Source organism: Oryctolagus cuniculus, chromosome 7 (assembly GCF_964237555.1).
Source record: "Oryctolagus cuniculus chromosome 7, mOryCun1.1, whole genome shotgun sequence".
In the NCBI taxonomy this organism is placed as follows: domain Eukaryota; kingdom Metazoa; phylum Chordata; class Mammalia; order Lagomorpha; family Leporidae; genus Oryctolagus; species Oryctolagus cuniculus.
The window spans coordinates 27076638-27148726 of record NC_091438.1 but is presented as its reverse complement, the minus strand read 5'-3'; the positions used below and the strand labels follow the sequence as shown (position 1 = coordinate 27148726).

General features: G+C 42.0%; 2 protein-coding genes across 3 annotated transcripts; both read left to right on the top strand.

The window, feature by feature from the left end:
* Positions 1–32922: 32922 nt before the first annotated feature.
* On the top strand, positions 32923–45400 carry LOC103350231 (glycine cleavage system H protein, mitochondrial-like). Its single transcript, XM_008265533.2, has 2 exons — positions 32923–33001; positions 45006–45400. Exons 1-2 carry the CDS (start codon positions 32923–32925, stop codon positions 45398–45400), a joined length of 474 nt encoding a protein of 157 aa, XP_008263755.2.
* Positions 45401–47711: 2311 nt separating this feature from the next.
* LOC100344740 (putative neuroblastoma breakpoint family member 5) lies at positions 47712–69363 on the top strand. 2 transcript variants are annotated; one of them, XM_008264073.3, is made up of 7 exons: positions 47712–47871; positions 47973–48179; positions 49506–49605; positions 55308–55522; positions 57069–57117; positions 65342–65390; positions 69209–69363. In XM_008264073.3, the coding sequence occupies exons 2-6, from the start codon at positions 48008–48010 to the stop codon at positions 65352–65354; spliced, it is 549 nt and encodes a 182-aa protein (XP_008262295.2). In that variant the 5' UTR covers positions 47712–47871; positions 47973–48007; the 3' UTR covers positions 65355–65390; positions 69209–69363. The 2 variants fall into 2 exon arrangements, with proteins under 2 accessions (XP_008262295.2, XP_069932955.1); XM_070076854.1 differs by having other exon boundaries at positions 47713–47846.
* The last annotated feature ends 2726 nt before the right edge of the window (positions 69364–72089 follow it).

Genomic DNA, 72089 nt, shown 5'->3' with positions numbered 1-72089 from the left:
ATCTTGCAGAAAAGAGACTGGAACTGGACTTCTGACTTCTGTTAGTGGATCTGGGTCTCACAGGTCAGGGTCATGGGACCCCCCTCTTTAGGCTGGAAGGAGGTGGCTATCAGCACAGGCTATGGAAACAGCTCTAGAGATAACAAACACCATCCCCAGGGTAGCGTCGTGAAAGCTAATGCAAGATGCATCTGTGCTCTTAGCACCAGTAATCATATCTCATAGAACCAAATCAATGGAATTACCACCCATCATTCTGGCACAACTGAATTGTCAGTTTCTATGAATGGATTCCATAGACACATAAATGAGTACACTTTCTATCTTCCAACCCCTCAACAAGCCTTCACTGTATCCAACCCTATTACATGCGGAGTACAGCCATTACACTGAATTTTGATCCTTGCAAGATTTGAAGTTCTTTTCCAGTCATAACTTTCTCATATAATCCATTGCTGATGAAGACTGATTTTGGTATAACAAAGCCCAAGTTTCTAGTAAAAACATCATCCTTGTGGTAAATCACATCATTCAATTTCTCTTCCTCCCTTCCTTGGTATGTCAGACTCCTTCAAAAAGAGTATGGGATCTGGAGAATCAGCCAGTATATAGGATCCTGAGGATATTCGATTCACTACTTGATTGTCCATCCATATGCCTTGAAATCCTGCATGGTATCATGCTGTGATATCATCTCCCCAGTGCATGATGTTTTGCAGCTACAAAACCCATCTGCCCATGGCTTCCCCAGTGACAACTATACTTTTTCCTCCCTGTGTCTGTTCGCCACTCAGCAGTAAGTGGCTTCTGAAGCCTGGCCTCCTCTCCCACACCTGGAGAGGTTGAGGATAAGGCCATTTTGCCCATAGCCATAGGAATGGAATGCTGCAATGACAGACTAAACCTCAGTGTATCTAAATTTGGAGTCATACTCCTTCTACAAACCATGCTCTCCACTTGATCAAGGCAGGGATAGAGACCCTGAGGCTGGGCATGTTAACAAAATCCTAAAGCCCTATTTGGGTGCAGTCAAGGAGCCAGGAGTACACAAACTCTGGGTACAATGAAGTTTTATTAAGCTGATTTCCTGTAGGTGTTAGTGACTTGAGATGGGTCAGTGTATCATTTATTTGTCATGGATAAGTGTATCATTTATTCATCATGGATCAAAATAAATATCTGAGGACAGAAAGTCTGCATCCCACATTTAAAACTGCTTCTGAGTCTTGTTCATACTGGGGGCTAGGAATATAAAACAGGGTCAGCATGAAAGGCTGAGTTTGTGGGTAAAAAGGGGAGTTTGTTCTGATTCTGGAATAAAAATCTGGCTGTAAAACAGATTTTCTAAGTATCCTGTTTCCAGAGCTGCTTCCCTTTTCCTGGCATGATTTTCAGCTGAGGAGCTCCCAGGAACCTTAGTGCACCTGGGGTCAGGTGAACAGACAGCCTGTTTTGTCAGGTATTCTCTCCTCCCTTTCCAAATGGAGTCCTCTTGACAAAACAGAGGAAGAAAATGTCAGAACAGAGCAAGACAGACTGGGTTGCTGTGACTGGGTGTACAGTTCCCTGCAGCTGTTGATGACAAGGATTGACCTGGGCTTCCCAGCTTCCTGTGCTGGGACTATTACTTTGAAGCCATGAGGAAGAAACAGAGAAACCTAAAGGAAGCAGCAAGAAATCAAGGTATGAGAAATTAGCACAGCACAGAAATCACACCCTCAGCTACACACTCATACTTTCTTTTTCTTTCTCTGCCTTCTCTATGACACTCTGCTCCAATGCAAACAATTGATGGACATTTTTCCATGCAGAATTTCAAGGGAAGGTGGAAGGGAGAGAGAAGAAAAAGAGAGGTGAAGGGAGAGAGATCTTCTATCTGTTGGCTCATTCACAAGTGCCTTGCAACAGCTGGGATAGGGGCAAGCCAAAGCCAGGAGCCAGGAACCCCATCTAGGTCTACCATATGGGTGACAGTCACATAAGTACTTGGGCCATCCTCCATTACCTTCCCAGGTGCATTAGCAGGAAGTCAGATCAAAAGTGTGGAAGCCAGGACTTGTACTGGCACCCCAACATGAGATGCAGTCATTCTAAACAGCAGCTTACCCCAGTGTGCCATGACAGCAGCCCCTATTTTTTGCATTCTGCAAAAGTCTCTGTTCAGAATATAGATTGACATTTTGTGACTTTGAGCTCTTAACATGCAGGTGCTGCAACCAATAAGGATTGATTCTCCTGCCTGAAATAAGTAAAAAAAAAAACAACCTAAAAAAGGCAAAATACACAAAAAGATCATTTCCAAGATACTAGATGACAGGAAAAAAAAGGACAGTGAAGGGAATCAAGCAGATGAGCCTTATAATTGCTCCAACTCACTGCCGTGAGAGTGTCCAAGAGGAACACAGGGGAAAGTGAAGAGGAACCCAGCGGATACTCAGATGAGAACATTGAGCTGGGAACACTGGGAAACCGAGGTAGCACAGAGTCCACAGGGGGCAGCAGCGAGGGCAGAGCTGCAGAAAGTGAATCAGGGAGAGCCTCAGAAAGGACCCGTCCAGCATGTAAATTCCTACATCCCCACCAGGAAGTCATTTCAAAAGGTGGCCAGGAAGAATGCCTGGCACTCACACAGGGCTAGAATCATGCCTGTTCCCAAAAAGCAAAAACAAAAACAAAGCTAATTCACAATGCAGCAGGGTACTCAGGAAAGCCCTAGACTGAGCACTGTCCTGCACCACATAATGAATGATAAAAAACAACTCTCAAAAGATCAAACTTTAACCCAGTCACTTAACTGCATCCCTGAACAAAACTTGAAATTTATAGCACAGAAACATGCAATAATCAACAAGGTCAAATCCACAGTGGGAGACAATGAGGAGACAAATCAGTCATGAAACTGACTCAGAGCTGACTCAGATGCTAGAATGACCAGAGAAAAATATTAAAATAGTTGTCACAACTGCACTCCATAAGACCCAAAACTTAGGACCGGCACTGTGGCGCAGCAGGTTAATGCCCTGGTCTGAAGCGCTGGCATCCCATATGGGCGCCAGTCCTAGCCCCGGCTGCTCCTCTTCCGATCCAGCTCTCTGCTGTGGCCCAGGAAGGCAGTGGAGGATGGCCCAAGTGCTTGGGCCCCTGCATCCGCATGGGAGATCCAGAGGAAGCACCTGGCTCCTGGCTTTGGATCGGCACAGCTCTGGCCAATTGAGGAGTTAACCAGTGGATGGAAGACCTCTTTCTCTGCCTCTCCTTCTCTCTGTGTAACTCTGACTTTCAAATAAATAAATACATCTTTAAAAAAAAAAGAACCAAAACTTAAGTAGACAATTGGAAGATATAAAAAGACACAATATAACTTTAAGAAATGAAAAATGGGGAAGGCATTGTGGGGTAGGGAGTTAAGCTGTCACCTGTGATGCTGGCATCCCATACGGGTGCTGGTTCCAGTACTGGTTGCTCCATTTCCAATTCAGCTCCCTGCCAATGAGCCTGTGAAAGCAGAGGAAGATGATCCAAGTGGTTGGGCCCCTGCCATCCACATGGGAGACCTGGAAGAAGGTCCTGGCTCCTGACCTCAGCCTGGCCCAGCCCTAATCATTGCAGTCATTTGGGTAATGAATGAGGGGATGAAAGATTCTCTCTCTCTCTCTCTCTCTCTCTCTCTCTCCCCCTCCCTCTCTCCCTCTTCCTCTCTCCCTCTCCCTCTCCCTCTCCCTCTCTCTGTAATAAGTGAGCAGAGCTTCTACCTGAAGATAATGGCAAAGAAGAGCAAATTAGCATCAAATTAGGAAGAGGCCGGCACCATGGCTCACTAGGCTAATCCTCTGCCTGCGGCGCCGGCACACCAGGTTCTAGTCCCGGTTGGGGCACCGGATTCTGTCCCAGTTGCTCCTCTTCCAGTCCAGCGCTCTGCTGTGGCCTGGGAAGGCAGTGGAGGATGGCCCAAGTGCTTGGGCCCTGCACCTGCATGGGAGACCAGGAGGAAGCACCTGGCTCCTGGTTTCAGATCGGCATGGCGAGCCGGCCATAGCAGCCATTTTGGGGGTGAACCAATGGAAGGAAGACCTTTCTCTGTCTCTCTCTCACTTTCTAACTCTGCCTGTCCAAAAAAAAAATCACATTAGGAAGAAAGAAAATAATAAAGATCAAGATGAAATCAACAAAATAGAATGAGGGACTGGGGAATGTGAGTATACTTCAAAAAAGTTCACACAGGGACCAGCATTGTGATGTAGCAGGTTAAGCTGACGCTTGCAATGTCAGCATCCCATATGAGTGCCAGTTTGAGTCCCAGATGCTCCACTTCCAATCCAGCTCCCTGCTAACGCACCTGGGAAAGCAGTGGAAACATGGTCCAAGTGCTTGGGCCCCTGTACCCATACAAGACACCTAGAAGAAGCTCCAGGCTCCTGGCTTCAGCCTGGCACAGCCCCAGCCATTGGGGCCATTTGAGGAGTGAACCAGCAGATAGAAGACCTCTCTCTCTCTCTCTGTGTTTCTCTGCCTCTGCCTCTCCCTCTCTCTTTGTAACTCTGCCTTTCAAATAAATGAAAATAAATCTTCAATTTTTAAAAGTTTACAGAAAATTTGAAACAAAAGATAAGTTTATTCAGGTGCCAAAAATGTTGGATTTCATGCATGGTTTTTGGCAATATGTATTTCTCATGACCTGTAGGAGTACCCAGCAGCAGAAAAATGATAAACTATTGAAGGAACAGAACATCATGAAGATAAGATCATGGACAGGAGGTAAGGCAGGAAAGGGCATCTTGGAAACTTTGGGATGCTACATATATTCTGGATGTTGATCTAAGTGGGGGATATACTAATTTTTGGAAGTTTCCCCAAAGTGGACATTTATGTTTTAAGTGCTTTTCTACATATTGTTTTGCACAACTAAAGAAAAATATTGCTTGTCTCAATACATATTGTACCAGGTACCAAACTGTGCTCAATGTGCAGCTATAGTGCATCTATAGTGCACAGTGAGGTGTGAGGACCAAAATGTCCACTTGACACATGGGGATGATGTAGGTTGGTAGCAAATATAAGAGATGAACCTGATCCCAACCAAGCTAGTGACTGTGCTATGATTGGAGAAGACTTCAGAGACTGTACTGGCAACCACAGACCTGACCTGATGTCCCAACAGAACCCCTGAGGAGTCCAGAACCCATGGCATTCTAGGGCCTTGAATCAAATATAAAGTACTTTCCAAGGCATGAGGAAACTGTCCTCACTCGTGGGGCCCTTCCAAGAAGGAAGTGTGGTAACCACGGTAGAGAAAGCATTTTCCATTACTTCCAGGTCAGAGGCAGTGTTGCTTTAGTGCCCTGGATGCCTCAGGCATTTGAAAATCATTCCCCAAAGCATAGATGAGGGATTGGTTGCCTCCAACAGAGTCCAGCAAACTTGGGGAGAAAGACAGCCAGAGATAGGGCAGAACCTACAGCCTGAGGTCCTCACATCCATTTCAGTTTTTTAGAAGAATTATTTATTTATCTTGAAAGTCAGAGTTACAGAGAGAGAAGGAGAGAGATCTTCCATCAGCTGATTCATTCCCCAGATGACTGAGGTGGCCAGTAACAAGCTGAAGTCAGGAGCCAGGAGCTTTATCTGGATCCCCCACATGGGTGGAGGTGCCCAAACACTTGTGTCATCTTGTGCTGCTCTTCTCAGGAAGCTGGACCAAAAGTGGAACAGCCAAGACACGAACTGGCACCTGTGTGGTATGCTGACATTACAGGCAGGAGCTTTACCCAGTATGCAACAGTGCCAGCCCCCTCGTATCCACTTTCCAATATTTGTTAAAGATTGATTTTACTTATTTGAAAGAGTTAGAGAGAGAGGTAGAGCCAGAAAGAAAGAGAGGTCTTCCACCCTTTGGTTGACTCCCCAAATGAACACAATGGCCAGAGCTAAGCTGATCTGAAGTGCCAGGAGCCAGGAGCTTCTTCCGGGTCTCCCATGTGGGTGCAGGGGCCCAAGGACTTGGGCCATCTTCTACTGCTTTCCCAGGCTGCAGCAGAGAGCTAGATTGGAAGTAGAGCAGCCAGGACTCGAACCAATGCCCATATGGGATGCCGGCACTGTAGGTCAGGGTTTTAACCTGCTGTGCCACAGCACCAGCCCCACAATATGTTTTCAAAATCTTCCCCCAACACACACACACACACACACACAGAGTAATTACAAAGGAAAAACACAGCATCCTACACTAACAGCAACTCAGCAACATGGTGGAGAAGAACAGACATAAAGGACTCTCCAGGTGATCAAGGTTGTTTCTCTAGCAGTCTGCAGCAGGCTCAGGAGCTGAGCCAGAACCTGGAGTAAGTGATAAATGGGGACGGAAGGAAGGATCAGGATAACCAGGAACAAGGAGGGGAAACATGGAAATTCAAGTTTATCATTAAGTCCCAAAGAGAAGGGAAAATCTGGCATGCTACAGCTTAATACAAATGTTACTCTGCCAACTCTTACACAGCAGGGGAAATGGCAGGGTTGAGGAGAGATGCAGGGGCCGGCATTGTGGCCTAGTGGGTTAAGCTGCCACGTGCTACTCCAGTTCCAATCCAGCTCCCTGCTAATGACCTTGGAAAGTAGCTGAAGACAGCCCACGTGCAAGACCAGGATGAAGCTCCCAGCTCCTGACTTTGACCTGGTTCAGCCCCAGCCCCAGCCCCAGCCATTGTACAGGCCATCTGGGAAGTGAGCCAGCAAATACAAGACATTCTCTCTCTCTCTCTCTCTCTCTCTCTCTCTCTCTCTCTCTCTCTCTCTCTCCCTTCTGCCCAGTGTAACTGTGACTTCCAAATAAATACATAAATCTTTAAAAAGAAGAAGACGGAGGAGTTTTACCTTGGAGTAGCCTTCTTCAGTTTTAAGACACTTGTTCCTCTACATGAGAACAGGCATGCCCAGTTCCTAGGCATAGCCTTGCATTCCTTACCTTACACACCCAAGGGCTCTACCAACCCCTCACCCCTGAGTCCTAAGGCCCACTACAAAGAATACACACATGCTCCCTTAGTCAGTAGCCCTGGGTTAGGGCTCCAGAAGTCCTAGAATGCACACAACAGGGGCCTACATGGCAGCCTTCCAACTTCCTTGAATTCACCATGTAGACATAAACCACGCCCCATCACCTCTGCACTTCCACCCCTCAGGATGCCAAGGCAGGAGGCCCACCAAGAGCATCAGTGAAGTCACTCCACCTTGCAGCCCGCAGAGGACGTTGGTGGCCTGGTGCCCTTTGAGGCACCTAGCCCAGGAAAAAGAGCTGTTGAAAATGAAGACCCCTTGGGGCCAGCATGATGGCACAGCAGGTTAACACCCTGGCCTGAATTGCTAGCATCACATATGGGCACCAGTTCAAGACCCAGCTGCTCCACTTCCAATCCAGCTCTCTGCTATGGCCGTTACGGCCAACTGGGGAGTGAACCAGTGGGTGGAAGACCTCGCTCTGTGTGTGTGTGTGTGTGTGTGTGTGTGTAACTCTGACTTTCAAATAAAATAAATAAATCTATCTAAAAAAAAAAAGAAAAGAAAATGAAGACCCCAACAACAGGACCAGAAAAGGGAGAAAGGTTTGCAGGAACACTTGAAAGAGGTATTGTAGACATCAAAACTCACCAGAAAATAAAAGGAGAAGCCCATTTTTAAATAACGGGATTTCTGGAGAAGTCACTGTTCTGACAGCCTCAGAACTGATGCTTATCAGGAAAGAGATGTTGGAGGCAGCTTTGGGCAGTTTTCAGGCAGATATTTCCACACTGTAGGTACTCCCACACGATTCTTGTGTTCTAAACATACCCTGAGGACTGCATCTGAGACCTGACCTTGGTCCCTACTTTGTGAGTCTCCTAGGGGAGTACAAGCTGAATCTAAATCCCGAGAACCCAGAACTTATGGAGCAGTTGGAGGAAAGAATGTCAGCAGGTGTGAAGGATGAAAATAATCTAAAGGACAGCATCATGTTAGAGCAGGTGGAATGCAAAGGGAGTGATATTAAGGAAAAGTTCATTTCAGAAACTTCAGGGGAGACGGATGCATGCCTAACATTCTGCTTCTCAAGGATTATCCAGTACTGAGCAGTGAGGACCGGGAGAGATACTAACTCCATGGTGAATGAGGAGTAAGGACATCTACAGGATGCACTCAGAGTTGGTTTCTACTAAGGGAAAACAGCAACACCCAGGGAGTGAGGATATGACCATGAGGCACTGCCCCAGGTCCCAGAGCCTCAACCTCAGAGCCATTCTCATCATAAGATGTCTACCAGTAAGTATGTATTTACAGGGAATAACTGATTCTTGGAGAAAGGTCAGAGACAACTATTTTTGCTTTAAAATGTTTGGCCCTACATCTGAGAGAGATATGGTAAAGAGATCCTAGGACCTAAGGTAGTGACGTTAACACACCTCATCTGCAATTTTGATTGAGGATGGTCTGTGCAGCCCACAAACTATATGCAAAAGCCAAAGACACTTACGTCCTCATAACCTTGTCAACACTCACATTTTCATCCTAACTCTCACAGAGGATTGTCATAGGGCAGGGTCCTATGTGGGAGGGGGATGTGTTGCATCCTGCCAGGAAGTACAGTATCACTGATAGAGCATTTTAGGCAGAAATGGAGATGAGATTATTGGAAGTTTGAAATGAGTTTTATAATCTTTGAATTTAAGACTGCAGAGATGGCCAGTACCGTGGCTCAATAGGCTAATCCTCCACCTAGTGGCGCCGGCACACCAGGTTCTAGTCCCGGTCGGGGCGCCGGATTCTGTCCTGGTTGCCCCTCTTCCAGGCCAGCTCTCTGCTGTGGCCAGGGAGTGCAGTGGAGGATGGCCCAAGTGCTTGGGCCCTGCACCCCATGGGAGACCAGGAGAAGCACCTGGCTCCTGCCTTCGGATCAGCGTGGTACGCCGGCTGCAGCGTGCCAGCCGTGGCAGCCACTGGAGGGTGAACCAATGGCAAAAGGAAGACCTTTCTCTCTGTCTCTCTCTCTCACTGTCCACTCTGCCTGTCAAAAAAAAAAAAAAAAAAAAAAAGAAAGAAAGAAAAAGAAACGACTGCAGAGAGTGACCAACACCCCAAAACCCCATGCTTGGAACTGAACCAAGAACTATGAAATCAGAGATGATAAAAATAATATTTCAACTGAATTCTTGGAGCTCTCAGTTCAGCAAATCATAAGTCATAAGAAATGTGTGATGGTGGGTTCATTGGCTTAATTGGCAAATGCTACATAGTGATGACCATGAAGACTTCTCAGCCCCACTTCTAGTTGTTTCCAGTAGATGGATGACCTGTGTTGGACAAAAGATTCTTGACCTCTCAGGATGCAGCCAACGTCCGAGCTCTAGGTTGGTTGAAAACAGTCTACACTGGCATCTCTCCTGGGCAACTACTGATATTAGTAGCTGCTGACTACACTGGCCAGCTTGCAAACTTAGAGGCAGGTTTAGTGTGAGTTCTTGATGTTTTCCAAAAGCATTCTAATGTTCTGAGTTCATGCTGAAAGGTAAATGCTTCCTAGACCTTGCTATTTTCTCCTCATAACAAAGTAAATACCAGTTATGTAATTCTGTATCTTTATCTTCAAATTTTAGGTGATATAACTAGTGTACAAAGAATAAAAGCTGCCAGCGCTGCGGCTCACTAGGCTAATCCTCCACCTCCGGCGCAGGCACCCCAGGTTGTAGTTCTGGTCAGGGCACTGGATTCTGTCCCGGTTGCTCTTCTTCCAGTCCAGCTCTCTGCTGTGGCCCGGGAGTGCAGTGGAGGATGGCCCAAGTCCCTGCACCCACATGGGAAACCAGGAGGAAGCACCTGGCTCCTGGCTTTGGATCAGCGCGGTGCGCCGGCCGCAGCGGTTGGGGGGTGAACCAATGGAAAAAAAGGAAGACCTTTCTCTCTGTCTCTCTCACTGTCCACTCTGCCTGTTAAAAAATAAATAAATAAATAAATAAATATAAAAGCAGTTTTGAGGCTGGTGCTGTGATGCAGTGGGTTAACGCCCTGGCCTGAAGCGCCGGCATCCCATGTGGGCACGGTTCAAGACCCAGCTGCTCCACTTCCAATCCAGCTCTCTGCTATGCCCTGGGAAAGCAGTAGAGGATCCCAAGTTCTTGGGCCCCTGCACCCACATGGGAGACCCAGAAAAAGCTCCTGGCTCCTGCTTTCAGATTGGCACATCTCTGGCTGTTGCAGCCAATCGGGGAGTGAACCAGCGGATAGAAGACACCTCTCTCTCTCTCTCTCTCTGCCTCTCCTCTCTCTGTGTAACTCTGACTTTTAAATAAATAAATAAATCTTTTATAAAAAAGAATAAAAGCAGTTTCCATTTTTCCATAAAACTGTAGCAAATAGTAGGACTAAAATTCTAGCTTTATTATATTCAACTGGTTGAAACCTAAAAAGATATTTGTTCTCTTACAGAATAAGTAATATATTTTGTTTTTGCTCTGTTGTTTATTGTATCCAATTCTATAAAATTAACATCTCTACTTATCCAAAGAACACAGATTCTACCTCACTGAATGCGTTTAATGAGTCCTATGGGTAAGGCATTTTGTTCATTTCACTGGAGGATTAACAGAAGGGTATTCATTGAACTTGAATATCCTTAATAAAGCTTAAGGATATGTTTTTCAAATTTACCTGGGGCTGTCTTCAGGTGAGAACATCAATAACCAAGGCCAGGAAGATCAAACTGGTGAAAGGGAAGACAATATGGGAGCAGTAGCACCACTGGTCCTTCTATCTGAAGACTCCACTAAAAACAATCAAGAATTCCCTCCACAGAGTGTCCCAGCTGTCACCTGGGTAGTTGAGTATCACAAATTTTTACATGTGTTGCTTCTGTGTTCTGTTTCACAGATCATATTTGGATAGTAGCAAAACCAAAAGGAAGAGTACAGGATAGACTAGAAAAGCATGAAAATGTTGGGCAATGCGTCTCCATAAAGGTCAAGATCCTGCTTAGAAAGTGAGGTTTTTGGGAAATAAAGTGCATGTGTGGGACTAAAGGTCACTTAGAGGAATTTTACTGCATTTAGTAGTAACTAATGACATCTGGAGAAAACACATATCCCAAGTGACGCAAATGATAACCCTAAATACCAAATAGCAGGAAGAACCACCCACTTCAACTGATATCACAGAATCAGGGTAATGTATATAAGCAACCCAGGAAAATGTCTACCTGTGCAGAAGCTTCTTAGCTACGTACAACCTGATTTCTCTATTTTTGCTTTTATTTCCTATGCATTGGGGTTCATGTTAACTGAAAAATTAATTGTTGCCTATGCAAATGTCTTCCTCTAGTAGTTTTATGATTTGAGGTTTTACATTTAGATTTTTCATCTATTTTTCATAGATTTGTGTGTAAGGCAAAAGGTAGGGGTCACGTTTTAAACTTCTACTTATGAAAATCCAATTCTCCCAGCAACATTTATTGGAGAATTTTTTAGCACCTTTGTCAAAGACAAGCTGGTTGTAGATGTGTGGATTTGTTTCTGGGATTTGTATTCTGTTCCATTGATCTATGCATCTAATTATATGCTAGTATCATGCAGTTTTGATAATGGTAGCCCTGTACTATTTCTTGAAATCTGTTGTTGTGGTGCTTCCAGCTTTATTTTTATTGCGTAAGATGGTTTTAGCTATTTGGAGTCTTTTGTGATTCCATAGGAGTTTTAGGATTTGTTAAATTCATTGCAGAGGTTATCTTTGGTAATATAATGGGGATTTAATGGAATCTGAAAATCATTTTGGGAGTAGGGACATTTGGATATTAATTCTTCCATTCCATGACCATGGAAAGTCTTCCCATTTGTGTGTGTGTGTCTTCTTCAGTGTCTTTCATTATTGTTTCATAATTTACATTGTAGAGGTCTTTCACATACTTGGCTAAACGTATTCCAAGTTCTCTAATGCTTTCTGTATTATTAATGGAAATAGTCTTTTTTAAAAGATTTATTTATTTATTTGAAAGTCAGAGTTACATAGAGAGAGGAGAAGCTGAAAGAGAGAGGTCTTCCATCTGATGGTTCATTCCCCAATTGGCCGCAATGGCCAGAACTATGTTGATCTGAAGCCAAGAGCTTCTTCCGGGTCTCCCACGAGGGTTCAGGGGCCTAAGGACTTGGGCCATCTTCTACAACTTTCCCAGGCCATAGCAGAGTGCTGGATAGGAAGTGGAACAGCCAGGTCTTGAACTGGCACCCATATAGGATGCCGGCCTTTAGGCCAGGGCATTAACCCACAGCGCCGGCCCTGACAATAGTCTTATAAGTTCTTTCTTAGTGAGAATGTTATTGGTGTATAAAAATGTTACAATCTGGGGCCAGGGTTGTGGTACAGCAGGTAAAGCCACTTCTTGCAACATTGGCATACATATAGGCACCAGTTCACGTCCCATCTGCTCCACTTCTGATCCAGCTCCTTGCTAATGGGCCTGGGAAAAGCAGAGGAAGATGGCCCAAGTACTTGGGCAGCTGCCACCCATATGGAAGACCCAAAGAAAGCTCCTGGCTTTGGCCTGGCCCGGCACTGGCCTGGCTCAGATGGCCCATTGTGGCCATCTGAGGAATAAACCAGCAGATGGAAGACCTCTCTCTCTCTCTCTCTCTCTCTCTCTCTCTTCTTCTGTCACTCTACCTTTCAAGTAAATAATAAATAAATAAATATTTTAAAGGTTACAATTTTTGTATGTTGGTTTTGTATCCTGCAACTTTCCTGAATATACTTATTAGTTCCAATTAAAAAATGGACAAAAGATCTGAATAGGTATTTTTTAAAAGAAATACAAATGGCTCACAAACATATGAAAAAGTGCTCAGTATAGCTAGCCATCAAGGAAACGCAAATGAAAACCACAATCAGTATCATCTTACATTAATTGTGGTGGCTAGTACCAAAAAGTCAAAAATAACAAGTGCTGACAAGGTTGTAGAGGAAAGGTTATCCTAACACACTGTTAATGGGAATGCAAATTAATGCAGTCATTAAAGAAAACAGTATGGAGAGTCCTCAAAAACCTAAAAATCGATCTACCATATGACAAAGCTAGTCCAATTCTGGAAATATATTCAAAGAAGGGGAAGTCAGCATATGGAAGAGCTACCTGAACTTCCAGGTATATTGCATCACTATTCACAATAGCAAAGTATGGAAACAATCTAGGTGTCCATCAGTGTATGACTGGAAGAAGAAAACACAGTATATATACACAAATGGAATACTACTCAGTTTTTTAAAAAAGTAAAATCCTGCCAGCACTGCAGCTCACTAGGCTAATCCTCTGCCTGCGGTGCTGGCACCCTAGGTTCTAGCCCCGGTTGGGGTGCCGGATTCTGTTCTGGTTGCTCCTCTTCCAGTCCAGCTCTCTGCTGTGGCCTGGGAGGGCAGTGGAGGATGGCCCAGGTCCTTGGACCCTGCACCCGCATGGGAGACCAGGAGAAGCACCTGGCTCCTGGCTTTGGATCGGCGCAGCACGCTGGCCATAACACACCGGCCATAGCGGCCACTTGGGGGATGCACCAAGGGAAAAAGGAAGACCTTTCTGTCTCTCTCTCTCTCTCTCACTGTCTAACTCTGCCTGTCAAAAAAAAAAAAACAGAGTAAAATCCTGACAAAGGAATCAAAATAAATGCAATTGGAGATCATTATGCTAAGTGAAAAAAGCCAAATGCCGAAAGACCAGTGCCATATTTTTTCGCTTTTATGTGGAAATACATATATACACATATATATATTTTGTGTATACATATATATAATGAATATATGCCATATTATTTCATATTTAACTATTTATCAATATTATCTTCACTGAATTATACACCTTACATAATAATACACCTTTCTTTCCTCACTTTGTGATCTTTATCTTGAATTCTAAGTTATATGATGTTAATAGGTCAACCACTGCTTTCTCTGCATATTTCCCTGGTGTTTATTTAATTACCTGCTTTTCCAAAATTTTTTGTTTGGATGTATCTCTTACTGTATAGTATACAATTAGGTTTTTTGTGTGACCCATTCTGAAAATCATTTTAGCATAATAAAGATTCATTTTCATTTTAAGATATTGTTCTATCTGTAGACCAAAAAATAAAATTATCCCATGGTGGGCAACAATAGGAGGAGGGAGAGTGAACTTCATGAAAATTGCCATAAGATTGTGAATAAAATGGCTTGAGTCTGTTGGAGCTGTAAATGAGCTGTCTCAAGGAAACTTTACCTCTTAGAAAAACATCACCTTTCCAAAAAATATGTTTAACAAAAAACTGGGTGCTGTGCCCACAAAATATTTTCCCTGTACCTTCAATCTTTCTGTACAAAACATATCCTCTACTGGCGTCAGCCAAAAGTAACTTCTCTAATGGGGGTAGGAGTTTCTTGAAACCAGTATCTACACATAGTGTAGTAGGAAGACGATGTAGGGTGAGAGAGGCAAGCTTTCAAAGTGTGACCGTGGCAAGATAGCCCTTGTTAATCTCCAAGGGAGGCATCATCCCTGACTCAGATTCTGTCTACCTGTCTCTACGTTTGTATCTCAGAGAAAGAAATCAAATCCGTTCGGGAATTAAAGACTGGTAAGACCATTTGAGGTCTCTCCCAAACCCACCTGCTCTGTTTCCTACCCTGATGTAAAAGTTTTGCCCCACCCCCAGAAAAGCTTTCATTTCCTTTCTTTTGCAATCACCCTCTTCCCATTGCACAGAGAAAAGCGATGATCTTCGGGACAGGATTTGTGATGTATGGAATTTCTCCTCCTCCTCCTCCCCCTCCTCCTCCTCCCCCTCCTCTCTTTCAACTCCTCCTCCCCCTCCCACCCTCTCTCCCTCTCTTCTTCACCCTCCTCCTACACTTCCTCCTCCTCCCTCTCCCCTCTCCTCTCCTCCTCCTCCCTCACTCTACCTCTCTCCTGTTACCTTCTGTTCTTTTCCAGATACCCTCTGTTTCCTCCTCCCTACCTTCCTGGTCCTCCTCACTCACTTTGCTTGGATCGCTCCAGCTCCCTACACATCCCATCCTCATCCTCCTCCTCTTTCCTTTCTCCTTCAATACAGCTCTTCCCTCTCCTCGATCCTACCCTGCCCACTGCCACCACCACACATGCAGTCCAGACCAACAGAGGAATGGGCTACCACAGTCCCAGTGAAAGAAGAGGATTATGTTCTTCTCAGATCAGGACCCTTGGGATTTTGCTGGCAAGGCTGAGTGAGGTGATGCTTACCCAATGAGTGAGGGTCCATAGCCTGTCCCCCAGGCCTGGGCCTGGGCAACACTGGCTGACCCAAGACAGCTCTGTGCCGGGGATAGCCTAATACAGGTAAGCTCCAATGACTTTTAATTTATTTATATAAAAGAATAGATTTCATGTATTAGGACATAATGATACTTCTCACCCTCCCTCTTCTTTCTTTTCTTATTTTTCTTTTGATTTTTGCAGTGACATACTTTCAATTTACTTTTTAATAACAACCTTAATTCTCAACTAAATAAAGAATTCAGGGATTCTAAGATGGTGGATTAGGGAATGACATACTACACTAGGGTAGGGATAAATAGTAAAAAAAAAATATTTTTTTAAAGTGTAGGTAGTACAGTCTCAGGGGAGAATTGAAAAGAAAACTGCACTGGAAATCCTATAAGAGGAAAAAGAATGACATGGACCTGTGTGGAGGGTGTGGATGTGTAGCAAAACATGGACACAACACACAACTGCAACAGCTGAGAGCCGAAGCAGGTGGCAGCTTGGGAATGGAGGTGAGACTGGACTGCAACAACCCATGGTGATATAGCTGGAGGGAGAGCATGGCATGAGTCTGAACTGGAGCCCTGGGTGCTAGTGGTTGCTAGCAGTTACCCACAGATCCAGTGGAAGCAGAAGGGGCATGTTATCTCACCCCACAACAGTGCCTGGTGCCCAGCTGAGAAAGGGCAGGCATCATTTTGGGTTTCAGTGGAAGATGCAGAAGCCTTTGTGCATGTACACACCAACTGGCTAAGACAGGATACCCTCTTCTCAGCAATACTGGCAGCACTGGCAGGGAGAGAGCAACATTCAGCCAATGGCTCTTATGTACCTGTGTGATCCAGAGATTCTAGCAGAGGGAAAAATCCACTGTACCCATTGACTTTGAGCCTGGCTGGGAGGTGGCTGGACAACCACATATGACTGTAAGGTGCCCCCAGCCTCCCAGGATCAAGATGCCTAAGTGCAGCTGGCTTGGGAAACATCTGTCTCTCTGTTGACCAGACAGGCTGGTAGGACAGAACAAAAACCTGCACCCAATGACTGTGGAACCATGTGTTCTGAGATCATGAGGACTTGGTAGTTACATGAAAAGATACAGGGTGTAGCTTGGTCTCTGCATAATCATTGGGTGCAGCTCCACACACTGGGAGCTCCTTGGTTGCCTGGGGCAGTTCATTACAGCAGGAACCTTGCTCACAGTGAGGACTGCACAGATCATTTGTGCAGTTCATATGGTGGCACAAATGAGTGTTGAATACACTGGGTACTAACACCTGGGTATTGCTCAACTTGGAGGAGAAGAGGTAATGAGGTGATCACACCAACAGAGGTGACCATTCCCCCTCTTTTGTTAATAAGAGGAGATCCACCACACCCAACTTGGGTGTAACCCTGGATACTCACCCAACCCTAGAGCACTGATCAGAGCTCTCTGGCCACACCCACCACAACCTCTTGGTATTCACCGAAAGTGCAGTCATTCCACTAAACCACAAAAGCGTAGCTCACAGATAAAAGCCATCAGAGGAAAAAGAAAAAGCAATTAACTCCACAAATGCCCAAAAATAAATGCAGAAATTCCAGAAACAAGATTATGGCAGACACCCTGACCCCCCAAAGGAATACAATGATATTTCAATATTAGAATGTGAAGATTAAGAGATTGATGAAATGCGAGAAATAGATTTCAAAAAGTAAATCATAGGATTACTCAAAAGCAATCAGAAGCAAATCCAGGAACTAAAGACATACATGACATGAATGAAAATTTTTTCCATGAAATTTATAGTTTTAAAGAGAAATCAAAAAGAAATATTAAAAATGAAGGAGTCAATATATCAAAAAAAAATGTGGTGGAAAGCCTTAAGAGAAGACTTGGTGAGGCGGAAGAAAGAATATCTGAGCTAGAAGACAAATATGTGGAAATGTGTCAGGCCAAAAAAATCAAGAAGAAACTAGAAAACTTAAAAACAGTGTTGGAGATTTTTGGGATATTATCAAACAATACACAACATAAGGGTCTTAGGAGTTCATGAAGGTGTGGAAAAAGAGAATGGACTCAAGGCCAGTTTAGTGAAATAATTACAAAAAAAATTGCCCAATTTGGAGAAAGAAAGGGACATCCAAGTTCGGAAAGCACATAGAACTCCTAACAGACATGATCAGAAAAAATCTTCACCATGACACATTGTAGTCAAACTTTCCAAAGTAAAAACATAAAGAAAAGATTTTAAAATGCACATGAGAGAAATGCCAGACTACTTAAAGAGGATCTCCAATTAGACTCATACCTGACTTCTCATCAGAAACCCTACAGGCTAGGAGAGAATGGCAAGATACATTTCAAGTCTAAAGAGAAAAATAACTGTCAAACCAGAATACTGTACCCTTAAAGCTTTCACTTATGCATGATGATGAATTAAAGACATTCTATAACAAACATAAATTGAAAAAATTTGTCACCATTGTCCAGCCTTACAAAAGATGCCTAAGGATATGCTAAACATAGAAACACAGAAAGATAGCCAACATTATGAAAGAATGTGAAGGCAGAAAATCCTCCAGTAAAAGCACAAAAGAAATCCAATAAAAATAGGAATATTTATGGAAAATGGCAAGGCCAAGTTCTTACCTATTAATAGTCACCTTGAGCATAAATGGCCTCAACTCTCCAGTTAAGATGCAGACTGGCTGAGTGGATTAAAAAACAAGACCCATCTATTTGCTGCCTAAAAGAAACACATCTCACCAACAAAGATATAACAGATTAAAAATGAAAGGATGAAGAAAGATATCCCATGCTAACAGGAAGCAAAAAAGGGCAGATATTGCCATCCTGATATCAGACAAAGCAGACTTTAATATAAAAACTGTTAAAAGATTCAAAGAAAGGCACTATGTAATGATTAAGGAATCAATTCAACAGGAAGATGTATACTACAATAAATGTGTATGCACCAAGTTACAGAGTGCCTGGTTATTGAAAAGAACTGGTAATGGATATAATGGGAGACATAGACTCCAATACATTTGTAACTGGGGACTTCAACATCCACTTTCAGCAATAAACAGATCAACCAGACAGAAAATCAACAAAGAAACAATGGAGCTAATCGACACTTTGGGCCAAATGGATCTAACTGATACCTATAGAACTTTTCACCCCATAATTGCAGAATACATATTCTTTTCATCAGTGCATGAAATTTCTCTAAGATAGACCACATGTTAAGGCCACAAAGCAAGTCTCAGCAAATTCAAAAGAATTAGAATCATACCATGCATCTTCTCAGACCACAATGGAATGAAGCTGGAAATCAGCAACTCAGGAATCTCTAGAGCATATGCAAACACATGGAGACTGAACAGTATGGTCCTGAATGAACAGTGGGTCATAGAATAAACCAAAAGAGGAATCAAAAACTTTCTGGAAGCAAATGAAGATAACAACACAACATATCAAAACTTATGGTATGCAGCAAAAGCAGTGTTAAGAGGAAAGTTTACAGCAATAGGTACCTACATCAAGAAATTGGAAAGGCACCAAATAAATGAGCTGTTAATGCATCTCAAGGACCTAGAAAAACAACAACAAATTAAACAACTAATTAGTAGGAGAAAAATAATTAAAATTAGAGTATAAACAAAATTGAAACCAAAAAACATAGAAAAGATCAGTGAAATGAAGAGCTTTTAAAAAAATAAACAAAATTGACACACCGTTGGCCCAACTAACCGAGAGAGAGAAAACCCAAATCAATAACAATTAGAGATGAGAAAGGAAATATAACAACAGATACCAGAAAAAAAAAAGAATCATCAGGAATTACTACAAAGAGCTGTATGCCAACAAATTGGGAAACCTAGCAGAAATGGATAGGTTCCTAGACATACAATCTACTAAAATTGAGTCATAAAGACATAGAAAACCTAAATAGACCAATACCAAGACGGAAACTGAATCAGTAATAAAGACCCTCCCATCAAAGAAAAAACCAGGACCAGACAGATGCACTGCTGAATTCTACAAGACATTTAAAGCAGCAGAACTTACTACAATTCTTCTCAAGCTATTCAAAACAATTGAAAAGGAGGGGATCTTCCCAAACTCCTTCTTCAAAGGCAGTATCACCTTAATTTTTTTTGTTTTTTGACAGGCAGAGTTAGACAGTGTGAGAGAGAGACAGAGAGAAAGGTCTTCCTTTGCCATTGGTTCACCCTCCAATGGCCACTGCGGCCAGCGCACTGCGGCTGGTGCACCGCGCTGATCCGATGGCAGGAGCCAGGTGCTTCTCCTGGTCTCCCATGGGGTGCAGGGCCCAAGCACTTAGGCCATCCTCCACTGCACTCCCGGGCCACAGCAGAGAGCTGGCCTGGAAGAGGGGCAACCAGGACAGAATCCGGCACCCCGACCGGGACTAGAACCCGGTGTGCCGGCGCCGCAAGGTGGAGGATTAGCCTAGTGAGCCGCGGCACCGGCTCCTTAATTTCTAAACCAGAAAAAGATACAACAGAGAAGAGAACTATAGACCAATATGCCTGATGAACATAGATACAAAAACCCTTAGCAAAATATTGACCATTTGAATCCAACAGCATATCAGAAATCATTCACCTGGACCAAGTGGAATTTATCCCTGGTATGCAGGAATTATTTAGTATTCACAAATCAATAAATGTGATACATCAAATTAACTAATTGAAGAACAAAAACCATATGGTTATCTCAACAGATGCAGAGAAAGCATCTGATAAAATACAACATCCATTCCTGATGAAAACCTTAAGCAAATCAGGTATAGAATGAACACTCCACAACACAATCAAGGCAATATATGACAAACCCACGGCCAGAATCCTATTGAATAGGGAAAAGCTAGAAGCAGTCCCACTAAGATCCAGAACTAGACAAGGATGCCCACTCTCACCATTGTTAATTAATATAGTCCTGGAAGTTTTAGGCAAGAAAAAGAAATCAAAGGGATACAAGTTGGAAAGGAGAAGTAAAACTATCCCTACTTGTAGATGACATGATCTATGTATAGGGGATCAAAAAGACTCCACTGAGAGACTATTGGAACTCATAAAAGACTTTTGTAAAGTGGTAAGATATAAAGCCAACACAGATAAATCAAGAGCCTTTGTATACACATACAATGCTATGGCTGAGAAAGAACTTTTATGATCAGTCCTATTCACAATGTCTCCAAAAAGAATTAAATACCTTCAAATAAATTTAACCAAGGATGTCAAAGATCTCTACAATGACAATTACAAAGCACTAAAGAAAGAAATAGAAGTAGATTTAAAAAAAGGAAAATTCAGGCCGGCGCCGCGGCTCACTAGGCTAATCCTCCGCCTCGCGGCACCAGCACACCGGGTTCTAGTCCCGGTCGGGGTGCCGGATTCTGTCCCGGTTGCCCCTCTTCCAGGCCAGCTCTCTGCTGTGGCCCGGGAGTGCAGTTGAGGATGGCCTAAGTCCTTGGGCTCTGCACCCCATGGGAGACCAGGAGAAGTACCTGGCTCCTGCCTTCGGATCAGCGCGGTGCGCTGGCCGCAGCAGCCATTGGAGGGTGAACCAATGGCAAAGGAAGACCTTTCTCTCTGTCTCTCTCTCACTGTCCACTCTGCCTGTCAAAAAAAAAAAAAAAAAAAAAAAAAAGGAAAATTCTTCCATGTTCATGGATTGGAAGAATCAACATCATCAAAATGTCCATACTACCAAAAGAAATTTACAGATTCAGTGCGAATGACACTCTTTGCAGATCTAAAAAAATTATGCTAAAATTCATATGGAAACACATAAGACCCGGAATACCTAAAGCAACCTATACAACAAAATCAAAGCCAGAGACATCACAATATCTGATTTTAGGACACATTACAGGCAGTTATGATCAAAATAGCCTGGTACTGGACAAAAATAAAAAAACATACATGCAGACCAGTCAACAAAATAGAAATTCCAGAAATCAATTCACACATCTACAACAAATGTATTTTTGACAAAGAAGCTAAAATCAATCCCTGAAGCAAGAACAGTCTCTTCAACAATTGGTGCTGGGAAAACTGGATCTCTGCACACAGAAATATGCAAGTAGACCTCTGCCTTACACCAGGAAAAATGAGTCAAAGACCTAAATCTATGACCCGATGCCATCAAATTACTAGAGAACATTGGGGAAACTCAGCGAGACATTGACATAGGCAAAGACTTCTTGGAAAAGGCCCTAGAAGTACAGGCAATCAAAGCCAAAATTGAAAAATGGGATTACATCAAGCTGAGAAGCTTCTGGACTTCAAAAGAAACATTCAGCAAAGTGAAGAGGCAACCTACAGAATGGGAAAAAATATTTGCAAAGTACACAACTGATAAAGGGTTAACCTCCAGAATTTATAAAGAACTCAAGAAACTCAACAACAGCAAAACAAATAACCCAGTTAAGAAATGGGCAAAGGACTTCAGGCATTTTTCAAAAGAAGAAATTCAAATGGCCAATAGACACTTGAAAAATGCTCAAAAGCACTAGCCATAAGAGAAATGCAAATCCAAACAATAATGAGGTTTCACCTCACTCCAGTTAGAATGGCTCTCATAGAGAAATCAATAAACAACAAATTTTGTTGAGGATGTGGGGGAGAAAGGTATCTTAATCTCCTGTTAGTGGGAATGTAAACTGATACAGCCACTGTGGAAGACAGTATGGAGATACATCAAAAATCTGAGTATAGACCTACCATATGATCCAGCCATCCCATTTCTGGTAATTTACCCAAACCAAATAAATCACCATATGAAAGAGTTACCTGTACCCCCATGTTCACTTCAACACAATTCACAGCAGCTAAGATATGGATTCAACCCAGATGTCCATCAACTGTTGATTGGATAAAGAAGGCCTGCACTGTGGAGTAGTAGACTAAGCCTTCGCCTGTCACAGCAGAATCCCATATGGGCACCAGTTCATGTCTCAACTGCTCCTTTGCTGATCCAGCTCTCTGTTATGTCCTGGGAAAGCAGTAGAAGATGGCCCAAGTGTTTGGGCTCCTAAACCCATGTGGGAGACCTGGAAGAAGCTTCAGGCTCCTGGATTTATATCAGACCAGTTCCAGCCATTGCAGCCATTTGGGGAGTAAACCAGCAGATGGAAGACCTTTGTCTCTCCCTCTCTCTGTCTGTGAAGTCTTGAAGTTTACACAGCCTTCTGACATGCTCAGTGGTTTCCCCCGTCCTTACCAGATGCCCGTGGTCTCCCTGCCCTGTCTTAGTGTGAGGATGCTTTGCCCATCTGGATGCCAGTGGTACTTTCAGTGCCTGCAGGTGAAGGTACATGCATGCAGTTCACTAATGCAGCTCTGTGATGGCTTCACCATTTAAATAATGTTGTGCCTCACCCGTTCATCCCTTCTGCCCCACTTCACCCTAGGTAATCACTGATATTTTTGCTTTTCCTATAGTTTTGACTTTTCTAGAAAGTCTGATATCACACAGTATGTAGATTTTTAGAGTTTTCTGGCATTGGTTATTTTTTAGCATCTTTTCATGGCTTGAGAGCTCACTGCTCTTTATCTCTTTGTATTATTGTGTGGTATTGGATATAATAGTTTGTCCATTCACTGAATGAAGGATATCTTATTAACTTCTAGTTCTTGACAATTATGAATAAAGTGATGGCTTGGTTTTATAATAAGACCATTTTTAACTTTGTGAAAAACTGCCGAAGTTTCCTCCAAAGTGGCTGGACTAGTCTGCATTTCCACCAGTAAAGAATGCAAGTGGTTGTTGTTCTGCGTCTTTGACAGGATGTGGTGCTGTCAGTATTTAGGATTGTAGCCATTCTCATAGCAATGTAGTGATATCTCAACATTGCTTTAAATTTCTCTAATAATGCATTATTTTGAATATCTTTTACAATGTTTATTGCCATTTGTTTATTTTTTGTCCATTTTTATTGGGTTGTTTAAAGTTTTTGGTACCAATAGCACTTTGTACCACTTTGTATTAGTCCTTCATCAGATATGTATTTTGCAGATATTTTCTCCCATTCTGTGATTTGTTTTTTTCTTTTTCTTAATAGTCTTTCACAGTGCAGAACTTTTTTCATTTTAATTAAGTTCAATTTATCAGTCTTTGTCTTTCATGTATTGTGCTGTTGATGTTACATGTAAAAAGTCATCATGAAGGGAAGTATTGTGGTGTAGTATATTAAGATGTCATCTGCAAAAACTGGCATTGCATATGAGTGATGATTCAAGTCCCAGTTGCTCCATTTCCGATCCAGCTCCCTGCTAATGTGCCTGGGAAAACAGCAGATGAGGGATCAGCTTTGTGGCACAGCAGGTTAAGCCACTGCTTGTAACAGTTGCATATAGAAAGCCATATGGACTAATGGGAAATGACTCGAAAGTTGTTTGTCCCCTGCCACCCATATGGGAGGCCTGGGTGGTGTTCCAGGCTCTTGCTTTTTGCCTGGCCCATCCCCCAGCCATTGAGGCCATTTAAAGAGTGAATTGGCAGAAGGCAGAAGTTAGATTCTCCCTCTCTCTCTCTCTCTCTCTCTCTCTGTGTGTGTATGTGTGTCTGTCTGTCTGTCTCTCTGCCTGTCAAATAAATAACATAAATCTTAAAAAAGAATAAAATAAAAAGTCATCACCAAACTCAAGGTCATCTAGATTTTCTTCAATGTTTTCTGTTGGGGTCTTAGAGTTTTAAACTTTAGATTTAGGTATGTGATCCATTTTGTAGGATCTGTAGGTGTAGGTGCTGTATCTTTATATATTTTTTGCCTGTGGATATACTGTTGTTCTGACACCATTTGTTGAAAATACTATTACTTTTCTCTTCAATTATTTTTGCTCCTTTGTCAAAGATAAGTTGATTTATTCATGTAGGTCTATTTTTGCACTTCTTATTCTTTTCCTTTGATGTATGTGTGTGTGTGTGTTTCTTTTTTTCAACTCCATAGTGTTTTGGTTATATAACTTTATAACAAATTCTGAAGTTGGTTGTGTCAGTCCTCCAGGAATTTTTCTAATCTTCACCATGAGAATCTGGTTGCATTCTTCCAGGTAAAACTTCCACAAGTATGTGGATCCCACTATATCCTAACTCTTAAGCTAGAACACTGTCATCCTCTGGGAATTTGTCAATTACTATTTGTTCCTACCAACTGCTGGCTTCAGCAGCTTCTATTACTAGCAGGCTATGATTTCTTTTATTAGCCTGTCTTTCAAGTTTTCAGGGTGGCTGTTTTCCTTGAGACCTCAATTCTCTGGCTGATCTAAGAAGAGCTGTCAATTTTCACTTTACCCACATTTTTCTTGTGGTACAGACAAGTGATGACTTCCCAGACATTTACTTGAAGAAAAGAAATGTGAAATTTCTTTAAAAATTACTTATAAAATTGGAGCATTAAACCTGTGACTACAAAGCAAATTAAAAATATGTTTTCATGAAAATTAAAAAAAGAAAAAAAAAAGAAGAAAGGTGAAGGGAGGGAAGGAGAAAGGTAAGGAGGGAGAGAGGTATTGTATTCCTAGAACTACATTGTAGCCTTAAGCCACGTGAAGTCTGTTCTCTTTACATTAATAAAAATAAATTATTTAAATAGAAAAGATAAATCTATTGTCATTCAAAAAACAAAAAATACTTATAATAAAAGTCATCAATTGTAAGTGCACTATCCATTGATTCTAGTAGATTTATAGAACTGTGATATAATCATTGGGGTCCTGTTTTAGAGCCTTGTATAGCTTTCCAAGTTCAGTCAAGTCTTTTTGCCAATACTTTCCCATTCCTGGTCACCATGAATGGTCTGAATAAAAATTTGAAAAGCAAACATAATTCAATTTAAATTTTTATTAAATCAGGACTTATTTTCAGGCTGAGTCCACATCCCAAGAACATAGAACTGAGGGGGCATAAGGAAGAAATGAAGTTATCAATTTGTATGATGAGAATAACCCAAAAATTGACACAGTAATGTTGGAGCAGGTGAAAGCCAGAGGAGGCAAGAATAAGGCCAGACTGTGTCAGAAACATCAAGGAATACCCAGAAATGCCTACAATACTATCCAATTCCTGCAAGATCAAGATGAGATGAGTAGTGAGGACTGGGAGAAACACTTACTCCAGGGTGAATTTGTGTAGCTGGCCCAAGGATAACCACTGCAACTCAGAGCATATTTAAGCTGAAGGGAAGCCTCAACTGCCAGATAGTGAGGATATAACTATAGGGCTCTGGCTCAATACCCAGGGGCCTCAATCTTGGAGCTGTAATAGCAGTAGATGCCCTCAAGATTAAGTGTGGGATTACTGGTAATAATAATAGACAGAATTAAAAAGGAGGAAATGTCCAACATGGGAAGCAGTACACACAACAGACTCCTAGAATGACAATTGCTGTAACACTCTGACCTCAGAATCAACCCTTAAGGCTTCCTGGTCTGGCTGAAAGGCCTGTGAGAGCATTTCAGGCATGGAAAGCCAAGACTCTGTGGCAAAAAATATCCTAAATGAAAGATCTCAGTGAGTGAGATCCCACTGGAAAGAAGGAGCCATCAAAGAAGGATGTACTTTTCTCTGAAGGGAGGAGAGAACTTCCACTTTGCTTATGGCCTTGTCCAAATACTGATGGAGTCTGTGGTCACAAAAGGTTTCCATAGCCTTGGCAGCTCATGGCAAGAGACTCAGGTGATCACTGATGTCATAAATAAGAGTGTCAATTGTTTAATTAACAATTGAAGTCACTGTTCACTTATTCCTCATGTAGGACCTGCTCCCCATGTAGGACCTCTGTCCTTAATGAGTTGTACTATGAGAATTAACTGCAAAACTTGTTCTCAAACTGTACTTTATATGTTGTGTGTGTCTGTGGGTACAAACTGTTGAAATCTTTACTTAGCATAGATTTGGTCCTCTATATATAAAGTTAAACTAAAAATGAACCATAATGAAGAGTGGGATGGGAGAGGGATTAGGAAGTGGGATGGGAGTGGGGGTGGGAGGGCTGGTATGGGGAAACGAATCACTATATTCCTAACATTGTACCTATGAAATATGCATTCATTAAATAAAAGCTTTTTTAAAAAGTGTGGGCTTAGAAGGAATATACAATGATTAGAGATGGGTTGGGGATTTCTATTATTACATTAAATAGCTTTTCCCTAACTTCAGGGGTGCCAGGCTAAGATGCCCTTGTCCGAGGAAGTGATACTAGTTATATTCTTCTGCATTTTCAGTTGAAGAGGACTTTACACACAATACTTCATAAATATTTCTTGGGTATATAATTTTTAGTAAATCACATTTGGAATGAAGATATTCATGTTTTCCTAAAAAAGCTCAAGCCAGTAGGCAGACAAACACAGAGTTTCACCAAAATGTGATAGTTCTCCTGTACTAGGGCACTGTGGCACCCCAAAGGATGGTAGGGTAGGTCAAGGACATTGTTCCTAATGACAGGATGAGCCCTGAAAGGATCCTTCAGAAGAGTGCATTTCATCAGATACACAGAGGAGGGTCAGGGTCACAGGACAGGGATGGTGGAGGGCATGATTCTCTCTAAGCCAAAGGCTTTGCTATACTCTCGGAGAAATCAGAGCATCCCTCACAGGACATATGGGCAGGAATGCAGTTGAGATATCTGAAGTTTATGCCACTTTTATTAATTTCATTGAAAGCTTGACTTCAGTTCTTGACCTAAGCTGGAAACCGTGAATACAGAGATGTGCAAATTATCACTCAGTTTCCGAGAGTTCTTGGTCAAGTGACTCATAAGGCTTGAGCAGTACTTGAAAATGGCTTCATTAGAAGAAGTAGACAATGCTTTGTGGGGGTGGCCCACAAAGTGGTTGTCATAGTTCCCTTTCTAGTTGTTTGCAATAATTAGATGGCTTGTCCTGGGCCAGAGATCCTAGACCTCAGCCAGATTTCAGTCTCTCAGAATATAAATCATCACAATGGCTCCATGTTAACTCAAAGCAGTTAAGACTGCTTTGCCCAGAGAAAGCTAATGATATTAGAAGCCACTGATTATACATTATATATGTTATATATATATATATTATATATATTATTTTATTTATGTTATATATAATATATATTATTTTATATATATTATATGTATGTTGCCGTCCAACATACAATAGCTGCTTTTTTTAACTGGTACACTACTAAGTGTAATCCATGGATGTTAACAGAAGCAGCAAATAACATCACATCATCTCAACATCCAGCAGGAAACAGGTGAGAGAAAGAGATAAGTGATGCTGTGCATAGAATTTTATGTAATAGAAGTACTATTGATTGGTTGTCTCCAAACCAGTGGGAATAAATCTACATTTATGCTAACTCATGGGTTGTGTCAAATAGTCAGAGTGTGGAGACCCAAAATCTGAGCTGTAAAATCAATTTATTTGAGTAACTGGACTTTAAAAACAAAGAGACAAAATTATTTTTTTAAAAAAGACATTTTAAGGAACATGTTTTAGCCTATCAAGGATGAACTCTAGGAGAGACATCTAGTGACAAATGACTGCTCTATTTTCTCTGGGACATAGTCACCTGCTCCACTGGGAATGTGACCTTGTGAGTCGTCAGATGAACAAGCTGTACGTGATTGGTTATGGAGGCCAATAACTAAAGAGTGACGTGAATATACTGTGCATGTTAATTGTGACATGACTTAAACTGAAGAATCCTTCACCCTCCCTTGAGGGAATGTTGTTAGTACAATAAAGGCCTACAAATCCCACTGCATATGGAGGGCCATGGAAACCTACTCCAGATACGGAAAAGGATCTGCTGTATCCTAAGGCAGTGTCACACAACAAACTCCCTCAGCCTGCCATTACTAATTACTCTAATGTGTTTGGAATTATTGTTTAGTAAAACACATCAGCAGTAAGACAAATCACTAGTTTGTGATATTTAATGGATATTTTATTGCATATCTTCCCAGAGCCCCTAACACTACTTAATGCTGGAACAGATTATCCTGAACTAAATTTAAACTTTTGAAAATAGGGACAACACCGGCATCTAAACCTTGCAGCCGCAGTGCTTCAACTAAACAGGATAAACGGGAGGGCTCATCAAATGATTGGTTACTCTTAAGGAAAAGTTACTGATGAACATACCTTTCCCACTCATTTGTCCACAAAGCAGAAACTCTGCCTAGCCACAGAACTTTGTTTGAGTGGGGAATCTGTGGGCTGGTGACAAAGTTCCAAGTGTAGTGAGGAAGATTCCTCTCACCTGGCAAACTTGGAAGTCCCGGAAAGTGTGGTCACTGCCAGATCTAACTTAAATTTGAAAAGCATTTGTTTCTAGCAGGATACAAAATCAATACAGAAAAGTCAGGAGAAACTTATGTAATTGTAATGCACAATTCAAATGCAAAAAATCTCAATCCCGGGCCAGTGCTGCGGTGTAGCAGGTAAAGCCAACTCCTGCAGTACTCATAACCCATATGGGTGTTGGTTCAAGTCCTGGCTGCTCCACTTCAGATCCAGCTCTCTGCTATGGACTGGGAAAGCAGTGGAAGATGGCCCAAGTCCTTGTGCCCCTGAACCCACATAGGACGCCTAGAAGAAGCTCCTGGCTCCTGGCTTCAGATAGGCCCAGCTCTGGCCATTGTGGCCATTTGGGGAGTGAACCAGTGGTTGGAAGACTTCTCTATTGCTCTCTGTCTCTGCCTCTCTGTAACTCTCTGCCTTTCAAATAAATAAATATTTTGTTTAAAATCCCACTTGAGATCTTGTCCAGTATATGAAATAAGAAAGAATAAATCTGACAGAGAAAATAATGAAGGCCTAAAAATTTGAAATTTCTTTCATGGATCAGGAGATTCAGTGTTTCTGAGATGTGAATTTTCCCAAATTTGATCTATAGAGCAATTCCAGCCAAAATCTCAGAAGGTATGTGTGGTAGTAAATGACCAACTGATTCTGAAATTAATACAAGGACAAACATTGTGGCACAGCAGTTCAAGACCCAGCTACTCCACTCCCAATCCAACTTTCTTCTAATGTCACTGTGAAAGGAAGTGGATCATGGCCCAAGCCTTGCCACCCGTGCAGGAAACCTAGATGGAGCTGGAGGCTCCTAACTTTAGCCTGCCCAGTCCTGGCTGTTGTGAGCATGTGGGGAATGAACTAGCAGATGGAAGATATTTTCCCTCTGTGTCTCCCTCCTCTCTCTGTCTTTTAAATAAAGAAAGAAGCAAACCAAAACTATGAAAGAAGTTTTTCCTTTTAAAAACAGGAATTATCACAAATAAGCAACCTGAGATTACACAACAAGGAACTAACAAAAGAAAAACACAATAATAAATACAAAGTTAGCAGAAGGAAGAAGATAATAGAGCAGCGCAGAAACAAACCAGTTAGAAAATGGAAAAACTGAAGAAAAGCAACAAAATTAGGAGTTGGTTTTTCGACAAATAAATAAATTTGGGAAATTGATAGCTAAATTAATTAAGAAAAAAGATAGAGGAATTAATAAAGTCAGAATTGGATGGAAACATTCAACAGACATTTTAGAAATAAAGTGGATCAGGTGGGACTATTAGGATCAACTATATGTATATGTTATATGTTCTTTATTTGAAAACCCAAATCAGAAATGCTCTACAGTCCAGAGCTGTTTGAGCCTTGAACGTGACATCACAGGTAGAAAATTTCACACCTGACCTCGTGTAATGCGCTGCAGTCAAGACACAGGTGCACAGCACACGGTTTATTCAGTGCCCTGAAGCAAGAAAGGACACACCTGGCCCCCTCCACTGTGATAAATTCCTCCACTCATTCTCAGATTTCCCCACACAACATAATCACAAAAGTTCACAAAGTGGCACGTGTAGACCAGAGACCCCTAAGGCAGATTTCCCATGATGCCTTGTGTGGGGCCAGCACCTGTGTGATTTACTCACTGTTTTTGCTTACTCTCTTCTCTGTGGTGTCAGGATTCTGCTAAAAAATGTTTTAAAAGGGGGGAGGGGGTCCTGCAGATACTTCTGACTAACAGTGGTACGAAAACAAGGAAGCAATTACATTCATCCATAAAACAGAAACTCAAGCCGCTGGAGAAACTGAGCCGCAGTGAAAATTGAAAGTGTTTTACAAAAGAGTACAGCCTTGGAACTACCACCGTATAGGACCCGAAGCAGGAAAAGGGGAAAGTTCTATTCTGAAAGTAATGAAAAGAAGTTTAAAAAAAAATAGGGGGATATTGGGCAGGCACTGCTGAGTTAAGCTGCCACCTGGGATACCTGCATCCCATCTCAGAGTGCTGGTTTGAGTTACAGCTCCTCCCCTTCTGATCCAGCTGGGAAGCAGCAGATGATGACCAAAGTACTTGAATTCCTGCCACCTATTTGGGAGACAAGGATGGCTGTTTTGAATATTTGGGGAACGAACCAGCAGATGAAAGATCTCTCTCGCTCACTCTCGCTCACTCTCGCTCGCTCTCTCTCACTCTCTCCCATTTGTGATACCCACATCCCACAATGGAGTTCTTGTGCTTGAGTTTCAGCTCCATCCCCAATTCTGCCTTCCTGCTCATGTAAACCCTAGAAAGCAGCGCGTGATGTCTCAAGTAGTTGAGGACCTGCCACACACTCAGTCTAAGGTGATCTCGATTGAGTTCCTGACTCTTGGCTTCAGCCTGGCCCATCTGCAACCCTTACAGGCATTTGGGGAGTGAACAAATAGATAGGAGCTTTCTCCATCTCCTCCTGTCTCTCCAGCTCTCAGGCAAACAAATAAAGATAGAAAAACAGACACAATGTATAAAGATCTCAGTCCTGCATTGAAAGAGCAGATCCATCAGCATCCCAGAAATCAAATGCCACTTAATGGTGTATGCTCATCAAGAAGCAAGCAAAGATCTATCACAATGAATTGAAGAAGAAAGGAAACAATAGTTAACTAGTTGATTGCAGAAATTCAGCAAACATCACAGCACTAAAATTTTTTAAAGATTTGTAGTGACGAAGCATCAGGGGATCATGGATCAACAGAGAAACTTATTGCCAAGTTTATCAAGTTTATTGCTGATGAAAGTCTGACACCAACACAAGTCTACAATGCTAACATCATGATGCCTATACACCACCAGTTTAGATATTAGTGCCCATGAGTATGGCTGATGAGACAGTGCCTACAGTAATTAAAGATTTCGGGCCGGCACCGCGGCTCACTAGGCTAATCCTCCGCCTAGCAGCGCCGGCACACCGGGTTCTAGTCCCGGTCGGGGCGCCGCATTCTGTCCCGGTTGCCCCTCTTCCAGGCCAGCCCTCTGCTGTGGCCAGGGAGTGCAGTGGAGGATGGCCCAGGTGCTTGGGCCCTGCACCCCATGGGAGACCAGGAGAAGCACCTGGCTCCTGGCTCCTGCCATCGGATCAGCGTGGTGCGCCGGCCGCAGCGCGCCGGCCGCGGCGGCCATTGGAGGGTGAACCAACGGCAAAGGAAGACCTTTTTCTCTGTCTCTCTCTCTCACTGTCCACTCTGCCTGTCAAAAAATAAAAAAAAAATAAAAAAAAAAGATTTCATGGCAGTATAACTATGCTGGGATGTGCCATCGCAGCAGGCAAGCAGAAGCATAAACTTGCTGAGATAGCCAATGGTTTGTGTCTTGCCTGTTTTAAAGGGATGAGTTTCTTGCTGAACTATTAATGTGCTAACAAAAATACATGGGGGAGAGGTGGAATTGTGCTGGGTTAAGTTGCCCAGATTGGAATGCCAGCTCTGGCTGCTCCACTTCCAATCCAGTTTCCTGCTAATGCAACTGGAAAAACAGCAGATAATGACCCAAGTGCTGGAGCCTCTGCCACTCATGTGGGAAATCCAGATTGAGTCCCTGGCTCCTTGTTTCAACCTGACCCAGCCCTAAGCTGTTGTGGGCATTTAGGGAGTGAGTTAGAGGAAGATCTCCATCTCTTTCTGTCACTCTGCCTTTCAAATAAATAAAGCGTTTTCTTAGAAAAAAAATGGGACTAAGGTGGCAATAGATGGCCAAAAACATCATTTCTGACCAGCTTGACAAATATTTCAAATCAGCAACTCATCTTCACCATAGGGAAGGTGGACTGGACAGTGACCACAAGATCTTCTTCCTTCACAACTGTTCTACTTATCTTCCAGTGAAAATTCTCGTTAAAAACAATAATGCAAGCACCCCCCCCCACCATGTGATTGATAAATTCAGTCATGGGACCAGGGTAGTTGCAAAGACAACCTTCTGGCAGAGTACGCTAGCAGCAGTGAGCAGAAGTGTAGATGTGGAAGGATTTCAAAAGGAGTTCAGCATGAAAGATACTCTATCTGCTGTTGCCAATACTTGACACACAGTGACCAAAGGCACAATGGTGCATACATGGCACAACCTCTGTCTTGTTTAGTGACAAAAACAAAGTAGTGACTGTGAAGTGTCTTTGAAGGATTCTGCACATCAAATGAGGAAAAAATGATGTTTGATCTCCGCATATATGCAAGATGTGTATACTTTCAGAGCCCACCAAAGAGCTGGCAGAGCAGATATTGAGATTTGCACATAGATAATGAGGCTTCAGTTGCTTATTCATCGGTTGATGGTGAAATAGCTAAAATGGTTGTGAATCAAGGTGATTGCAGCAATAGTAACGATGCGAGGTGATGCTGTTAACACTGCAGAAACAGGGTCTTTTGATGTGGTGGTGGAAATGTCTGATGAACTTACTGAAGGTCTAGAGCATGCATTCGTAAAAGAACAAGAAATCGTGCCTGTTGATAAAATCAAAGCAGGGCTTTGACAGAAATCACTGCTAATGAGGGAGGTGACTCCTAGGAAAGATTTTTAAAAGCTGTACGACAGAATGCCTCCTCATCCCTAGATGAACCACTTTCTGTCCTTTCAACCACTTCTGATATTTATTCTCACTCACAAAAACACAAGGCACAATAACTTTTAAATTAAAACATAGCATCATCAGTGGAGACCAAAAGCTGATACAAATATTCTGATGCTGCTGCTGTGCTGTGTAGTAACTCAGGACACATTCCTTTTTCTCACTGTCTGGATGATAAGCTGTATTTTTTTACAATTAAATACTTATGTGCAAATAAGTTTAAGGCTATGGGTGTATATGAAACACAAGTGATTTTTGCCATTACATTTGGGTTCTTTACCCAAACTAACACATTATATCTATGCAAATATTCTAAAATCTGAAAAAGTTTGAAACAATTCTGATCCCAAGCATTTTGGCTAAGGAAATTCATCCTATACCAAGAAATTGGATAATCTGGAGAAAACTGATAAATTTCTAGAAACATACAAGCTATCAAGACTGGATTAAGAAAAAATAGAAGATCTAATATACCGATAAAAAAAGATTAAAGTGGTAATTAAAAGCTTTCTAAAAAAAGAAGCCCTGGACCAATTTGTTTTATGGCTGAATTTTTCCAGAGCTTCAAAGAAGAACAAATGTTATTCCTTCCCAAACCCTTCAAAATTATAAACATTGAGGAAAAACTCCCAAACTCATTTTAAGAGGCCAGCATAACCCGATCATAAAAGCCAGAAAAAAATACCATGAGAAAATAGAATTCCAAGTCAATATCTCTGATGCACACTGATGAAAAAACAATAAAACACTACCAAAATTACCAAAATGAATTCAATGACACATCACAAAGATTATATCTTGTGGGCTGGCATTGTGGTACATTGGGCTAAGCCATCACTTGGGATGCATGCATCCCATATCTTTATACCAGTTTGAATCTCAGCTACTCCACCTCTGATTGTACTCCCTACTAATGTGCCTGGGAAGAAGCAGAAGATAGCTGAAGTATTTGAATTTCTTTGGCCCATGTGGGAGACCCAAATGGAGTTCCTAGCTTCTGGCTTCAGACTGGCTCAACCCAAGTGATTGAGGCCATTTGGGAGTGAACCAGCAGATCAGCAATAGAAGATCTCTCTCTCTCTCTCTCTCTCACACACACAGCCTCTCCTTCTCTCTCTGTGTAAATCTGACTTTTAGATAGATAAATAAAAATTTTTTAAATTAAACATTGTAATTTAGTTTATTTATTTATTTCATTTGAACAGCAGAGGTAGACAGAGACAGTTTCAGTTAACGGAAAGTGATCCCTGTTAAATATAAGAGTGGGAATAAGAGAGGGAAGAGATGTACAATTTGGGACATGCTCAATCAGACTTGCCCCAAATGGTGGAGTTAGAAATGTGCCAGAGGATTCCAATACAATCCCATCAGGATGGCACGTACCAATGCCATCTCACTAGTCCAAGTGATCAGTTTCTGTTCACAATTGATCATACTGATAGGACTAAGAGTCAAAGGGATCATATAAACAAGACTAGTGTCTGCTAATACTAACTGAGAGAAGAAAAAAGGGATAGAATGATCCAACATGGGAAGCGGGATACACAGCAGACTCATAGAATGGCAGATGTCCTAAATAGCACTCTGGCCTCAGAATCAGCCCTTAAGGCACTTGGATATGGATGAAGAGCCCATGAGAGTATTTTAGGCATGGAAAGCCAAGACACTCTGGCAAAAAAAAAAAAAAAAAAAAAAAAAAAAAAACCCTAAATGAAAGATCTCTATGAGTGAGATCCCAGTGGAAAGAACGGGGCCATCAAAGAAGGAGGTACCTTTCTGTGAAGGGAGGAGAGAACTTCCACTTTGACTATGACCCTGTTGGAATAAGATGGAAGTCGGTGAACTCAAAAGGTTTCCATAGCCTTGGCAACCCATGACTAGAGCCTAGGGAGATTGCTGACACCATAAACAGTAGTGTCAATTTGTTAAGTCAACAACAGGAGTCACTGTGTACTTACTTCTCATGTGGGATCTGTCCTTAATGTGTTGTCCAATGTGAAATAATGCTATAACTAGTACTGAAACAGTATTTTATACTTGTGTTTCTGTGTGGGTGCAAACTGATGAAATCTTTACTTAATATATACTAAATCGATCTTCTGTATATAAAGATAATTGAAAATGAATCTTGATGTGAATGGAATGGGAGAGGGAGCGGGAGATGGGAGGGGTGCGAGTGGGAGGGAAATTATGGGGGGGAAGCCATTGTAATCCATAAACTGTACTTTGGAAATTTATATTTACTAAATAAAAGTTAAAAAAATTAAACATTGTAATTTAGTTTATTTATTTCATTTGAACAGCAGACAACAAGAGAAACAGAGAGAGACAGGTAGACAGAGAGAGAGACAAAGGTTCCCATTCACTGGTTTACTTCTTAAATGCCTGAAACAATCCAGGCCCGGCCAGGTCAAAACCAGTTATGCAGGAAGCTGGAATCAGAAACAGAGCTGGGACTGAAACCCAGGCACCTGGATAGGAGATGCAGGCATCCCAAGTGACATCTTAACCACTACACCAGATGCCCACCCCAGTTTCAACCTTTTAGAGGGAAAATATCAAAAATCTTTTTTAACTTGAATTAGTCAATAATTTCTTAGATATTATGCCAAAACTATAATTAATAAAAGAATAAACTGATAAATCAAGTGTCAACTTTTTTAAAATTGCTCTTCAAAAGCCAGTGATAAGAGAATGAAAAGGCAGGGGGCACATAGGGAGAAAACATTTGGAAATTACATATAAATGATACAAGTTGCCTAGAACACCAAACAAACTCTCAAAATTCATTAATAACGGGCCAGTTTTGTGATGCAGCAAATTAAGCCACTGCTTGCGAGGACACCATCCCATATCAGGTGCCAGTGTGAGTCCCAGCTGCTCCATCCAGGAAGCTGATATTGTTCCCAGGAAGACAATGCAAGATGATCCCAGTACTTGGGCATCAGACCTAGCTATTGTGGTCATACAGGAAGTGAACTAGCAGATGAAAGATCATGTCTCTCCCTTTCTCTGTGTGTGTGTTGCTCTTTCAAATAAATAAATAAACATTTTTTTAAAAAAATCATTAATAAGATGGGACCGGAATTGTGGCACCTGGGTTAAACCACCACCTGCAGTGCCAACATCCCATATGGGTGTCTGTTTGGGTCCCAGCTGCTCCAATTCTGATCCAGATCTCTGCTAAGACATCTGAAAAAGCAAAAGAGGATGGCTCAAGTGCTTGTGCCCCTGTATCACATGGGATACCTGGATGGAGCTCTTAGCTCCTGGCTTTGGCCTGACCCAGCCCAGCTTTTGTGGCTATCTGGGAAGTAAACCAGCAGATTGCAGTTTGCTCTCTCTCTCTCTCTCTCTCTCTCTCTCTCTCTCCCTCCTTATCCCCCTCCCTCTAACTCTGCCTTTCAAATTCATTTTTTTAAATCCATTAATAAGAAAATTAAAAACCCAACTTTTAAATGAACTTAAATGAGTAAAAATATTCGTAAAAATACATTATCAAAGGAAAGATACAGAAGGCACATAAGAAAATGACAAGGTGTTCAACATGTTCAGAAAATGCAAATTTAAACTAAGGATGCTTAGCAACTGGAACCCTCATATCCTTTTGATGGGAGTGTGAAATTGCACAAACACATTACAAAACAGTTGGCCATTTCTGAAAATAGTAAACCTACACCTACCAATGAAACCCCCATTCCACCCAGATGAAAAGAAAGGTATATTCAGACAAATGGTTAATAAAATCTTTATTTTTAGTGCCAGAAATCCATGAACATGTGAATGGATCAAACAAATTGTGATGTAGCCCTTTCATGGACTAGGACTCAACAATATATATCCAGAACAGCACGGATAAGTCTCAAAATAGTTTTTCTGAGTTAAAAAGAAATAGTCATGCAAATATACTGTGCATATTGTGCGATACCATTTATAGAAAACCTTAGAAAATTCAAATATATTATGACAGAAAGCCTGTCAGTGGCTGTCCATGGCAGGGGAAGAGATAAAAGGGAGGAATATTGGGGGCACAAAGAAACTTTGGAGTTGATAGATATATAGATCTACTAACTTGATGGTGGAGGTACATATATACATACATATGTCCACATTTATTAAATTGTACACTTCAATGTTGTGTACTTTATAAGCATGTACATTGTATCTCAATGCAGCCCTCAAAAGTTTCAAATACAATGAATACAACCTTCATAATTTGATTTATAACCTTCATAATTTGAATCAGTAAATATGCTTTTATATTTTCATAGAATCAACCATATAATTATTTGTAATACAAGACAAAAAAGGGAAAACCTCTCTATATATACATATATAGGTTTATATATAGTATATTATTATATATGCAAAAAAGTTTAGCAAAATTAAATTTTTTTCATGATAAAAAAATCCTAAGGAGGTGGGCATTTAGCTTGATGGGTAAGACAACAGTTAAGATGCCAGCATCCCATTGCAAAATACCTTGGTTCAATATCAGGCGTCGGCTCCTGACTCCAGCATCCTGTGAACACAGACTCTGAGAGACAGCGGTAATGGCTCCAGTAACTGGGCTCCCACCACCTGTGTGGAAGAACTGGATTCATTTTGGCTCCTGGTCTTTCAGTCTGGCCCAGTACCAGCAATTGAAGAATAAAGCAGTGGGTAGAGACTCTCTCTGTCTCTCTGCTTTCAAATACTTTTCTTAATTTTAGATTTATTTGAAAGACTGACAAAGAGGGAAGGAGAGGCTAATAAGAGATTTTTTCATCCACTGCTCACTCCCCATTGACTTCCACAACCAGGGCTGGGCCAGGCCAAAGCCAGGAGCCTGGAACTCCACCCAGGTTTTCCATTTGGGTGGCTAGGCCCCAAGCACTTGGACCATCTTTTGCTGCTTGCCCAGGCACATTAGCAGGGAACTGGATTAGAAGCAAAGCCATACTCGAACTGGCCCTTCAACTATGGGATTCTGGCCTCACAAGTAGTAATTTATCCTGCTACACCACAAAACTAGCCCCTAAAAAATTTTTTAATCCTAAAAATCTCTCAACAATGTGAGACTAGAAGGCAATATTTTTAAGGGAAGATTTGAAACACTCATAGGTAAAAATAGAATAGTAAAAAATTGAGTGCTTTTCTGTCAAAACTGGTGAAAAGAAGCCGGCGCCGTGGCTCAATAGGCTAATCCTCCACCTTGCGGCGCCGGCACACCGGGTTCTAGTCCCGGTTGGGGCGCCGGATTCTGTCCCGGTTGCCCCTCTTCCAGGCCAGCTCTCTGCTATGGCCAGGGAGTGCAGTGGAGGATGGCCCAGGTGCTTGGGCCCTGCACCCCATGGGAGACCAGGAAAAGCACCTGGCTCCTGGCTCCTGCCAGGATCAGCGCGGTGCGCCGGCTGCAGCGGCGGCCATTGGAGGGTGAACCAACGGCAAAAGGAAGACCTTTCTCTCTCTGTCTCTCTCTCACTGTCCACTCTGCCTGTCAAAAAAAAAAAAAAAAAAAAAAAAAAAAAAAAAAAAAAAAAAAAACTGGTGAAAAGAAAGATTGTTTGCTGTTCTCATTCAATTCAATATTATTTACTGGATGTCTTAACTTGTGTATGAAGGCAAGAAAAATCAAACGAAAGAATACACATTGAAATGAAATAATTGAAGCTATCTTTATTCACAGAAAATGATCGTATATGTAAACAATTATAGAATTCTACAAAAAGATTACTAAAAATAGCAAGTAGGTATGACAATACTACAGAATATAAGATCAGTATAACCAAACTATTGTATTTCTATGCATTCATAATCAGCATTTGGAAGATGATTTTAAATTTAAAGGAGCACAGCAGAACTTCTGGGTGTGGTAGGAAACGTTCCCTATCTTGATCTGAGTGGTATTACATACCACATTCCTGTGTTAAAAGTCACTGTTCTGGGGCAGGCATCGTGGTACAACAGGTTAAGCCACTGCATGGAAATCTCTCATCCCATCTCACAGGAATGGTTTGAGTTCCACCTCTGCTTCCAATCCAGCTTCCTGCTAATGCTCACCCTGGGAGAGAGCAGATGATGGCTCAAGTACTTGAGCTCCTGCCCCCCATGAAGGAGACCCAGTTGGAGTTCCTGGCACCTGCTTTTGGTCTAGTGCATTCCTAATTGTTGTGGGCATTTGGGAAATGGATCAGCAGATGAAAGATCTTTCTCTCTCTCACTCTCTGTCACTCTTGCCTTTCAAATAAATAAAATTTTTAAAAAGATGGTGAGTTTTATATGAATCATACTTCAGTAATCATAACAATAACAATAAAGCATGTGTTCTTCCACGTTCGCATTCCCTGTACTTTCATCAAACAGTGAATCTCAAATTAACAGAGCATGGCCAGAATGTTAACATTCTGTTTTGGGGCTGGTGCTGTGGCACAGTGGGTTAAGGCTATGGCCTGCAGCACCAGCATCCCCTATGGGCACTGGTTCAACTCCTGGCTGCTCCACTTCCAATCCAGCTCTCTGGTATGGCCTGGGAAAGCAGTGGAAGATGGCCCATGTGGGTGCAGGGGCCCAAGCTCTTGGGTCATCTTCCACTGCTTTCCCAGGCCCTCAGCAGGGAGCTGCATCAGAAGTGGAGCAGCCAAGACACAAACCAATGCCCATTTGGGATACCAGCACCACAGGTGGAGGCTTAACCTACTACGCCAGAGCACCAGCTTCAAAATTCAAATCTCATACCTCTGTTGAATATCCCAAAGATCCAGTGAAGTTTTTGGTAATAGGAGATAATTGACATATCATAAAAGGAAGGTTGTGGATACCTGTGTGCTGTGGTACTATTTTCCTCAGTCCTGGCAAATGATACTGTAATGAATATGCTTCTTTTCATTCATTGCTCACTCAGCCAGAATCAGAGAAATAACAAAAATTTAAGCTCAGCCAAGTAAATGAATCACTGTCTCTCATTTTTTGATTCCTTACCCATTACTTCTAGGTAATAAAATCTCAAGAATTGTGATGAAAGTAGAACACCATTATGCAATCAGTGCTTATCAAAATGTCTGAGAGAGTACTCCCGTCCACTGGATCACGCTCCAGATGCCTGAAACAGCTACCGCTGTACTGGGTCTGAAGCCAGGAACTGAGAATTCCATCCAGGTCTCCCCTGTGAATGGCAGAAACCAAATGACTTGAACCATCTCTGTTGCCTCCCAAGATTGGCATTGGTGGGAAGCTGGAGTCAGAAGCCGGAGCTGGGAATCGAATCCAGGCACTCCAACATGGAAACATGGTCATCTCACCTGCGAATAACCCTCTGCTCCCTATCATGATTGTTTTCTTAGCACTGCTCAACATTTATTCCTTTGTGACTTCAAGCAAGATGTGTAACTTTGTGATCCCTTATTTTTATTTTTAAAAATATTTGAGTGTGCATATAAAAATTCTACATATTTATGGAGCACTATGTGATGTTCTACTACATGTATATATTGTAAAATGTTAAATGTTTGAAGAAAAAATGTATTTACCCTAATTGGACATTATGATATACACATGGATTTTTTAAAGAGTATTTATTTATTCATTTGAAAGTCAGAGTTATAGAGAGAGGTAGAGACAGAGAGAGAGGTCCTCCATCTGCTAGTTCACTCTCCAGATGGCCACAATGGCTGGAGCTGCACCAAACTGAAGCCAGGAGCCAGGAGCTTCCTCTGGGTCTCCCACACGGGTGCAGGGGCCCTAGGACTTGGCCCATCTCCCACTGCTATCCCAGGCCATAGCAGTGATCTGGATTGGAAGAGGAGCAGCTGGAACTAGAACCAGCTCCCATATGGGATGCCAGCTCTTCAGGCCAGGGCTTTAACCTGCTGCACCACAGCACCAGCCCCATGGATTATTTTTTAAAATTAATCATTTGACAAATAATTCTTTCTTCCACAGAATGTCAAGTCTGCAGATGATGTAGGAAGGCATATAGGATAAAATTGATTAGATTTGTGTGCTGGAAGACAACCCCTTCACCATGCCCCCCATGTGACCTGACCATACCTGTGCGCCCACCTATCAGACTAATTACCCCCTCCCCTTTGGAAGTGAATTAAAGGCCTGAAACACGGTGGGCCTGGCCTTCTCGCCCCTTTTTTCCTTTGCACCCTTCTTTTTCCTCCCTTCCCTTAATCCCCTTGTGGCCCTGCACCTTTGGGGCACATGGCCTTCATGCCACCTGCTCCATGCTTCCCGGCTTGCATGCTCCTCCATGTGGCTGGCTCCTGGTGCTCGGTATGAATCCAGATTTCCCTCTCTCTCTTTTTTTTTGACAGGCAGAGTGGACAGTGAGAGAGAGAGACAGAGAGAAAGGTCTTCCTTTTGCCGTTGGTTCACCCTCCAATGGCCGCCGAAGCCGGCGCGCTGTGGCCGGCGCACCACGCCGATCCGATGGCAGGAGCCAGGAGCCAGGTGATCTGGTCTCCCATGGGGTGCAGGGCCCAAGCACCCGGGCCATCTTCCACTGCACTCCCTGGCCACAGCAGAGGGCTGGCCTGGAAGAGGGGCAACCAGGACAGAATCCGGCGCCCCAACCGGGACTAGAACCCGGTGTGCCGGTGCCGCTAGGTGGAGGATTAGTCTAGTGAGCCCCGGTGCCGGCCCAGATTTCCCTCTCTTTTAGAAAGAGCCCTCACTGTCCTATGCATTTCTCTCACTGAATAAAAAGCTTAAAAATGGATCATGGCTGCCTGGTCTATTGGCGCTAGTATTAACCAATTCTAGTATTCAATTCTTCTCTGAATATGTGGCAAGAGCCCAGACAGATTTTTTTTTTTTGACAGGCAGAGTGGACAGTGAGAGAGAGAGACAGAGAGAAAGGTCTTCCTTTGCCGTTGGTTCACCCTCCAATGGCCGCCGCGGCCGGCGCGCTGCGGCCGGCACACCACGCTGATCCGATGGCAGGAGCCAGGAGCCAGGTGCTTTTCCTGGTCTCCCATGGGGTGCAGGGCCCAAGCACCTGGGCCATCCTCCACTGCACTCCCGGGCCACAGCAGAGGGCTGGCCTGGAAGAGGGGCAACTGGGACAGAATCCGGCACCCCAACCAGGACTAGAACCCAGTGTGCCGGCGCCGCTAGGCGGAGGATTAGCCTAGTGAGCTGCGGTGCCGGCCCCAGACAGATTATTAATATGTATATATTAATAAGCAAATCGCTATTACAGATACCAGAAAATAAATTTCTATAACGTGCCATGGGATTCCAATTGAATCCCATCAAGGTGGCATGTACCAATGCCATCTCACTAGTTCAAGTGATCAATTTCAGTTCACAATTGATCATACTGATAGGTCAAAGAGTCAAAGGGATCATATAAACAAGACTAGTGTCTGCTAATACTAACTGGGAGAATAAAAAAGGGAGAGAACGATTCAACATGGGAAGTGGGATACACAGAAGACACTCATAGAATGGCAGATGTCCTAAATAGCACTCTGGCCTCAGAATCAGCCCTTAAGGCATTCGGATCTGGCTGAAGAACCCATGAGAGTAATTTAGGCATGGAAAGCCAAGACACTCTGGCAAAACAAACAAACAAACAAACCCTAAATGGAAGATCCCTGCGAGTGAGATCCCAATAGAAAGAACAAGTCATCGAAGAAGGAGGTACCTTTCTCTGAAGAGAGGAGTGAACCTCCACTTTGACTACAACTTTGTCTAAAAAACATTGAAGTCAGCAAACTCAAAAGGTTTCCATAGCCTTGGCAACTCATGACTAGAGCCTAGGGAGATTGCTGACACCATAAACGGGAGTGTCAATTTGTTAAGTCAACAACAGGGTTACTGTGCACTTACTCCTCATGTAGGATCTCTGTCCTTAATGTGTTGTTCAATGTAAATTAATGCTATAACTAGTACTGAAACAGTATTTTACACTTTATGTTCTGTGTGGGTGCAAATTGTTGAAATCTTTACTTAATATATACTAAATTGATCTTCTGTATATAAATATAATTGAAAATGAATCTTGATGTGAATGGAATGGGAGAGGGAATGGGAGTTGGGAGGGTTGCAGGCGGGAGGAAAGTTATGGGGGGGGAGCCATTGTAATCCATAAGCTGTACTTTGGAAATTTATATTTGCTAAATAAAAGTTAATAAAAAAGAAAAGAAAGATCAATTTAGCATGTATTAAGTAAAGCTTTCAACAGTTTGCACTCACACAAAAACACAAAGTGAAAAATACTGTTTGAATATTAGTTATAGCATTAAATCACAATGTACAGCACATTAATGACAGAGATCCTACATGAGGAGTAAGTACACAGTTACTCCTGTTGTTGACTTAACAATGTGACACTCTTGTTTATGGTGACAGTAATCACCCTAGGCATTTGTCATGAGTTTCCAAGGCTATGGAAGCCTTTTGAGTTCGCCAACTCTGATAATATTTAGACAAGGTCATAATCAAAGTGGAAGTTCTCTCCTGCCTTCAGAGAAAGGTACCTCCTTCTCTGATGACCTGTTCTTTCCATTAGGATCTCACTCGCAGAGATCTTTCATTTAGGTCATTTCATTTTTTTTTTCCAGAGTGTCTTCGCTTTCCATGCCTAAAATACTCTCATGGGTTCTTCAGCCAGATCCGAGTGCCTTAAGGGCTGATTCTGAGGCCAGAGTGCTGTTTAGGACATCTGCCATTCCATGAGTGTCTGCTGTGTATCCCACTTCCCATGTTGAATCGTTCTCTCCCTTTTTTATTCTCCCAGTTAGTATTAGCAGACACTAGTCTTGTTTATATGATCCCTTTGACTCTTTGACCTATCAGTATGATCAATTGTGAACTGAAATTGATCACTTGAACTAGTGAGATGGCATTGGTACATGCCACCTTGATGGGATTCAATTGGAATCCCCTGGCACATTTCTAACTCTACCATTTTAAATTGATCTTCTGTATATAAAGATAATTGACAATGAATCTTGATGTGAATGGAAGGGGAGAGGGGGCAGGAGAGGGGAGGGTTGTGGGTGGGAGGGAAGTTATGGGGGGGAAAAAGGCCATTGTAATCCGTAAGCTGTACTTTGGAAATTCATATTCATTAAATAAAAGTTAAAAAAAAGAAAAATTTCTATAAAGTCTGACATCTGTTCATGTGACGAACTGATGTCATTATGCAGGGTAGTTGGAAGATGGTGTGGGTGGGTGGCAGGGGCAGCTTTTGGAAGTGGTTGATACCGTGCTCCTTCCTTCATATTTCGCAAATGCTCACTGTCCCATGGCTACACACATTGTGACCACCTGTGTCACAACTCAAGCAAGTCCAGCAACTAAATCGAAGACAATGAGAGGGGGCCGGCCCTGTGTTGTAGTGGGTAAAGCCACCGCCTGCAGTGCCAGCATCCCATATGGGCGCCAGTTGGAGTCCTGGCCTCTCCACTTCCAATCCAGCTCTCTGCTGTGGCCTGGGAAAGCAGTATAAGATGGCCCAAGTCCTTGGGCCCCTGCACCCAGAAGAGGCTCCTGGCTTTGTATCGGCACAGCTCCAGCCATTGCAGCCAAATGGGAAGTTAACCAGCAGATGGAGGACCTCTCTGCTCTCCTGCTCTCTCTGTGTAACTCTTTCAAATAGATAAATAAATCTTTAAAAGAGAAAAAAAAAAAGACAGTGAGTGAATCATCCAAATCTCAGGCTCACAAAAGTTAGGTGGGAATGAAAGCTGAGAAAGGGAGGAGGGTGGTGACCCTCGGCACCCCTGTGAACAGGGCCTGCTCGTGGGCTCGGTGTCTGCCTGGCCTGCTCATTTCTACCCTGGTGACTGTGGGCAGGCGCTGATGGCACACAGAACCCGCTCTGCTCTCAGTGCACAAATTCACAGAGAAACATGAGTGGATAACAACAGAAGATGGTATTGGAACAGTGAGAATCAGCAATTTTGCACAGGAAGTTTTGGGAGATGTTGCTTATTGTAGTCTGTCCAAAGTTGGGACAAAATTGAAAAAACAAGATGAATTTGGTGTTTTCGAAAGTGTGAAAGCTGCCTGTGAACTCTGTTCTCCTCTATCAGAAGTAACTGAAATTAATGAAGACCTTGCAGAAAACCCAGGACTTGTCAACAAATCTTGTTATGAAGATGGTTGGCTGATCAAGATGACACTGAGTAACCCTACAGAACTAGATGAACTAATGAGTGAAGAAGCCTATCAGAAATGCATAAACTCTATTGAGGAATGCGAGTGGAACCCTTATATGAACTACTATGGAATAACTTAATCCAGTACAGTTTTATCTTAAATTAGTGGTGGACAGGACTTAAAATAACATCTTTTAGCAATATTGATGGGAAGAAATACTACTTACAACTCTGCTACTGGAAGAAAATATCCCTAACTTTGTAATGATTGCAGATGAACACAGTATGCATTTTTTTCACAGTACCTTATGATTTTTATACTGGGCTCTAGGAACTAGTATTCAGAATACATGAAGTTATCTGTGGTAAAAACTAGTTATACAAATAATGTAATTCAAGGATACCATTGTTATCTTAAGCCTTATGCAATTTTTTTAAGATTTATTTATTTATTTATTTATTTGAAAGTCAGGGTTACACAGAGAGAGAAGTAGAGGCAGAGAGAGTCTCTCTAGACAGAGTGGTCTTCCATCCGCTGGTTCACTCCCCATTTGGCCGCAATGGCCAGAGCTGTGCTGATTCAAAGGCAGGAGCGAGGAGCTTCCTCCAGGTCCCCCATGTGGGTGCAGGAGCCCAAGGGCTTGAATCATCTTCTACTGCTTTCCCAGGCCATAGAGAGCTGGATTGGAAGTGAAGCAGCCGGGTCTCGAATTGGCGCCCATATGGGATACAGGCACTGCAGACGGAAGTTTTACTGGCTACTCCACAGTGCCGGCCCCAAGCCTTATGTAATATTGTAACTTTCTTATACTCAACCCTGGATTGGGGTCAAAATATGTAATAATCTTTCCATTTGAAGTAACTGGAATGCAGAGCAGTTTTTGTTAGTTGTACAGTGCCAGAAAAAAAAACAATAATACTATCTTAATTGTGCAATATACTGCATTTTCTGGTACTGTTGTATACAGTGAAGTAACAGCTCTACAGCAAATAAGAAGCATAATAAAATTTTCAACTTCCTCATTAAAAAAGATGAAGAAGAAAGGGAGGAGGGAGTTCAGGAGCTCACTCTCTCCTGCCTGGCTGTTCCTCTCACCTCAGTCCCAGCTTCTACCGCACATGTGCACTGTGGATTGCCCAGCACTCCAGAGTCCTGATCTGGCTCTTACCATGTTCATTAGTGAAATTTCATCACAGTTCAACAACCAAATACAAAATAAATCTATGAAGCAATGTCCCATATAAAAGCACTGATGGGTTGTGTTCTGTTCAACATGTGAGTGAACTGAATGAAACATGAAACACAGCATCAAGTTTACAAGTCTACCCAAAATTATGGTCACTACATGTATTCAGTGAATACATACAAACTTCTAATCCCTTGATATTTTGAGAAGAGCTCTCATGCAACTTGCACTCATAAGTGACAAGTATGAAATGCAGTGTTCAGTAATGTTACAAACAAAACAACACCATCCAACTTAGAGGGTGTCTGTCTGCTCTTCAGGTTCATGAAATGCCACCTTGTAGGCTTGTTGGGGGGAAAAGACACCAATGCAACACTGAGTGCTTCGAGAAGTGTATTAAGACAGAAAAGAAAATATTTTTAAATGAGTCACTTATTCACTTAGTGTTATACTCTGGTTATACTATACTATACTATACTATACTATACTATACATTTAACGGATATACAAAAACTGCAGAAGACCCAGAGAATAACATCATGGATGCTTAAAATTCAGCATCTCTCTTGGGTGGAAAAGCCTTGTTATCTATTTTAACAACTTTGGGGGTGACTTCTTGACAAAATCCAGGAAACTGTTTCTACCTTGATGTTTCCATTACATAAACAATGAACAATGAGAAATATGCTATTGAGATTGGCAGTTGAGTGGGTGGTGACCTACAAAAGAAACCAGGAGTTCTTGGACATCAACCTGACCTAGGCAACTTGAAACCAGGGCTCGATCTCAGGCTCTCCGATTATGGGATGCTGTTGTCCTAAGCAGTATCTTAACAATTATACCAAATGCTCTTCTGTCTCTTAACATATTTTTTCACTTGAAGAAAATCCTTGAAGTATTTTAATATTAGATATTAAAGAAATTGTGTTTTAATGTTAAAGAAAACGTGGGTGACTTCTTGAAAGCCTAGGAGAAAGTAAAACTTGTTGGGAAACTATTGCTGCCTTGATGTTTTTCTCCACATATAGAATGAACAATGAGGAACATGCTTAGATGTTGAGGAAAGGAATATGCCTATGCTATCTGCATCAGGGTCCACAACTATTGAGACTGAGAGATGAATGTGTTGGCGCCATCAGTGGTGACCTCCAGAAGGGACCAGGAAGCCTTGTGCGTCTGTTTGACTTAGGCAAATGGAAGGCAGATGCTCTTAGGATTCCAAGACATTCTCCACCTTCCAATTCTGTTATAGCAACTGCAGACTGTTACCAGGTACACAGGACCCTACCTCCCTCACTCCCTTCAGGGTCTGAGCTATAGGTAGTGCCTTCAGCTCTGGGCTCTGGTACCTTTATCCTTGTTTGTGCGATTAAGGACTTTCAAGTGTTGGTGGACTTAGGTGTGGATCAAAGTGTTTCTCAATAGTAAGTTAATAATGACAGTTATTGTCATTCCCCTGTCCTTATTACACCTATTTGACTTCATTTGTTTTAATCTATCATGTGTTTGGGTTTCTTCTCCCCAGTCCTTGGTTCTACCTCTGCTGCCACAAACATCAGCATGGCAGGATCTCGTTACCCTTCATCTAATCCAAAAATAAATCTCCAAGAAATGAGCCAGGATTTGCACTTCCAGCTGACAAGGAACCAAAAGGACTTCCAAAACCTCAAAGAGAAGTATCTTATATATGAGGCCATGGCCTATTCCCTGGCCAACCAGTTGAAGAAACTTAGTAAGTTCTGTAATCACCATCATCAAAGCATCTTCTCTCTGAGAAACAACATGCTCTCCATACTTGGTTTTCTCTTCCCTTTATCAAAACTACTTTCTTCCTTACATATTCCTGGGAAGGTGAAAGTGAATAGTTACCTTCCATTTGCTGCAGATGGAAAACTGAGACTCAAAGAGTGTAGCAACATTTCCAAGTTTGCAGCAAGGTAATATGAGAGCTGGAATGTCATGTACTAATTCCTGGTGCAGGCATGGAGCTCCTGTTTTTCTCAGGATCAATCTTAAACACTTTTATTAGCCCCTCTCGTATCAGCTGCTGCAGGCATGTAACATCACTGAGTCTCCTGTCTGGAATTAATGAACTTCCACTCAGTTCAAGCTTCTATTGAGTTCTGATTGGCAAACCACTGTCTGGTTACACTGCGGGTAATGTGGTGAGAGTACACAGGATCTCCTTGGTAGAGCTAAGAAGGAGTCTGCTGTCCACTGAGACAGTACCATCTGTAATATTGTCAAGAACAAGGACTATCCTGGTGAGGGAGAAGCTCTTCTTCCTGAACAGAAAGAAAGCCGCTGAGATCTTGCTGTGGTAGTACAGTACAGAGTGTAGCTCAGGGGACTCTGGGCCACTCCCCTGGTCTCCAGTCCCAGTTGTCCATATTCCCCAAGTCTTAGCTTCCTCGTCTGTTCATATGATACCATCACAGTTCCTACCTCTGTAAATTGTTGTAATGAAAAACAAGAAGCATTTCTTATAAAAGTCCAAGGAGTAAACATAATCCATTAGTTCCTCATTCTATTATTTCTAATTTAAAAGAAACTTCATTAATCTTTGTGTATATTTCCTTGAGGCCTGTAAAGTGTTGTATATTATATTTTACACAAATTATGCAGATGTGGTTTTTTAAAGATTAAAGGTTCCCAACATTTGAAACCTTGAAATTTCTAGCACAAGGGAACCATTAATCCTATCCTCCTGGGAACCTTGCCAACCACACAGATATCACTACTCCATGCTCCAGTTAGGGTTTGACTAAGCCTTAAGGCTTAGAAATTACAGTGGCTCATGATTCAGTCAGAGCTCAGGGGAAGGGAATTCTATCAATCAAATTCCATTGAAATCACCTTTGTCAGGTCAATCTATGTGCCTTTGAACTCTTCTCACCTCTAAAATGAGGATTAATAGATGCCATGAAGTTCAGAGGCGGAAAATGAAGACATGAAAATTCCCACACAGAACCTCTCCCTGGGCTACTTTAATGCCCTGAAGGCAGTGACCACACATGTCCAGCTGTCAACTGAGTTCAGCATTGCTATCTTTCCTCAGAGTGTGAAGAGAGTCAAGAACTCATTGAGTCCGTGCTGAGGAGGCCACAGTCTGAGCAAGAGCAGGTGGCAAAGAATCCTACACCTGCTGAGATCCTCAGGTAAGGGGACCCTGTGCAGGGCAGGCAGGTGGGAAGATGCCTGAATCTTTAAAGTGGGGCAGCTCAGCTGGGAGAACTGAGAGCTAACCTGGGCCAGAAGAGTGGCAAGAATTTACAGGATGGACACATATCTCACAAATATTTATGAAACAAGTAGAAAACAAAGAAAATACTAAGTTAGGACCCACAGGTATTACTCAGAGCCTCATTTTCCATTTTTAAGACCAGCATTTTATTGAGTTGAAATTCATGTAAAATAAAATCAAAGGAAAGTGAAGAATTCAGTGACATTTAGTATTCTCAGAATGCTGTGTAATCACTACATTTACTTTTTTAACAACTCTTTGCACACTAGTATTATTATGTTAGGGGTTTGATTTAGTGAGGACAATTTTTGTAAATCTACATACCAAAGAATATTACATACACATGCATACACACTAACTTCCACATATGAGAAAATTTGGTATTTGTCTTTCTGTCTGATGTTTTTCACTCAGCATAATGATCTCCAATCCCATCTATTTTTGTTTCAAATGTCAGGATTTTATTCTTTTTATGGTTAAGTCATATTCCAATGCATATTGCATTATATACTCTTTCGTATTCTTACTTAATTTCCTTTAGGTATATTCCTAAAAATAGGATAGCTGGTAATATGGTACATCCATTTTTAGTTTTTTGAGGAATGTCCATACTGTTTACTATAATGGCTGTATTAGTCTGCACTTCCACCAGCAGTGTATTAGTGTCCTCTTTTCTCTTCAACCTTGCCAGCATTTGTTATGTTTTTATTTTAGCCACTCTAACTGGAATGAGATGATACCTCATTGTGGCATTTGTTTACATTTCCCTGGTGACCAGTGACTGAGCATTCTTTTCAAGTATTTTTGGCCATTTGTATATCTTCTTTTGAAAGATGTCTATTCAGATCCTTTGCTCATCTCTTAACTTGATTGTTTTGTTGTTGTTGGATTTCTTGAGCTCCTTATATATTCTGAGTGTTAATCCTTTAGCGGATTCATAGTTTGCAAATATTCTTTCCCATTTTGTCAGTTGGGTCTTCACTCTGTTGATTGCTTCCTTTGCTGTGTAGAAATGTTTTAGTTTGAGATAATTCCATTTGCCTATTTTTCCTTTAATTGGCTTTGCTTTGGGGGTCTTATTGTCATACCCATGCCCAAGTCTTGGAGTATTTTTCTCAAGTTTTCCTGCAGCAGCTTCATAGTCTCAGGACTCTATCTTTAGATCTTTGATCCATTCTGAGTTGCTTTGGGGGTGTAAGTTATGGGTCTTGTTTCAAACTTCTGCAGGTTGAAACCCAACCTTCCCAATACCATTTATTGAAGAGGTTGTCCTTTCTCAGTGTTTTTAACATTTTTGTCAAAGATTAGTTGGTCTCAGATGCATGGACTTATTTCTGGGTTTTTTATTCTTTTCCAATGGTCTCTGTGTCCATCTTTATCCCAGTATCATGACATTTTGGTTACAGTAACCCTATAATATGTTTTGAAATCTGGTAATGTAATGACACCAGATTTAATTTTATTGTGCAAATTTTTTTGGTTATTTGTAATCTTTTGTGTTTTCATATTTATTTTGAGATTGGTTTCTCTGATTCTTCGAAGAATGTCATTGATGGGAATTGCATTGATTCTGTATATCATTTGGGATGGGATGTATATTTTGATAATATCAATTCTCCCAATCTATGAGATCAGAAGTCTTTCCATTTTTGTGTGTCTTATTAAATTTCTCTCATTATTGCCTTGTAATTTCAATTTTAGATGTCTCTCACATCCTCAGTTAAATTTATCCTAAAGCATTTAATATTTTTGTAGCTGTTATGAATGGGATTGCTCTTATAAATTCTTCTCAGGAAAATAGTTGCTGGTGCCACTGATTATTTATGTGTTGATTTTGTATCCTACAACCTCACTGAATTCATTTATCAGTCCTAGTAGTCTCTTGGTGGAGTCTTTTGGCTACTCCTTTATAAAAAAATCACATCATCTGAAAACAAGCATAATTTGACTTTCTCCTTTTTTAAACTTGTATGCCTTTTATTTTTTCTCTTTCCTATTGTATCTGCATAAAACTTCCAGAACTATATTTAATATAAGAGTGAAAGTAGACATCTTTGTCAGGTTCTAGATCTTAATGGAAAGGCTTCCAGCTTTTCTCATTTGATATGATGTTGACCATGAGTCTCTCACACACATCTTTATTATGCTGAAGTGTGTTCCTTCCATACATAATTTGTATGGTTTTCATAATGAATGAGTGCTGTATTTTATCAAATTCTTCCTCAGCACCTATTGAAATGACCTTATGGTTTTCATTCTTCATTCTATTGATGTGATGTATTTTTTGCATGTATTTATTTTCATATGTTGAACCATCCCTGCATCATTTGTAGAAAACCCACTTGATCAGGGCAAATGACCTTTTTTATGTTGTTGGATTTGATTTGCTAATGTTTTGTTAAGGATTTTTGCATCTATATTTATCAGGGATATTTATATGTAGTTTTCATTTTCTGTTTTATCCTCATCTGGTTTTGAAATTAACATAATTATGACCTCATAGAATAAGTTTAGAGAGATTCCCTTATTTTCAATTGTTTGCAATAGTTTGTGAAAAAAATGATATTAGTTCTTACCTAAAAGTTTGTTAGAACTCAGCATTGAAACATTCTTGTCCTATACTTTTCATTATTGCAAGGTTCTTTAATACTGATTCAGTCTTGTCACTGGTTATTCATCTCTGGTTTTCTATGTCTTCAAGATTCAATTTTGGTGACTTATAAGATTCCAGAAATTGCTCCATTTATTCTAGTTGGTATATAGTTGTTCCTAATAATTCTTTTAATTTCTGCAGTATTAGTTGTATCTCTTTTTCATCTCTGATCTTACTGATTTGGGTCTTCTCTTTTTCTTAGTTAGAATGATTTTTCAACTTTGCTTATCTTTTCAGAAAACCTAATCTTCATCTCATTAACATTTTGTATTTTTAAACTTTTATTTGTTTATTTCTTCTCTGATTTTTATTCTTTTCTTCCACTAATTTTGGGCTTGATATGTTCTTGCTTTTCTAGGTCCTTGAGACATATTAGTGGTTATTTATTTGATGTGTCTGGGTTTTTTGGTGTAGGAACTTATTGTTATAAAATTTCATCTTAGAATGGCTTTTGTTTTGATGTATTGTGTTTTGATATATTGTTTTATTTTGATATTGTGTTTTATTTTGATATTGTGCTTCTATTTTCATGAGTTTCAAGAAATTTTTTAATTTCCAGGAGCATGTTATTCAGTCTCCAAACATTGTACAATTTCTAGAGCTTCTTTTATTGTTAATTTCCAGTTTTACTCTCTTGTCATCAGAAAAGATACATGACATGATTTCAATTTTTTTGTTTTGTTATGACTTATTTTGTTCCCTAGTGTATGGTCTATGCTAGAGAATGTTCCACATGCTAATGAAAATAATGTGTATTCTGCAGCCATGGAATGGAATGATATACAAATATCTATCAAGTCTGTAATATAAATTAAATTGCATTGTTTTGCTAAATTTTGTTGGTATGGTTGATCTTCCCACTGATGAAAGTAGAATGTTGAAGTCTTCCAGTATTATTGTATTGGAGCTTATGTCTCACTTTGATCTACTAACATTTATTTTATAAAAATCAGGTGCCCCAGCATCAGGTGCATATACATATAAATGGTCATGTCATCTTGCTGAATTGATCATCATATAGTGTCCTTCTTTGTCTTTTAACAGTCTTTGTCTTGAAATCTATTTTGATTTTAGTCCTGGTTAGCCTCCACATATAGTCTCCATGTACTTTTCTTTGTTAGAGTTGATGGTAGCAGTAATGGGGACCTGGGGTGCTCCTGGAGCCCAGGGCAGTTGCTGGAATCTTTCTCACACAGGTCCCTAGCCATTTCCTGAAAGTGGGACTAGAGTCAGGAGCAACAAGCACAACACTAACCTTGAAGGGCCACAGAAATCTGGTGGCTTCCAGGGGAGGTACTGGAGCTCCAATCCCTGTTCTTGTCCCAGGAAGGGCACAGAAATCCTGGCCTATAGCCCCAAGAAAGAATACTAAATGATAGGCTGCTCCAGACTGGAAAGCCTAGGCAGCTGATTATGGGAGGGGCAAGAGCCCAGAATGATGGCTCAGATAGTCAAGGCACAGAAACTCCAGCTACTGTCAATGAGGGGCCTATTGCTCTGAGGGGTACAGAGCTTGATCTATAAGACTTTTGCTGTGCTGGTGTTGAGAGCAGGATAGGGATACTGTCCAGTGAGCACACTGTCCAGAATGTGTTCACCTTCTCGTATATGCACTGTCCAGAGCCTGAGCACATTCCTGAGTGCACACTCAGACACTACTGCAGGAACTGTCCTTAGTGCCCAGATAACTCTGAACCTAGGTAGGGGCAGATCATGTGGAGCTATAAAAACCATGGCCAAATCCCACTCTGCACAGGTTCCAGCAGCAACAAGCCATGTTTCACATGGGCAGGAGAAGGGAGGCAGTGGGGAAGATGATGAATCTCAAATCTGATGGGGCAGTCCTACTTCTAGGGATCCAACAGCTGCCCTGCTCCCACTCTCCCTCGAGATGCAGAGCACTGTGTGGGCAAGATATGGGGGTCATCTCTTGCTCTGTTGGGACAGCTGGACCTGTGAGGCTCAGTCTTCCTTGGTAGACTACAAGAATGTCCATGGGGCACCTGGAAATGACATATACAAGGGCTTTTATCTCTTAGACTGAATGGCTTCTGATGGTGACACCTGTCTCAAGATGGTTCCACACTTCACAGCCTGTGCTCTCAGGGTTGAGGGGAGAGGACACTGTGCCTGTGATGGCTCCAAGGAGCTCTGCTTATTGAGCTTCTGGTCTGTGGTGACTGGATTCCTCTCTAGTAGGGCTCGCCCACATAAGTTTTCCATGCACATGGATTCTGCTTGCACTCTCCTACTTACCCTTTCCCCCTGCAACAGGACTCCCTTCAGCCATGGAGCTAGGAATCCAGCTGCTGGTTGGTTTTCTTCCTCCTTCTGTGCTGCTGTGCCTGGTCTTGGTGTCTTATGTCCCCACTGCTCCTTTACTGTGTTCAGGTGTGCTTCCTTTGGCATTCACCTCAAGCTGTGGCTGCTTTGGGTCTTTTAAGTGGTGGAGGTGGCAAACACTGGGTTTTCAATTCATTCATGTTAAAACCAATTCTCATTTACTGTATCACAATCACCTCCTAACAGGATGTTGTCTTAGATTGGCCCTGTCGATCTCTCATTCTTTCTTCTTTCCAATTAACCCCAGTTGTGCCTGGCGTATTTCTGTGTATGCATTTGTGCCCAGTCACTGCACAATGCACTATGTCTGCTTACATGGGAGTGCCCATAGTCAAAATGAGGAACTGAAGTAGCATCTTTGTGAAGGAGATAAAGGGAGACTCTTGGCTTTTTTTTTTACAGAAAACAAGATGAGGTGAATGCAAAGGACTCTGTAAGATCTCTCTCTAATACAGAGAAAGTCCTTATTTTTCCTTTCTTTGCCAAAGGCATCTCCCAAAATATGAGTAATGATGCTGGTTGAAGGATCTAGGAGAGCATTGTCACCAAAATCTGTTGAACACAGAGAACTTACTGCCCATCCCTTCCCACTGTTGAATTTTCTCTACTATCCTGCGTAGGAAACACAACATCCTAATTCAAGACCAGGACCGAGAACTGAGACAGTTACACCAGAAGTTACAAGAAGGGAGAGTTATGTCTCAGATACTCCTTCATCTTCTCAAGAAGCTCCTCACCCAGCAAGACCCTAACAACCGCCAGGGGCAGGATTACCAACGACGACTAGCTGAGATAATCAGGATGACAGAGCGCCTTGTTAGGATGCTTGATCCAGGTAAGGTGGCCGCAGGCTCTGATTATGGAAAGTGTCAAATTTACTGCAGTCTCCACATCTCTGCACAAGGCATTTTCTACTACATGTCTGTGGCCAGAACATAATCAAGACTTACTGGGTAGGAACAGAGCTGAGAAATGCACAGATTTGAAGGTCCAAATCTCTCTTCTCTGATGCACCTGAGCTTTGGAGCATGAGGCAATGTCTATTCAGTTACAAAGGACACAGAAAAGAGATTGTGTGGCAGCTTGTTAGATTGAAAAAAGGCCCTGGTCTACGGCCATACCACTCTGAACACATCCAATCTCGTCTGAAAAGAGCTCCCTGGACAAAGAGTGGAAACTCCCAACTCTGTCCTCAGTCCTATCATTACAAACCCTGGACAGGTAATTGCTTTATCCTTCCTGGATTTTGCCTCATCATCTGTAAAATGGACTCAGGAATCTCTTTTGTGGATGTAGCAATCAAATGTGGGGACAGTTACTCATGTATTTCAAAATAGGATGAATTCCCTTGCTGTGTCATGTCAGATCAGTACCGGAAGTAGAACTTGGCAATAGGAAAGTTACTGAGACTACAACACTTTCAGTGGGGAGAATTTCCCTTTATAACACAATAGAAGCTAACTTGGATGGACTGTGAAGTCCCCTGAGGTATGAAGAAGTGTGGGATAGGGTTGTTTGTCTCCTTAAAAAAAAAAAAGTAGATCCTATGTGAAACCCCTTAAGAATCAGAACCTGTGCCTGACAAACTGATACCCATTTCTGTAGGACCTGCACAGGAGCCACCTGTCAGACTTTTGTCTCTTATCACTTGCAATGATAAAATTGTTGTTTCTAAATATTGTCCCTGTAGTTCTATACCTATTGACACCCTTTCCTATATGTCTGGAAAGGTAGTGAGCCTGGCTTTGCTGTGCTCAGTCCCATTCTCTGTCTCCATTAACCTGCTTTGTCTTTGCTAAGCAGACATCTCAAAATCAAGACTTAAACACTTCTTACATCTACCTTACTTATATGTTGCCAAGAAGCAAGGTTGGGGCCTGGAAATTCCCCACCCTATGAATGCCCAGTGTTTCTTTGTAACACCTCAGTGTTACAAATGCACAGTGTTTCTTTGTAACACATATAACACATTTTTATGCAAAGGGTTATAGAATACATCAAGTTCTATGAATAAATTCTTTTACCATGAACAACAACAATACCTGATGAGACAAGTCAGTATTGCAACAATACTTCTACAAAATATTTAAAACAATTCCCAAGGATGTTGCAAAAAGAGGTATGTTTACATGATGGTCTGTGCAGGGACAGAGGACATGGTGGTGATAATCTGTCCTATCAGGGTAATTTGCCACAAGGCACAGGCAAGCAAACCCAGCAACTTGTCACAAGTCTCAGCCAGAGCCTTGGAGAATGTCTCTCACAGTATCCTGTTATTACACAAAGTATATTGACACTCCTGTGCAAAACTGAGGTACAGTGTTTGGCATGTATAAAGTGGGATACAGTGTATGTCACTGGTCTTCTCAATTTATTTGCAGAAAACAAAAATGATCCCGAAGAGATGAAAGGAGATCGATTTGCCCCCAGGTAATTTGGAGAAAGCATAGGCTGTTAACTCAGTGGTGACATCTGTAGAACTCATATCCAGGCACCACCAAAAAGTGCTGGACCTACCTATTTCTTTTTTTTTTTTTTAAGATTTATTTATTTACTTGAAAGTCAGAGGTAGAGAGAGAAGGAGAGGCAGAGAGAGAGAGAGAGAGAGAGAGAGATCTTCCATCTGCTGGTTCACTCCCCAGATGGCTGCAACAGCTGGAGTTGTGCCAATCCGAAGCCAGGAGCCAGGAGCTTCTTTTGGGTCTCCCACATGTGTGCAGGGGCCCTAGGTCTTGGGCCATCTTCTACTGTTTTCCCAGGCCATGGCAGAGAGCTGGATCAGAAGTGGTGTACCCAGGATTAGAACCAGTGTCCATATGGGATGCTGGCACTGCAGGCAGGGGCTTTACCCACTATGCCACAGCGCCAGCCCCTGAACCTACCTATTTCATCCACTTAGCCAAACACAAAATATCCTCTTGAAAAAAACTGTTCTGTATTTTCTTCGTGGTATTTGTGTATTTTGCCATTTTGTATTAACATCTCAAGTTTAGTCCATAAAATCAGTCAACTTGGAATATAATCAACCTTACAGATTAACTAAAAATACCTGAACTTCTCTGTTATTATTATAAGCCCAAAGTGAGGAGTTTTATGCCTGTTTGGCATTAGCATGTTGTCAAGGAACCCACAGCAAGAAAATTAGGAAGACAAAAAAAACAACATTATATCATGTCACAATCCTGAGAGAAAGAGAACTTAATAGTACAATATATCTAGGATAACATAATGTCTCAAATGTGTATTTCATTGCTTACTACATGAAAAATTCAATGTCATTTAAGAAAAAGGGATAAACCCATTATGATAGAATCTACTTTAAACTATGATTGCACTAGATTACATACCCAGTATTGATGCTTAAATGGCAGAAAAATTGGCCAATTCACTGAGCACCTAATCCTCTCTCTGTATACATCCCCTCTCCTCTCTACACTCTTCAGTCTGCAATTTTCCTCTCACTACACCATGCCAGTCACACTCTGTTGCATACAAAAGAATATGACATTTACTTCATAAAATGAGTTTTCACATTTGCTCTAAGAGACCACCTCTATGTATACCATCAAATCAAACTATGGTGCTGTAGCATCTGACCCATGCTCCTTGCTACTTCACTGGGCTCAGCCCAAAGCTTCCTCCAGTGGAAGATCCCAAAGTCCTATGGGACTCCCTGGCTAGATACTTTGTGCCTCCAATCCTTCCTGGGCAGTCTGATTTCTTTTGTTAAGCTTTTATTTATTGGAACTAGTGTTGTGGCATAGTGAGTAAAGCCACTACCTGCAATGCCAGCCCTGGCTGCTCTACTTCTGATCCAGCTCTCTGCTATGGCCTGGGAAAGCAGTAGAAGACAGCCCAAGTCCTTGGGCCGCTACACTTCTGTAGGAGACCTGGAGGAAGCTCCTGGCTCCTGACGTCAGATCAGCCCACCTCCAGCCATTGTAGCCATCTGGGGAGTAAACCAGCGAATGGAAGACCTCTCTCTCTCTCTGCTTCTGACTCTCTGTATCTCTTCCTTTCAGAGTTAAAATTAAAGACAGAGGGAGAGAAAGAGAGAGAGAGGTGTTCCATCCACTGGTTCACTCCCCAGATGGTCTAAACTGCCGGAGTTGGGCTGATCCAAAGCCAGGAGCAAGGAGCTCTTCCAGGTCTCCCATGCAAGTGCTGGTGCCCAAGTACTTGGGCCATCTTTTACTGCTTTTCCAGGCCATAACAGAGAGTTGGATAGGAAGAGGAGCAGCCAGGACTACAACCGCCGACCATATGGGACGCCAGCTCTGTAGGCAGAGGCTTAGCCCACTATGCCACAGTGCCTACCCCAGCATCTAATTTCTATCAGCTGAACACAGGAGCCTTACACTCATCGAATAAATAGAAGTAGCTCTTGGCAGTTGATGTAGGCAGTGAATACCCCATTGTGACAAGTGGTAAGGCTGCCACTGATAGCCAGCAATATCCTTGCACCATTCACTTCCTTGGGAACTAAGAGATGTCACTGAAATGGGATGGACCCATAAATGTTGATTGCATATGACCCCAAAATCTAGTTTGTAGTACAGACTTGGGATGGAACAGTCAGCTTTGTTGTCTTCCTTTTGTTGGATATGCCCTTGGCACTTTGGTTGCATTGTCAGGTCATTTGATTCAGAGCAGGTGTGATAAATTCACACCAGCATGTGTAGTACATGCCCAGGAGCTGTCTGCAATGCATCCTTGTTTGAATTATGTCTGTGGCCACCTGCTATGTTGCTCATAATTTTCATTCACCAACTGCGTCCTCTGATAGTTTATGCCGGCCAGAGCTAGTGGCAAGCTAGTCTCCATTTCTGTCAAAGATGTTTCCCCTTTCACTGAGCCTGGTCCCATTGTCTGTCTCTTAAATGTTGGCTTAATTTCACCAGGCAGACAGGCAACAAGCCTGAGGGTTGTCACCCAGAGATTCCATAAGTAGTCAATGTTTCTGTGCAGCTGCAAAGATTTATTTTGATACCAGGATTTGTGGACTCCACCATCTAACCCCAGTGTATAAAATCCTGTAATTCAGAAACAGACTGGGTATTTGATGAGAGAAGATTCAACACTACACTCTGCCCCCTAGAAAGCAGTCAGACTGGTACCCAGGAGTCTCTGGGAAACCATTTTACTCAGCCTTTGTATAGACCCAGGACAAAGCATAATGTGCGGGCTCATCCTGCAAGGCCTGCACACTGTGGGATTGTGGGGAGACGGTGTTCCTTGACAAGAAGCACCGGAGACAAGTTTGGGTGAACATGTCCATTTTATTAATGATCACGCACACTTTTTTTTTAATCTTTTATTTAATGAATATAAATATCCAAAGTACGACTCATGTGTTACAATGGCTTCCCCCCCCCATACCGTCCCTCCCACCCACAACCCTCCCCTTTCCCACTCCCTCTCCCCTTCCATTCACATCAAGATTCATTTTCGATTATCTTAATATACAGAAGATCAGCTTAGTATACCTTAAGTAAGTATTTCAACAGTTTGCTCCCACACAGAAACATAAAGTGAAAAATAATAGATGATTTTTTTTAAATGATGATGAAATCAGATCAGACCTATTGTCATGTTTAATCCCAGTGAGAGTCAAGTTGGGAATTGATAATTTCTTTCTTTCTTTTTTTTTTTTTTTTTTTTTTACAGAAGATCAGTTTAGTGTACATTAAGTAAAGATTTCAGTCGTTTGCACCCGCATAGAAACACAAAGTGAAATATACTGTTTGAGTACTCGTTATAGCATTAAGCCTCAGTGTACAGCACGTTAAGGACAGAGATCCTACATGAGGAGTAAGTGCACAGTGACTCCTGTTGTTGACTTTACCAATTGACACTCCTGTTTATGGCATCAGTAATCTCCCTATGCACCAGTTATGAGTTTCCAAGGCTATGGAAGCCCCTTGAGTTCTCCGACTCTTATCTTGTTTAGACACGGTCATAGTCAAAGTGGAGGTTCTCTCCTCCCTTCAGAGAAAGGCACCTCCCTCTTTGAAGACCTGTTCTTTCCACTGGGATCTCACTCACAGAGATCTTTTTGCCAGAGTGTCTTGGCTTTCCATGCCTGAAATACTCTCATGGGCTTTTCAGCCAGATCGGAATGCCTTTAGGGCTGATTCTGAGGCCAGAGTGCTATTTAGGACATCCGCCATTCTATGAGTCTGCTGAGTATCTCACTTCCCATGTTGGATCACTCTCTCCTTTGTTTATTCTATCAGTTAGTGTTAGCAGGTACTAGACTTGTTTATGTGCTCCCTTTGACTCTTAGTCCTTTCATTATGATCAATTGTGAACTGAAATTGATCACTTGGAGTAGTGAGATGGCATTGGCACATGCCACCTTGATGGGATTGAATTGGAATCCCCTGGTATGTTTCCAACTCTACCAATTGGGGCAAGTCAGCCCGAGCATGCCCCAAATTATACATCTCTTCCCTCTCTTATTCCCACTCTTATGTTTAACAGGGATCACATTTCAGTTAATTTTCAACACTTAAGAATAACTGTGTGATAATTACAGAATTAAACCAGTCATATTAAGTAGAACAGACAAAAAAAATACTATGAGGGATAATGTATTAAGTTGTCCATTAGCAGTCAGGGCTATGCTGATCAAGTCACCATTTCTCATAGTGTCCATTTCACTTCAGGAGGTTTCCTTTTTGGTGTTGAGTCAGTTGTCACCGATCAGGGAGAACATATGGTATTTGTCCCTTTGGGACTGGCTTACTTCACTCAGCATGATGTGTTCCAGATTCCTCCATTTTGTTGCAAATGACTGGATTTCGTTGTTTCTTACTGCGGTATAGTACTCTAAAGAATACATATCCCATAATTTCTTTATCCAGTCTACCATTGATGGGCATTTAGGTTGGTTCCAGGTCTTGGCTATTGTGAATTGTGCTGCAATAAACATTAGGGTGCAGACCGCTTTTTTGTTTATCAATTTAAACTCCTTTGGGTAAATTCCAAGGAGTGGGATGGCTGGGTCAAATGGTAGGGTTATATTCAGGTTTCTGAGGAATCTCCAGACTGATTTCCATAGTGGCTTGACCAGTTTGCATTCCCACCAACAGTGGGTTAGTGTCCCTTTTTCCCCACATCCTCGCCAGCATCTGTTGTTGGTAGATTTCTGTATGTGAGCCATTCTAACCGGGGTGAGGTGAAACCTCATTGTGGTTTTGATTTGCATTTCCCTGATTGCTAGTGACCTTGAACATTTTTTCATGTGCCTGTTGGCCATTTGGATTTCCTCTTTTGAAAAATGTCTATTGAAGTCCTTGGCCCATCTCTTAAGTGGGTTGTTGGTTTTGTTTTTGTGGAGTTTCTTGATCTCTTTGTAGATTCTGGTTATTAACCCTTTATCTGTTGCATAGTTTGCAAATATTTTTCCCATTCTGTCGGTTGTCTCTTCACTCTCCTGACTGTTTCTTTTGCAGTACAGAAACTTCTCAATTTGATGCAATCCCAATAGTTGATTTTGGCTTTGACTGTCTGTGCCTCCCGGGTCTTTTCCAGAAATTCTTTGCCTGTGCCAATATCTTGAAGGGTTTCTCCAATGTTCTCTAATAACTTAATGGTGTCAGGACGTAGATTTAGGTCTTTAATCCACGTTGAGTGGATTTTTGTGTAAGGTGTAAGGTAGGGGTCTTGCTTCATGCTTCTGCATGTGGAAATCCAGTTTTCCCAGCACCATTTATTGAATAGACTGTCCTTGCTCCAGGAATTAGTTTTAGATCCTTGATCAAATATAAGTTGGCTGTAGATGTTTGGGTTGATTTCTGGTGTTTCAATTCTGTTCCATTGGTCTATCCATCTGTTTCTGTACCAGTACCATGCTGTTTTGATTACAACTGCCCTGTAGTATGTCCTGAAGTCTGGTATTGTGATGCCTCCGGCTTTGTTTTTGTTGTACAAGATTGCTTTAGCTATTCGAGGTCTCTTGTGCCTCCATATGAATTTCAGCATCATTTTTTCTAGATCTGCGAAGAATGTCTTCGGTATCTTGATTGGGATTGCATTGAATCTATAAATTGCTTTTGGGAGAATGGACATTTTGATGATGTTGATTCTTCCAATCCATGAGCATGGAAGATTTTTCCATTTTTTGGTATCCTCTTCTATTTCTTTCTTTAAGGTTTTGTAATTTTCATCGTAGAGATCTTTAACGTCCTTGGTTAAGTTTATTCCAAGGTATTTGATTGTTTTTGTAGCTATTGTGAATGGGATTGATCTTAGCAGCTCTTTCTCAGTCATGGCATTGCTTGTGTATACAAAGGCTGTTGATTTTTGTGCATTGATTTTATATCCTGCCACTTTGCCAAACTCCTCTATGAGTTCCAATAGTCTCTTAGTAGAGTTCTTTGGATCCTCTAAGTACAGAATCATATCGTCTGCAAAGAGGGATAGTTTGACTTCTTCCTTCTTGATTTGTATTCCTTTGATTTCTTTTTCTTGTCTGATGGCTCTGGCTAAAACTTCCAGAACTATGTTAAATAGCAGTGGTGAGAGTGGGCATCCCTGCCTGGTGCCAGATTTCAGTGGAAATGCTTCCAACTTTTCCCCATTCAATAGGATGCTGGCTGTGGGTTTTTTATAAATTGCTTTGATTATATTGAGAAATGTTCCTTCTATACCCAATTTGCTTAGAGTTTTCATCATGAAAGGGTGTTGAATTTTATCAAATGCTTTCTCTGCATCAATTGAGATAATCATATGGTTTTTCTTCTGCAGTCTGTTAATGTGGTGAATCACATTGATTGATTTGCAAATGTTGAACCATCCCTGCATACCAGGGATGAATCCCACTTGGTCTGGGTGGATGATTTTCCTGATGTGTTGTTGTATTCTATTGGCCAGAATTTTATTGAGGATTTTTGCGTCTATGTTCATCAGGGATATTGGTCTGTAATTTTCTTTCAGTGCTGCATCTTTCTCTGGCTTAGGGATTAAGGTGATGCTGGCTTCATAGAAAGAATTTGGGAGGATTCCCTCTTTTTCGATTGTTCTGAATAGTTTGAGAAGAAATGGGATTAGTTCTTCTTTAAATGTCTGGTAGAATTCAGCAGTGAATCCATCTGGTCCTGGGCTTTTCTTTGTTGGGAGGGCCTTTATTACTGTTTCAATTTCTGTTTCAGTTATGGGTCTATTTAGGTTTTCGGTGTCTTCATGGTTCAATTTTGGTAGATTGCATGTGTCCAGGAATCTATCCATTTCTGATAGGTTTTCCTGTTTGCTGGCATACAGGTCCTTGTAGTAATTTCTGATGATTCTTTTATTTCTGTGGTGTCTGTTGTTACGTTTCCTTTTTCATCTCTGATTTTATTGATTTGGGTCTTTTCTCTTCTTTTTTTAGTTAGTTGGGCCAATGGGGTGTCAATTTTGTTTATTTTTTCAAAAAACCAGCTTCTCGCTTGGCTGATTTTTTGTAATGTTTTTTTGGATTCAATCCTGTTAATTTCTTCTCTGGTTTTAATTATTTCTCTTCTCCTACTAGATTTGGGTTTGGTTTGCTGCAGTTTTTCTAGGTCCTTGAGATGCGCTGAAAGCTCATTTATTTGGTACCTTTCCAATTTCTTGGTATAGGCACCTATTGCTATAAATTTGCCTCTCAATACTGCTTTTGCTGTATCCCATAAGTTTTGATATGTTGTGTTGTTGTCTTCATTTACTTCCAGAAAGTTTTTGATTTCTCTTTTGATTTCTTGAATGACCCATTGTTCATTCAGGAGCATGTTGTTCAGTCTCCATGTGTTTGCATACTTTCTGGGGTTTCCTGAGTTGCTAATTTCCAGCTTGATCACGCACACTTTTTAAAGGGCAGGCAGAGCTGGCACCGCGGCTCACTAGGCTAATCCTCCGCCTGAGGCGCCGGCACACCGGGTTCTAGTCCCGGTTGGGGCACCGGATTCTGTCCCTTTTGCTCCTCTTCCAGGCCAGCTTTCTGCTGTGGCCAGGGAGTGCAGTGGAGGATGGCCCAAGTGCTTGGGCCCTGCACCCTCATGGGAGACTAGGAGAAGCACCTGGCTCCTGGCTTCGGATCAGTGCGGTGTGCCGACCACAGCATTCTGGCCGCAGCGGCCATTGTGGGGGTGAACCAACGGAAAAGGAAGACCTTCCTCTCTGTCTCTCTCTCTCTCACTGTCCACTCTGCCTGTCAAAAAAAAGGGGGGGCAGGCTGAAGGGGTGTAGCTAATTCAGGGCAACACTAATTCTATAGGATGAAGCTGATATTGGCACCGCTATGCTTCTCCAATCAACTTGAAGGCCACATAACCTAGTAGCTTCCCAGGCGGGCCTGGGCCACACCTGGGAGCAGCTTATCTGATTGGCGGGGGGTGGGGGGTATGCCTGGGGCTCCTGCCCCACCTGCCAGCAGTCAGGTTAACCCCATGTATGGGCAGTCTCCCAGCCAATATTGGAATGATGACTTAGTGATAGCTCAATTGAAAGACCTCTAAGACATGACCTCAGACCTCTTGGAATATTCCTGTCCCAGGATTATGGACTGACAGGATTCTGGACTGACTCAGAGAAAGACAGTTGATGTGCCTGTGTTAGGATTAGACAATGTTCAGACATGTGTGAAGGGGGATCTGCTTACTGTGTGACCACCCCTGTTTGAATTTATTTGCAGAAAACAACATTGATCAAGTGGAGGAAGTCCAAGCCCTACCATTAAGCAGGTAACTGTTAATAATCGTGGACAATGAGTTCAGTGTGGACATCCTCAGACTGCAGATCCAGGATCAAGTGCTAATGCCCAATGTACATCGTCTATCGCTTCAGCCAGCCATGCAGTAGCTCTGTCAGCACTGCTGCTGTTCACATTTTGGTGCCAGTATAGTTTTCCACTTGTCCTCCTTCCATTTAGTAACCTGCAGTAGGCTGACTCGGGTCAATCAGCCTTTCCAGAGATTTCCTGCAATCACTGCTTCTCTCATGAGCAGGGAAAAGCAGGACAATGCACATAAATCTTCCTCCTTCTCAGCAGCAATGTGCAGCATTTTAGCTACATGAAAAGACACAGAAAATTGAGAACATGTCACATCACTGAGAAAAGAGGCCTGCGGCCTAAAGCTCTGGAGCTCTACAATATCCCAAAACACGAACTTGCTCTTGCCTATAAAATTCAACACGCTTCAGACACATTTGTGGACACCAGCTTTAGTATCCCTTACCAAGAGTGTCATTTCTCATTCTTGAGTCTCTACTATGTCCTATTCACAGAGCACCTTGCATCTCCCTCTCTCTCTCTCTCTCTCTCTCTCTCTCTCTCAAATGTAGAAAATAATTGAAAATTATGGCCACAGGTCTCAATGGGATTTTTAGCATCGTGGAGAAACTTCAGTTCATAATCTAGGAAATTCATTTGCCTTTTCAACCAGGTTTCTATTTCATATTTCTCCCACCTCAAGTGTAGAAAGCCCATCTCCCCTTTCTTTGCTGTTTCTTTCTTCTCATACTCAGTGGGGGGAGGGTTTCACAGCCCTCTTCTCTCTGTACCTACACATTTTAACTGACTTACCTACTGTTTTAATTACCAGACATACAGTGATGGCTCAAGGATTTATTTCTTCTCAGAAACCCAGATTTGTATACCCAAGAGCCTACTCAACAGTTCCCCTTGTTGTCCAACAGTCACATCAAATTCAATGTAGCCAAAACAGACCTCTTTTTCCCACACCAAAAACCTGCTTCTCCCCCCATCATTCCCATTTCACTTGCTGAGTTTCTCAAACAAAGCATTCAGAAGATATCCTTGTTTCCTTTCTTTCACTCAACTGTCCCCACACACCCCATACACCAACAGCATCTGTAGGCTTCATAATGGGTGAATGGAAATACTTATTTCTGTTTTTAAAATTTATTTTTTTATTTATATGAGAGATAGAGAGGGCAAATTCCTGTCTTCTCGTTCACTATTCCAAATTCCCACAATGACTAGGGCTGGGCTAGGCCAGAGCCAGGAGCCAGGAACTCAGTACAGGCCTCCTGCATGAGTGGCAGGGACCCAAAGACTTGAGACCTACTGCCTCGCAGGGTATCACCAGCAGGAACCTGGGATTGAGAGCAGAGCTGGAACTCAAACCTACACACTCTGATATGAGAGCAGGTATTCCAACACCAGCGGCTTAACAGCTAGGCCCAGCGCTCTCCTTGAAGCTGATATCTTGAGGCCTGCGCAGCCGTGATCTCAGTCCATGCTCCCATCCTTCGTCTCACTCAGACTTATGGAGAAGACTGCTACCATCCATGGCCCTGGAGATCTATATCCTTCAACTGCCAAAACACATATGCTTCCCAGGGCTGGGACTGCTGTGCAGGAGGTAAAGCTGCCACTTTTGATGCTGGCATCCCATAATAAAGTGCCAGTCCAAGTCCCAGCTACTCTGCTTCTGATCCAGCTTCCTGCTAATACACCTTGGGAGGCAGAGAATGATGGGCCAAGTGCTTGAGATCTGGTCACTCATGCGAGATACAGGATGGATTTCCTGGTTCCCGACTTAGACCTGGCCCAGCCCTGCAGCCATCTGGGAAGTGAACCAGCAGATGAAAGATATCTCTCTCTCTCTTTTTATTTTGTACTTACTTTTTATTTATTTGAAAGGCAGAGTTACAGAAAGAGAGGGAAGAGCAGAGAGAAAGATAGATCTCCCATCCCTAATTCACTTCCCAAATGTCCTCAGTGGCTGGGGCTATGCCAGGCCGATGCCAGGAGACTGGAGCTTCCTCCAGGTCTCCCACATGGGTGCAGGGGCTCAAGCGCATCCACTGCTTTCCCAGGTGCATTAGCAGGAACCTGGATTGGAAGTGAAGTAGCTGGGTCTTGAACCGGTGCCCACAGGGGATGCCAGCATTGTAGGCAGTGCCTTTACCCACTACACCACAATGCCAGCCCCTCAGACTTCTTCTAAGTCCTGGTGACCAATTTAATGCTCTGACTGTGTCTCCTTCCCCTCTCCAAGCCTCTCTTCCTTGCTTCAGTGACTTAACCAATGCCAAGCTTTCTCCTCCTCCCCACCGTTACACTCACTGTTTCCTCCACATGGAAGACTCCTTAGATTTGGTTTGCCATGACCTATTATGTCATTTAATTCTCCACTGAAATGTACCCTCCATAGAGAAATCATTTCTGATCACAATTTCTAGATCAGGCCCATTTCTCCTTACCTGATTTCCTACCTAACAGTGTCACATGGGTCTGCAAGAGTACTTAAGAAATTCCTGGGGCCGGCGCTGTGGCTCACTTGGTTAATTCTCCGCCTGCAGCGCTGGCATCCCATATGGGCGCTAGGTTCTAGTCCCGGTTGCTCCTCTTCCAGTCCAGCTCTCTGCTGTGGCCCGGGAAGGCAGTGGAGGATGGCCCAAGTGCTTGGGCCCTGCACCCGCATGGGAAACCAGGAGGAAGCACCTGGGTCCTGGCTTCGGATCAGCACAGCGCACTGGCCATAGCAGCCATTTGTGGGGGTGTCTAACTCTGCCTGTCTAATAAAAAAATTCTGTGGAAAATGCAATTAAAACATAAGTTTATTTTTATTAAAAAAACACTTTGAAATGCATACATATTAAATATTTTTTAACATTCACAGAAATTTTATATTATGCATGCTTTTTGAAATTTTTGCAATAAATATCTTTTAATTCCATTTTCCATAAATTTTTTAAAGAACCCTCATATTTACTCTTTAAAATCCCCTATCTGAGCTGCCAGTGTGTAACGTTCATCATGGCAGCATGTGGATCCCATTGGCCACAATCACCTACTACAGCAGCACCTAACACATGGTCAAGGTCAACTACATGCAGGTTGAATAGCTGAACAGATCGTTAGTGAGCAGTAGATATGTGGGCACTTTTTACTAAGCGCCTTCTGCTAGGAAAATGGTCACAACTGCGTGAGGCCAGCACATGGTGAGCATTCTGACCATCTGAAAAACTGTGCTGAAGAGCATATAGGCTCTGCTGTGCAACTGGAAATTTTAACTGCTCCACACAGAGAGAGGGTCCTCCCCATCATGCGTAGAATTTTTTTTTAATTTACTTATTTTATTTGAAAGGCAGAATTACAGAGAGGCAGAGAGAAAGAGAAAGGTCTTTCATCCGTTGGTTCACGCCCCAGATGGCCAAAACGGTCCTCCAGGGTCTCCCACTTGGGTGCAGGGGCCCAAGCACTTGGAACATCTTCTACTGCTTTCCCAGGCCATAGCAGAGAGCTGGATCATAGCAGCAGAGCTGGATTGAACTGGCACCCATATGGGATGCCGGTACTGCAGGCAGCAGCTTTACCCACTACACCACAGCACCAGCCCCTCATGTGTAGTCTTGATGAGACTCGAGGGTCCCTTGCCATCCTACTCCATCACACTATTCTTTTTCTCTCACTCTCTTTCCCCTGTCCCCTCTCCTCTTTGCCTCCCCCTCTCCCTTTCCTCCCGTCTCCCCCAAGCTAAGAGGTATAATAATGACACAAACCTCAATAATGAATTGTTTTTTCTTTCAGGATTTTGTGCATTGACTAAAAGGATTGGAAATACTTGAAGACATCTATTCCAGCAGCCACACTGAGCCCACCAGGGTTCCCAGGCCTAATACTCTAGCTTTCCATCATGCTACAGGCAATCCAGTATCCCTCCAATAAATTACTTTCTCTCTTAAGTTAGTCAAATTGATTTCTGTTGCTTACAGCCAAAGAACATTATTACACTGCTTTATTTTCTCTATAGATTAATATGAAATAAAAACTTTCTTAGGGCCAGCATTCTGGTGTAGCAGGTAAAGCAGCCACCTGTGACAATGACATCCCATTCGTGTCCCAACTACTCCACTTACAATCTAGCTCTCTGCTAATGACCTGGGAAAGAGACAGAGAATGGTGTAAGTACTTGAGCCCCTGCACCCATGTGGTAGACCAAGATAAAGCTCCTGGCTCCTGGCTTCAGTCTGGCCAGCATCAGGGGAGTGAACCAGCAGATTAAAGATCCTTTCTCTCTCTCTCTCTCCCTCTCTCTCTCTCATTCTAACTCTGACTTCCAAATAAATAAATAAATCTTTAAAAAAGAGAGAGAAAAACACCTGTCAGTTTCCAAGTATCACTTTTTCTTGGACTCTCTGATTTCTTTTCCAGACTCTAAATCTTCTCTAGTATCTATACTGTTCAGGATTTAGATATAATAAATAGGTTTTTTGGCCCCACTGGTTAAGGGTTTATTGCCAAATATTTTTTTTAAGATTAATTGAAAGGCAGAGTGACAGAGAGAGAGGGAGAGACAGACAGGAAGATCTTCCATTCACTGGTTCACTCCCCCAATTGGCTATAAGGGTCGGGGCTGGGCCAAGCCAAAGTCAGAACTCTGGGAACTCCATCCCCATTTCTCATGTGGGTGGCAGGGTCCCAAACAATTAGACAATCTTCTGTTACTTTCCCAAATGCATTAGCAGGAAACTGGATGGGAAGCAGAACAGCCAGAACTCCAAATGGGACTCGAACCAGAGTTCCGATATGAGATACAGGTTCACAAGTGGCAAGCTTAATCCTCTGTGCCACAGCACCAGCCTTAATTATCAATTCTTTAGGAAGAACTAGGCTAATACAAAAACCCACTGTATATCCTTTATATTTAGTTATATTTAATTAGGTACTATGAATGCGACAGTTTTCATTAAAATGAACTACAGAGAACTTTTAACTGAGAACAATTTGCATAATATATTTCTAAAATAAACACCCCTAAAATAATACTGTGTTTTTTCATCAGTTTATCTTTGTAAAAATGTATTTAATGCATATAGATAAAGTCCCAAAAGGATAAATGCAAACTAAAGGCAGTAATTATGTTGAAGGAAAATCTTGGAAGTCAAGGATGATTGTAGCTTAACCTGCCATGTGAACTTAATAATAAAAACATACTTTTAATAGGAAAAAGTTCCAAAGCATGTTAAGGGTATAAAGTTTTGTTTTAAACTCCTTTAAAAATATGCAAGTATTTTTGGGATGGATATGGAAGCCACACAGGATGATACAATTGTAAAGGCTTGTGTGGAGTATCATGATTACAGGATGAACAACCCTTTCATTCTCCCAGAATTACTGCTTAGCTTACACAATGGTGTCCCTTGGGTTAAAAAACTGTGTTTCTTCCTAACTTGGGCAGAATAAACACTGTTAGTACATAAAGTCTGGGGGATTCAGACAATTCTTGCAGTGCCTGGACATTGACAATATCTGGCCTATCTAGCATTCATTTAACAAGTATTAATTGCTCACTTACTGAGTATGAGCTCTGGTGGTTCCTAAGTATCCTATAATAACTATAATAAGTGAGGCACAATCCTGGCCCTCAAATACCTTTGCATCTCATCAGGCAGACAGACAAGTAAGCAGGTGATGGAAACGCAGTATTAAGTTACAGATGGGAACTAGAAGTAGCTGTGTGTGTGCACAGGTGGGGCACCTAATTCAGCTTCAGGAGTCCAAGCAAGTTTTTCCAGAGGGCAGTACAAAGGATAAAACAAGCACCAAAAGTGATAGAATACTAATGCATTCTATGATTGGAAGCACTTTCCTTTCTTCACACTGTATAACAGAATGGTGTATCTTAAGTTAGTGGCATCTTAGAAATTTGTATTCCTTAAATAAAAGGTTTCTTTGGGGGAAAAAAATCACGAACATGTGAAGTCACATTCCTTTAAAGTGTAAAGAAATCAAAAACTAATCAAATTACTTTGGCACTTGGCCCACTGAAAATGTAAAAAAAAAAAAAAGTGGGTTTGCTATAAAAGCAAGTTAGGCTCTCTCTTATTGTCTCTCCCACCATCTCTGACCCATGTAATGACTTTCCCCTTCCACGATGGGATGATACAGCAAGAAGGCCCTCCTCACCAGATGCAGCTGCCTTAATCCTAGACTTCCCAATCTCCAGAACTATAAGAAAGAAATCTTCGTTCTTTATGTATTACCCAGTCTCAGGTATTCTGCTATAGCAGCACCCAAAGGTCTAAGACAGTCAACCAAATTGAATTGCAGCTTTGTGTACTGGAGTCCATATCAGGTTCCCCCCCCCCCCAAAGAAACCTTTTAATTAAGAAATACAAGCTTCATGGATTTCATAAGTACAGCTTTAGGAATACAGTGACTCTTCCCACTATAACCGCCCTCCCACCCACACTCTCACCCATCCTCCTCCTCCCTCTCCCTTCCCAGTCCCATTCTCCACTAAGATTCATTTTCTATAACATTGTACACAACCAACTCTATACTAAGTAAAGATTTCAACAATTTGCATAAACACACAAAAACTTTTTGAGACAAGTTTTACAAATCCTTGAAGACAGAGGTCCTGCATAGGAAGTTAGTGCAAGCTAGACACCTACTGTTAACAATT

Bases quoted from the DNA above. Each gene is read 5' to 3' on its own strand.
- LOC103350231 (XM_008265533.2), top strand. From the start codon at position 32,923: ATGCGAGGTGATGCTGTTAACACTGCAGAAACAGGGTCTTTTGATGTG. The intron at 33,002-45,005 runs GTCTAGAGCATG...ACAAATTCACAG, and splicing joins GTCTGATGAACTTACTGAAG to AGAAACATGAGTGGATAACA.
- LOC100344740 (XM_008264073.3), top strand. From the start codon at position 48,008: ATGGCAGGATCTCGTTACCCTTCATCTAATCCAAAAATAAATCTCCAA. The intron at 49,606-55,307 runs GTAAGGGGACCC...TATCCTGCGTAG, and splicing joins ACACCTGCTGAGATCCTCAG to GAAACACAACATCCTAATTC. The intron at 55,523-57,068 runs GTAAGGTGGCCG...ATTTATTTGCAG, and splicing joins TGTTAGGATGCTTGATCCAG to AAAACAAAAATGATCCCGAA.